Raw genomic sequence first — 70,547 nt, forward strand, 5'->3', positions numbered from 1 at the left:
GGGCGACGGGGTGGGGTGTGGTTACTGGCGGATACGACAGGAGACGGGGCGAGACGTGCTCCGAAGTGGTGGCGTGTAGGACTTTTTTACCTCGGCTTGGATTTGGGGCCATAAGAGCAACGTTAGAAGACGCAGTACCTTGCCCCCTTCGATCAGTACTCGATCCATCCTGCTTACACTTCGGGACCGGGATGCAACGTCACGTTTGGCACCGTGCGGTCCGGTCGTACGTTGCTGAACGTTGGGCGTTGTCGGAGCTTTATCGGCAGCTGACGTGGAGAGCACCGAGTAGGGTTCACATCAGGGTCTACCGTGGTCTTAGACAACCATGAAGCTCTCCGCTCGAGGGACGGCTTGCACCCATGCAGCGCCTGTCGTCCAGGGTATACCGTGGTGTTAGACAACCATGAAGCTCTCCGCTCGAGGGACGGCCTGTAGCCATGCAGCGCCTGTCGTCGCGTTGCAGCTGCTTATATCCAGCACGGGGTATAAAACTCAACAGCCGGAACTGCCATCTAAGTGGCTACTCTGCGGCATAAGTCATCCCTGGTTATGAGCACAGGCAATCACTCAGTTTGGTGGGTAAGTTATGGACGGAGCGGCAGGAAATATAAAGACGAATTCATGTGAATGCAGTCGTAACATTTCTAAATAATGAATGGCTTCCGGGTTCAACAAGACCGTCGCGTTTTCCGAGAACAATGGGGCCACTCGACATGCCATCCTCCACTTCTGCGCCGCCGACCATCCCGTCTTAGCGAACGGCGCTTCTCATTGCGGCTCGCGACGAAGCACCGGATTGGGGCAAACGCTACGCGCCCGCCGCTAGACTACGCTCGGCAACGAGGAGTGAGTCTCGCCAGATGTTACGACCCATACGCAGATGGAGGCTGTTGAAAAAGTCGGTGGGACACAACTGCCGTGTCGGCCATCTTCCGATGCCGGGTTGTTGGAATTCTAGTAACTCTATGGAAGGTCGGTGTGGTCGCTGCGGCACCCGATACGCGATATTCTCCGCCCATTGCCGCAGATGTGAGCCGGGGGCTGTCCCGCCGTTGGGCTGATTGCACGAGCTTGTGCTCGCGCCGTGAGGTTTGCTGTTGACGCCGGTGTCCAGCGTTCTCCTGCCCGCAGCCTGCTCTATAATCTACCTCGGTGACTTGGTGTAGGATGCAAACGATATGTCGTTAAATTACATATTTAAGTTTTATCTTCAATTGCCATGTGTCTTATTCGTTGCGTCTTGGGTTATAGGATGTGCTTTTTAGTGTTTATATGTCTTTTCTGTATCGGTGGCATAATCGTTTGTTTTAATTTTGCGTCATTTTCCACTTTTGCGACGGTCTGAACAGTTCGCTTCATTACGACCCCAGCACGCGCTGGCCGGTCGCCGCCTGCCAATTCAAGGGGACAGCAGACTGCCCGAAGAATGCTGTATTGGTGATGGGTAGGCTAGACATGACTTGAATTGAAGACTGGTTGGCTGGCTGAAGACTGGTAGAAGGTTGGCTGAAGATGGGTTCATGATCGCTGCACCGCCGGTCCAAAACCATCGCCGCGATTATCACCTAAAAGCCTGCGACTTGAATCGATTTAATCGGCTCGGTGATCTAGTCCGCTATCCCCAAGATAGACGATTAAAATCATCCATCGCTCTGAGTACTTATTAATCTATTTACGAAGGCGCAATGATAGGCGCGATGCCCAAAATAGATGATAAAAATTATCCATCGCTATGACTACTTATTAATCTATTTACAACGACGCGAACGCAAACGCTCTCCTGCCGTCCTAATGGTCCTATTGACGTCCCGCCGGACGGACTCCCTGTGACGTCACACTCGCCGCGACCGCATCCAGCCCCAACGATTGCTAGCTGAAGGGGCGCACTGATTGGCGATTATCGGTCGCTGCCCCGGGGCTGGGGGCGCGTTCATTAGTGCCGGCTCCCGGCGGGCCGTTCAGCTGACGTCTTCATCAGCCAAATGCGGCGCAGGTGGGGCGGAACCGGCGCGCGCCGCCGCCGCCGGCCGTTCACCGATCAGCTGACGCCGGTCGTCGGTCCCCCGCGCGTCTCCGGTGGACGCGACGGGTTCGGCCGCTGGCGGCTGGAGTCCGAGACTGCACCGGGGGTTCGGTCACTGGACCGGCGGGTTCGTCACTGGGGGTCCCGAGACTGCACCGGCGGGTTCGGTCACTGGAGTCCCAAGACTGCACCAGCGGGTTCGGCCGCTGGAGTCCGGGACTGCAGCGACGGGTCGGTTCGCCGCTGGAGTCCGAGATTACACCGGCGGGTTCGGCAGCTTGAGTCCGCGGACTAGAGCGAAGGCTGTCTAAGTTCTCTGGGATCTTAGAAGAGGCTGATGAATCTGTGCGGGGCCTCGGGTAAGGGCCGTAGAGCTGCCTCATCGGAGATCCAGGAGCTCATGAAGGAAATCATCGGAGATCCAGGAGCTCATTAAGGACCTCATCGGAGATCCAAAGCTCATTAGGACCTCATCGGAGACCGGGAGCTCATTAAGGACCTCATCAGAGACTGATTGAGCTCCCCGGAACCTCATCAGAGACTGAGAGCTCCCCGGAACCTCATCAGGAGCCCACAAAACCTTGGTTTGAAATTTCTTTCCCCAAGTCACATGTCGTTGGGCAGTGACTAGGAACAGCCGATCTCTTTTTAGAGCGACACATCATATCCAGTGTTATCAAACAAGTTATCGTTATTATCAAACGGCACCAAACGAACACGCTCCAGACCGTTCACGCGGAGGCTGCCGCCTGGCCGCCCCAGCCTGGCCGGGGTCACGACAGGAGACCATTATCACACGCAGCGTGGGGGCTGCGTGCTCGCGGCCGAGGCCATGCACCCCCCCCCCCCCCCCCCCCCCTCCTTCACCCTTCCTGGGTGGGCAGCGCCGGTGGTCGGCGGCTGATGAAAGACGCGGGTCGACGGGCCGGAGAACCCGCGGCTCCTGCCCCAGGCCACGAGGCGGTCCGGCGCGTTCCCGTACGTGGAGGGAAGGGCGACCCGTCCAGAGGGGAGAGGGTTTGGCTCGGCCCGCTACCAGGGGGGCGCCCGCGGAAGGAAGGCTGCCGTCTTGACAGGAATTAAGCGGGCTTAAGAATGGATTACAGTTCGAGATTCGGTGACACCTGAGGCTGACGTAAGAATTGAAATCTCTGGCCAGGGGAAAAAAGGAGCGGAAAAATAAGGAACCTAGCTGCTCAGTGCGATCTTAATATTACACAAAACGGGACATGTTTTGAAGACCCTCACATAACACAAAAGTTATCAGCTTTGATCTCTATCGTATAATACATGACTCAGAACTATTTACTATGAAACTGCGTCTTCCTGGCCGCTCCTGTAAAACAGCTGCTTTATCAGTGTTGCTTGGATTGGAAAATAGCTGGCAAGATGCTTAGCAAATATTAGAGCATGAATATTGATTTGCCAGCACCTATTTTTTCACATTAAGTTCACGAAAAGGGGCGAGGTTTCGGTTGACAGGAGCATCTTTTATCATCGTTCTTAGATGAACAGTAATGTTTAATTGTCTGGAAATGTCGTGCTGGCATGTCTAGATGAAGGTAGGTCACACCTTGGCCAATAAAAACAACCTCAATCGATATGGCGATCCGAAAGTAATTTCATGACTTTCACCTCACTGCCTGCGTAGCATATGCATTGGCTATCTGCGGCTGACCACGCCAGGTGGGTAGGGCTCATCGCTTAAAAGCAGACGCATCTTTTCTCTCATTACGCTTCAGGCGGCCTCGTCAGAATCTCTCCCGGAGCTCCAACTCACCATCGTCTGTTCGAAACTCGTTCTCATATTAATCGAAAGGATCGAAATCCGCGACTCGTCACAGCGCTGGCCGTGCCCCACGGGACGCGGCCTTGCCGTCTCTGAACACGGCCGTCGTGACGGGAACGTGACGGTGACGTGACGGGAACGTGACGTGAGATCCGCGCTCTCGGCGGCTCCCCGACGCCGCCATCCCGGCCGTCCGTCCGACCGCCGCTTTCCTCGGCGTTTTCACCGGCCGTACAATTAGCCGTCGCCTCCCCGAGCGCTGCCCACTCATCCTGGCTGGCCCCGGCTGACTGGCCGGGCAGCCCGGCCGCCATAAAATCTATCTGGTGGTGGAGGCACGCCTGGACTCTCACTAGCTGCGCCGAACACTTTCTCTCCCGCTCTGGCCCGTCTATGCATCATCACATCTCTCTCTCTCTCTCTCTCTCTCTCTCTCTCCTCTCTCTCTTCTCTCTCTCTCTCTCTCTCTTCTCCTCTCTCTCTCTCTCTCTCTCTCTCTCTCTCTCTCTATCTCTCTTTCTCTCTCTTCTCTCTTTCCTATCTCTCTCTCTCTCTCTCTCTCTCTCTCTCTTTCTCTCTCTTTCTCTCTCTCTATCTATCTCTTTTCTCTCTCTTTCTCTCTCTCCCTCCCTCTCTCTCTTTCATTCCCTTCCTCTCTCTCTTTCTTTCTCTCTCTCTCTCTCTCTTTCTCTTTCTTTGCTTCCTTCTTTCCCCTAACACACACTCCTCAGGATGATTATGATCCGCTCCTCCGCGCGCCAATCCTTGCCAGCGCATCTTTCCTTCCCGCTGTCCGTCCGCGCGCTACGACTGCATAGGCGGCGATCCCCGCTGTTCCGGGAATTTTCAATTTATACGGAGAAATACCGGCTACCCGGATCATTATTTTGAACGTTGATCCGGTGGATATTTTTGCACTCAAAGGACAGCTTCAGCATACTTTTCATGGTTTTGGGATTAAGTTGGACTCCGCAAGACAATTGCACCAAAAGTATATCTTAAAAGCTACCTAGAAGTCAAAGGGATAATCTTCCACCATTCTTAGAATGAGGAGTACGTGTGTCCCTGGTATAACGGGAGCTCCAATTAAACTGACTGCACTTTTTATTGCGGTTTAAACGGTACCTGGCCGTTCGACTTATTCCGGTTTCACTCCTGACGAGGCATTCGCATGCGACGACTCCGGGCCACCGCTCATCACGCATCATCCGGCGAGATGATCACAAAGGCGACATCAGTTCCCGCCACGCATGATCGCTAACGGGTCGCGCCGCGGCCGCGCCAGGAGCGCCGCGGCCGCGTCAGGAGCGCGGCGGGCCGGCGGTCACCGGAAGAGTGAAAACGTCCCCGCAGGTGCCGGCTGCCGACGGAGATGAGCGAAAGTCGCCGCCGCTCGTGAGACGCCTCGCGCTCGGACGGCTCTGCAGAGGCGACCGGCCGCGCGCGCCGGTCGCTGTGCCGGCCGACGCGCCCACGCCAGTCGAACCGCTGCGACAAATGGCGGCGAGGGATTCTGCCGAATTGACTTATGCATTTAGGAGCGTGCGTACATTGAGGTCATCGCTGTACATTTAGGAGGTCGCTACACCAATTAGGTGACAGCTTGGATCGGGCAGGAATAAAACCCATTTGTGGGCGAACATCAGGCAAACTTTTCGTAGTCCGCTCAGCACAGTCATCTGAAAAATATTAACGGTCACGAGCATTTGACGCACAATGATCAGACCAACAGCAAGCCATTTTTACGTATGCACCTCGCGCATCTTACTGCGCTGAGCAAAGACAAGTGAGGCTACAAACGACAGATAGGATTGTTTTTATCTAACCTCAAGCTCAGTTTTACCTCGTAGCAGCCATTGAATGCGCTGAAATGATAAAAAATAGCGGCGCGGCCTCGCTTCGTGAGCGGTAAACTTTGTGCGTCTCGCACAGGATAATCTTAAGTTATCGGTTGTCCTTAAGCTATGTTGAATTACCCAGATTCACCTTGAGACTGAATGAAATACTGTTAGACATGATGTTTGAATGAAATGCACGACGAGTACATGCATATGCAGCATCAAACATCATATACCGTAGCGTACACCATAGACCTGTACTGACCTAATTTTCCGTTTAATTCAGTGTCAGAAATGTCATTAGCATGCTTCTCATTGATGCGTAAATCATAGTGCTCAGGCAAAAAACAAGCTCCTCATTTCCATATGAGAGCTGGTCCTTCTCATAAATATTAATGGCTTGCTTTTCGGTGGATTTCCATCCTTGATTACTGTTTTCATGATCGCGGCGAGTTTTGTTGATGTATGGCGCGTATTTCACTGATGAACAAGCTAGGTCATGTCACACCGCCGAAAATGGACCCGGTCTTTAAAGTTGTTGTCGCCAGCTCTCCCGTGAAACCTGTTCTCTGACCACCGAGGAGGCGGCCCCACACATCTAGTGTGAAATTCCACAAATTAAGGGTCCAGTAAAATGCCTCATCACCAACTATTAAACGTAACCGAGTAACGGCGCAGGGAATCACCACGGAACCTGTGTCCTCTGTCAACATCCCACGCCAGCCAGGTCTTTTTCGTTTTGTATTCGTCGCCTTCGGCATGCCAACACCTTTCCAGAGTTTACGTTAGATTATCTGCATTTTGCACGGCCATACACAATGTGAATACATGTTTCATTGCGAACCCAGTTTGCTTCATACTGTAACAACGCTTGAGCCATTTGATTCACCACTCATCATAGTATGTACTGCTTAATGTTCATAATCGAAAATAAACATCAACTGAAGTCAAAACTACCAGCCATGAATAATGCCACAACTCGACGCGGAGAACAAAGCAGAAAGGTCCCAGCTATCCCTCCGATGTATGATTACCTAACACCTAATAGATTACCTACCTACCTTACCTAATAGATTGGCGGTTACCCCTTCGGTCGCCATATGCCGTCGCATTCCTTCCGCCGGGCAGAGAATGGGGCTGGACGAAGCCGAGCTGGCCGTCGACAGCGGCGGAGACTGCATTGGCACATAGGGCCGCGCGAGCTAACACTGGGAGACCGTGGCTTCGAACAAGACACTAGCTTTCAGACGAGTCGTTCGGTATCCGACCAAGGCATCTCAGACCGAACAGGACACCGGTCTCCGAGGAAGGAAAAGGCAATCGTCTCCGTACAAGACGCTGGCCTCAAGACTCTAGTCTCCCAAGAGTTACTCAAGACAACAAGACTCTAGTCTCCCAACGAGTTACAACTACAAACGAGTCATCCGTTATCCGAAGGAGACACCAGAGTCCTAACAAGACATCAAAGTCTGAATAAGATACATGAATTCGAACAAGACACCGGTCTTCGAACAAAACACTGATCTCCAACCAAACTACCAACCTCCGAACAAGACATCTACCTTCGAGGAAGACACCAGTCTCCAAACGTTGCTCTCCGAACTAGTAGCGGAGGAACCTGTATGGAGAAAGGCGAAGGGGAGGACAACATGATGACATCTTTCTCTCTTTCCACACATTCCCTTAGTTGTGGGGTGGGATGAGGGCGGCTGCCCTCCTCCCCTCCCTGCCCCACCCGGAATCCACGACCCCTGCATTCTCCGAACAAGACACCTGTCTCGAAACAAGCCAACCGACACCCGCACAAGCCACTCGTCTCCGAACGAGACGCCGGCGCGCGCTGCGCCGCCGGTGCGCCGCCGACCGGACGCCGGCTGACGCGCGAGACAAGCCCGGCGCAGCGGCACGGCTGGCCAATTACGGCCGGCAGTTGGCCGCCGTCGCACAACTGTCCCCGGCTGGGGATAAGGCTATTTATCTCGAGGACCGGCGTCTGGTAATGGACGGCGACCGGCCGTGACGGGCTTTGAGCACGCACATTCCGGGGCTGCGCGACGGGATGGAGGTGGTGCGGGTCGATTGCGAGATGGGGAGCGAAGTTATAGCACCCGCGCGTGGTGGATTTGTGCCTACTGGAGCTCGGGTGACCGCTAAGTGAAACATGGGTTCATGAAAGCTGGCTGAATTTGTTTTTCATGGTGGTTTATGAATACAGCAATGACACAAACCGACGTGATGCTTTGCCCTTTAGTTTTTATTTCTTTGCCAGAGCTGGCTGGTCATGCGTGGTCACAAAAGTAAATAAAAATCATTACACGATGCAAAATATTAGACCACTTGTGTTGCATGATATGGAAATGTAATGAAAACAGTGAAGTAAACGCATTGTTTGGAGGCTCATTACATTTACTGTGGGTCGAGCCACAGGTTTTGCCAAGTGCGGATTGTTGGCAGTTGGCATGCTCTTTCTGGCGACTTTTTGGCACAGCAAAATATCTTTATGGGAAGGGGGTTGACACTGACATGAGAGACGACGCTTCCCCTGTAAAGGGACGCAAGATGCCTCCCCTGTAGAGGGATAAAAAGCTCCGCTCGTAGCAACAGGTCATTATTATTGCTTAAACAGAAGGACCGACTCTTAAGGATATGAGCTTACGGTCGTGGCCGACCTTGGGCCAGAATAGTCGAGCAGGGATTCTTAATGCGCTCTTAAATATTATAAATTGCGTCATGGCGATGGGTGCAACTTTCCAAGCACTTGAAGGGCCTCGAGCTCTTCCCTCCGATTCGGAATGTCTCGAAACTTTAACATGGGTCTATGGGCGTTGTGCACAACAACTTGGCTTAAAAGCCCAGTATATATCAACAATTTGGAAAGCTTTCACCTCTGGCCTTCCATGGCCATGAGCCTGCCAGTTCGCCATCGTCAGAGGTCGAAAGCACTGTCTTCGTTCACACCACCACCGGTATCGTCCGCTTGGGGTCCGCCCACCACAGCTCCCGGTCCCCTTCTTCCCCTTGCTGACCCTCTTCAGGCCGCGCCGCCCGCCACGGCAGCGGGTTCCAACGCCGAGGCCGCAGGTTGGTCACGGGCGGCACGCGATGCCTCCAACCTCAGGGATGCCATACGTCGCCGGACGGGCCGGGGGCCTGGCGTCCGTGACCAGCGGCTCGTGACGGCCCGTTCACCACGCTGGAGAGCTCGGGCCGGCACGCCGACCTCTGACCAGCCCGTCAGCCAACGCTGCACTGCCGCGGGCCCCGGGTCACCCGTCACTGGAGACAATCCCTGTCGAGGTCAGCTACCTCCAGCCGGTGACGGCGTAGGGGAAGGTGGCGGCTGGGTAACGGTTCGCTCGGGTCCCAAGCGGTGATTTATCGCAAGCTCGTGCAGGCACCTCAGGCACGTTTGGTTGGAGACAGAAAGTCTCGTGTGGGTTTGGAAAGCCCTTGGCGGGAACAGAAATCAGACTTTTGGATGACGTATGAGGCTCATCGATTTCACGATCCCTCTCGGGTAATTGTGAGTGATTTGTCATGCTTTAGCACATGTCGGTATTTTAAAATGTCCTCTAGCTCACTGCGAGGTCTTCCATGCGCATGAACACTCAATTATCGGAATTGGAGGCACCATGAGGGGCTTTTGACAGACAGCTATTTGAAAAAGATTGACAATAAACCTGCCAGAATGTTACAGAAGCCAATCATTAGGATGGAGTCATGTGCTGTTCGCGGCTAATGGATGCTGGCTGCCAGGTTAAACGCAGCATTTAGGGACGACAAAAAGTGATCTGTGTATTGAAAAGAATGTCGGCGAGCCATTTTTCCAAGCGCATTGAGTCGTAGAGAGGCACAAAAAATATTTGACTTTGGCGTCCTGACAAAGGAAGCCAAGTTCGGCAGGTATTTCTTGCAGGGGACTTTGTCAGCGGGCTTTACAAGATGGCCGTCGGGATGCGGCAAATATGGAATATCATGCGACTTCACAGTAAGTCCATGTACGCATGTTGGCTTTCTGGTGTGCATTTGGTCCGCGACAATATTGAAATGTTTATAACGTAAATACGGACGTTCAAAATTACCGTTGTCATTTCCCTAGACCATACCGTATGCAGCACAGATGTCGCAATAGGTAAACGACGCAAAAAACTACGCACGCGGGTGCTTCATCAGTCGATATGACCTGCCCACAGGGACAGCTACAGCTACAGCTACAGCTACAGCTACTCCCCTGACAGTCGGCTGTCTCGGTAACGACCCCATGCGTCCCCGCCGGGGCCATGCAGCGTCGGATCCTCCCCAGTTTGTCTCGCGCCGCTGCAGAGCCCGCCGTGAAGGTCACTCACCTGTGCAGGCCCCACCTCCGCGTCCCTGACCGCGATGGGCGCGATGGCGACGGGAGGTGGAGTCAACGACTGCAGCTTCGTGCGCTTCGCTGCGTTGATTCGCCAGGGTTAATCACTTTCGCATACATGGGTAGGTCTGACTCGTTGAACACTTCAATATTTTATAAGCATAAGTTTTGATGATGCAAGAGAACAATGGTTTAAGATTCCAAATTACTGCTGCTTTTATTCCTTTTGGGGATACGTTGTTCTCTGCAACCAAACATGGCTGCGGGCCCAGCGCCTGGCGCATACTGCAGGGCATGGTATGCTACCGCCGTGTTGTAATCCTGCTTTCAAACGGCACCGGGTTTGTATTCTCTTGGGAAAGCAACCATGCTTCAAAACACGCTGACAGCACGATGTTTTGCCGAGCTCTCCGGCGAAATCCTTTCAAAGCGGGCAGCTCGTCAGTTATGCGGGTCGGATGCTGGTTACGCCGTGCCGCACTGCGCTGAGCGCGCCTCTGCGTTGCCTGGCGACGGTGCACGGAAAGCTGGCGACAGGCCAGGTCGGCCGACCCCGGGGGCATCGGGTCAAAGGTCGACTGACGATGACCACCTGCATGGCTAGAATTCACGACAGGCAAGTACGAAACACCAGAGAGGCTTATTGCTGTCTCTTGATGAGGTATGAAATACGAAAATGCTTACTGCCGTCTCTTTTGCAAAAACCTCAGACAACGGATTTTTTGAAGCTCAGCAATATCTTGCAAGTATGCAATCACACGACCCGTTCATGTTCCACAACAACTTTCTACTAAGCTTTTGCTAGGCCAGGCCTCAAGTCGCAAGCCACGTCATCCTGCACCACCGGCCGGCGATGTGAACGCGGTCTTCCCTGTCTGTCCTGGAGGCAACCTCCGTCACCGTGCAGCATCGTTAGGAACGGCGTGATCGGTAGCCTCGGCCGGGCGTCGGTACGTGATAAGTCAGTGCAAGATACGCTTAAAGAAAAGCAGATCGACAAGCCGAAAACGCGATATGGAATGTTCCGCCTACGTGTCGCCTGCTAGTGCTCGGGAACATCTTTTGCCGTTTCGGCAACGAAGCTCAAGCCGCGGGCTTCGCTTCCGTCGCCACCCTCTCCTCAGCATGTATGCACGTGGAGGCCGCAGCACAGAGATCTCTCGCGATGCCACACGAAGACTGTGGAAGTGTTCCAGTGGCTGTTTTTATCGCAGACGTTTCAACCGTGGCTTGGTGCAAACACCTTTCTCCGTAGCTAGGAATAGCGAGCTTGCGCGGTCACGTCGTACCACTATGAAGAACGATGTCTGAAATGTTTTTTATGAACGACACTCATGCTGGAACGAAGGCCCTCTGGTGTGATTTCTTGCCAACAACAGGAGCGCAGTGTTTTTTTTTTTTCAAATGATTTTATGAAAAGCTTGTCAATTCTGCAGGTATTCCAGGTACGCTCTTGAACTGCCCCCTGGGCGTGTTTTTTTTTTGTTCTCTGGCAATCGGCTTACGAAACAAAGGCGATAGGTCATCATCAGTTGACCTTTGCATCGAACCTGGGTGACTCCCGTTGGCGAAGCCGACGGGGCCATAAAAGCGAGGGTCACTTGGTACAGAGCATCTGTGACCAGTGGTCATGACAGAGGTCACTTGGTATAGAGCAGCTTGTGACCAGTGGTCATAACAGAGGTCACTTGGTGTAGAACACCTGTGACCAGGGGTCATGGCGGAGGTCACTTGATATAGAGCAGCTGTGAACAGTGGTGACGGCAGAGGTCACTTGATTCAGAGCAGCTGTGACCAGTGGTCATGGCGAACAGACAAAAAACGCGAGGCGCACCCATTCTTGCCTGTCAGCCGACTCCGTGATTCAAATCCGTCGCTAAAGTAAAGCACGGAATCGAAAACCCATTGAAGCATATTTCAACGCCACGAACTCAGAAACATCCGCTTTAGCTAAACTATTGGAACAACGGGCCCCAAGCCCCAAGACACGTCTGGAAGCGCCTATGCACGGTGTAAACAGAATTCAGAAATGTATATGAAGCTAAAAGGGGAGCCAGACCTGAATGGGGTAAAACAGGTGCATGTACATCAACATGCCAGTCCTGAATTACGTAAGTTGTTCTACCGCGTTAGGGAGAAGCATCATTCACATATAGATAAGACAGTAGTATTCACCTCGGCTATTTTTTTTTTTATAAAAGCACGTTGCCGAAATATCAACCCAACTATGTCTCCATTCTCTCGGTTTTCTCCAAGGAATAAGGCTAATACTACTGTCTTATCCATGTCAGTCGTGATGTCGCAAAATGGACGGCCATTCGTTGCGTCGTAGCCGGCGGTTACATGTGCGGACGCTGTCTGGAATGCATCCTGGCACTCGGTGAACTCTTGGGCAATATCTTCCAGATAGCCTTGTAAAACAAGCGTCAAGTGGATGACATCACATTCAAGGCAAACGACGTAAGCGGGATAATGAACATTCCCGCATACTTTTGGAGCGCGATGGGCTCAGCGCTGATGTCCTTAACCTATTGTAAGCTGTACATGCCTTAGATGATAGGGTTAAACATAAATCGGGTGAAGTTTTGAAACAGAACAGGCTTACACACATGCGTGCCTGACAGGCTTACGTTTAATCCGTAATGGAATATTATATATGCAAATGATCTAATGCAAATGAAATAACTGATAGTATGTGATTCCAGTACCTGTACACTCTAATTCGTCTTGCGGTGGCTGTTTTCCATTGACAACTAGCGGGAGTAATTCGCTGCTCTTCAGTCATGCCTCATGCCATGGCGCGCTGGTCCAGGATGGAGAGCAACTATCAACTACGTATTTGTTGATAGCTCGATCGCTGACGGAGCCGATAGCCCGATCGTTGACGGAGCCGATAGCCCGATCGTTGACGGAGCCGATAGCCCGATCGTTGACGGAGCCGATAGCTCGATCGTTGACGAAGCCGATAGCTCGATCGTTGACGGAGCCGATAGCCCGATCGTTGACGGAGCCGATCATCAGCGACCAATTCATAACCAGCAATGCCGAAAACGTGAGCCACATCTTTTTTGGTTCCATCGGCGACAAGGGCGTCATTCCGTGCGTTCCTGCCACGCTCAGACGTTGAGCGCACTTTGGGCTGTCAGCTCCGCGGCCGTTTTTAGACAGCCTGTCCGCTCTGCGTGACAGTGCCTGAGGCCTCGCGTGCGGCAGGTCACGTGACACGCGGACGCCACCCGGTGCCGGCTGGCAGCGACCGGAGCGGTTGGCAGGACCACGTGACCTGGAGCCGGTCCATGCTCTGTTTGCCACCGCGGAGGCGTGGCCGGCGCCGCGTGACGGACCGGGTCAGAGCCGCCGGCCGCCTCGGGCGTCACTTCGCTGGCGGCTTCCCACGACTTCCCACCGCCGCAGGGATCCAGTGAGCACAAGGGTCGCATTGGAGATGGTGCACACGTCTGATGTATATGCTATGTTAGGGGCGTATGCAGGAATTCGCGATTGATGAAGGGGTGCGAAGCTTATTTTTTGTCAATGGAAACACAGCATACCTCACTGCAGCCACGCCGAATTTCCTGTGTGGTTTAAAACAGTATTGCGCGTTCTTGCCCTACTTATTTTTACGCGCCTGTTCGAATGCTTTTATAACATGCACTAGCAAAGTATTAACGTATCCAATGAAATCGATTGGGCGCATGTGCATCTGGAGAGGCAGTGTGTGCATATGCCGCTGTATCACGTGGCCGAAGGAAGGCATCGGAGCTCGGATAGAACGTCAGCGCGTCCGATCGACCAGGTGACCTCCGACCTCCCAGGTCAGGACTGGAGCTCGGTAATGCCGTCCCGGCGCTGGTGAGGTACTCAGGGGTCCTGCACTCCAGGGCAGATGCGGTAAGCAGATGCGGTGTGTGTGTGTGGGGGGGGGGGGGGGTATCGTGCTCTCCTGCAGGCATCGTGCACCTGAGGGGCAAACGAGATTGCTGGCAAAAAACATTGTTATTTAATTTTGTGAGTCTTCAACACTGTGTCAGTTTGAGCACGATTTACGCAGTTTTATTCATGGAACTGAAACCATATTTTTAGGCTGAAATTGCGGTTTCCAGAGGAATTCACACACCAAACCAGCAACAACCTCCGCTTAGCTGGGTGGACTCCCTGTACATCCAGTTCAAAACCCAGCACGGAAATGACCAGGTAATTGCCCCCTCCGACTTGTTTGACTGTACAACCCTTACTAACACTGTGAATGAGTGGTTGCAGCTTATTGGATGCTTATAGCGGCTTCCATTAGAAGGCTTTGGCTAATAACCACTTTAAGCCTTCTCATGTATGATTTTCCTTGCCTATTACATAAAACAGTTCCTTCGGGTCTGCACCACCTCTTCGCCTGCTTCTTTGCGTTTGTTTCCTCTTCCTAGCTGGGAGTGCCGCGACTTGATTTTGCCTTTCTGGTGTTAACGTACGGTTTATTAGCGTACGGTTTATTGCGTCGCTGGGCCAGAGGGAGGGACATTCTTGATTACCTGTTCTTGGGTAACAGTATGGAAAATAAAAAAGACCCTCCACCACCAGCGTCGATAGCTTTCGCAGATTACCCATTGCGCTAGAATACCGACAAGATCCTTCGATATCTTAAGCATTCGCCGCATATGAAATTCTCCGTTTACTGAAGTATGCACCGGCTGAAACCTTTAAGTGCTGACATCAGATCTAACGTCGAGGATCTATACCGTGTTCTGCTTCAATTTGCTCTGCGTCAACACATGGGCGTCTCCACCACTGGGTTTACTGGGATGCGGATGCCGGATCTTGGGGGCTCCCTGGATGATCTGTTATCCACACAAGTTGACATGTGAAAAGATTGCTTACTCGAAAACATTTTGATCTAAATTTTCAAGAGTTTCAGAATGTTGTCTGCTCATTTCATATCCTTCAGACGCTCTTGTATGGCGTTGTGGCATTTTGCCAGCGTTTTAGTTCATGTCCAGGCAGAAGATGCATGCCCATTGGCAGTATTTCACGGATTCTGGACGGATTTGCTGGCGCCGAAAACCTTTCCACGGAACCAATCTTCTGCTAGGTTAAAGAACTTATTGGTAAGCTCATCCACTGCAAACAAAACTGGACTATGAAAAAATCCGGCCACGTCTTGCACAAAACGTTCCCGTTTCGGTGAGCGCCCGGGACCACCGGGGAGAAGCCCGATGGCGCGCCGGTTCGCAGTCGCAGCAGCCTACGCGATTTCCCCACGCGGAGCGACGCCGCGGCGACACGGTCGTCGGCCCGTCCGCGCCGCCCGTGAAATTGGCCGTATGGACGCGGCGGAATGTCAGCCGAGGCGTCGACGCGGCTGGCTGGACGAAAGCGCGCCGGGCCGGGCGGCGGAGGCGGGGCGAGCGCTCGTGAGTCGCGTGGAGACGGTGGCAGGGTGAGACGGCCGGGTGGGTGTGCCGCGCGGTGTCGCGAGTCGGGCGCGCGGGTGAGGAGCTACGATATCGGGGGAGGGTGTTCGCATTGGAGCACGTGCAGGTGAGTCAGTCGGTTATGGCGGCCGAGATCGTGACGGGTTTGCGTGGAGGATAGCCCTGTGCTGCAGCCCAATAGATGTACAACGTGTGCAACGTAATTAAAGTGAAACTGACAGAAGGTGACAGGACAAGAGAAACAATTATTAGGAGAATGTGCGTAGGCCAAGTGGTGCACGTTTGTACCTTGTGTATGTATCTGCTATTCCTTAAGCTGTAAATGTGCACCATTTAAAGTGGTTCACCTTCGTCCATATTTTTCTTCGGTCTCAACATAAAGCAAAAAACAATCACTGAAGTCGGACAAAATTACATAGTACCTCATTGTTCTCGAGACACCTTTATTTTTGCAGGCTTTTATCGTCCCATGACGTATCAACTTTTGTTCACGCCCATGTATCTCCCGCCGCACCCTTGCCCATCAATCGGACATAAGATGGGCAAGTGACGAAGCCCGGTTTTGTCAGCCCAGATTTGTCCAAATCGGTATCCCATCAACCCGGTGAAGTTAGCAAACTGTACAACAGCGAAACAAAACCGACAAAAAGTTTTGGTTTGCAACGAGGACCTCAAAAGATAAACTGTGCCTTATAAGATGACATGGTTGATAGCTTGAAAGACACCAGTCTGCTTCGCAAGAAACACTCGTGATATGTGAAAGCCGTTTTGATGTTATCATCCGATGAGAAGAGCATGGGATTTACGTGCTCGAGAGGAAATCCTGTTTAGGCTAAACTGCGTTAGCGTAAACGTGCCTCTTGTTTTGATTGGGGACGGGAAAAGACGTGACAGGCATCCCTACAAAGCATAAACGCTTGGGTGTTTATTATGCGAATGAAGTTTCGGAACGCGGCCCCAATTTATCATTTTGAACCTTCCAGTTCCATTTCAAACGAACGTTTTCCTTATATTTTGTCATCTTGACTGGGCAAACACGTTATTCGCATTACTAATTGCAGTTTTTCTTTTTAACGTAGTGAGGCGATCTCGCTACCACGCCCGAACGTTAATCAATTATGTCATCGGACACGCAAAGATCAGACGGATTTCCAAATCGCATAGTGAGCCCCGCCAAGACAGACGTTTGTTTTCTGTCACGTTCCGTCACATCATGCATCAGCTGCATGCCAAGCAAGCAAGCGTTCATGTTCCTATGTACGGCACGGAGTCCGAAACTGTATAAGTTGGTCAGATTGGTGGCAGGAATAACCAACATGCCAGCCACTTCCACTGAGCGTCGTAACTACATAGTTTGCTGGCCCTGTAACTACCATTTAATGATACGTACGTCACATTAGCCAGCTGCGAAATTGAGGAATGTCGGTAGCGGTACCAAATAGCTGGTTGGTGCAAAAGTGTTAGTGCGTACATACTAACATACTGCTAACACACCAGATAACGACGATAGGTAAAGCAACAGCGCCATTTATAATACCACACCTCGTCTCAATCATTCCGTGAAAGTGTTCGGCGATACAGTCCTGAAAATAATGTGTTCTTCAGTGCGCTTTTGTCCCCTCTTGAAAAAGCACGATGGTGGCTACATCTAAGCTGTGGTGCCCACTGGAGGAAAAGCAACGATTAATCTTGGCTGGTAGCCGCCTTACACCTCAGGTCATTTATTACCGGAGTATCGGCGTGAGGCGCCGACCTGCTCCGCTAAACCATTCATAATGAATCTCGATTTGAATACTAAGTACGCCTGGGGCTCTCGCACCTGGCCGTCGTGCCGCGTGTCGTCATGATTTACGGGTGTTTTTCTCGAGCCGGACTTCTGGAAAAGTTGAGACTGACGCAACGCCTTCGAGACATGAACTGTCGCGCGTGAGTGGTGGGCTATGGGACCTCCCACACGCCGGATCCTGTTAGTCCATGGCACCAGTTGGCTGGGCGCGCGGTGCCTCCGCCGTCGTCTCACTCGATGCCAGCGCTGTCAAATCTCCGCCGACGAAACCGGGCCATGTACCAACACCGTCCCAGCGTCGGTGCCGCAGGTCAGGTCACGTGACCATCTCGGCACGCCGGCAGACAGTTCACGTGAACGCTGCCATCAGGGCGCTTGGGGTCATGTGCTAGTCGTGCAGATGTTTGCGGATGGTCTGGTCAGATAACAGATCACTGAATGGCGCAAGGTGTCGGTTCGCATCAGAGTTATTTAATTCCCTCAGTTGACAACTTAACACTCAGTAACAACTGAATTACTCCCTGCAGCGGAATCCAGCAAGGACCAGGGAGTCTTAAAGTTCGAGCATGGTAGTGCGCTTGACAAAATCCATGAGTAGCTATCACAGAGCCAGTCCATGTGCCAAAATAGCGTTCCTTTAAGTACAAAATTGGTTTAAAATACATCAGCCCCAGCAGCCCCAGCGCCCGCGGTAGAGTAGCTTCATTTATGCGGACGCACGCGAGGGGCTGGCAAGGGGTCTGGGACGAGCACGGTCCAATGCGTTAGTGCACCAATCATGACACCCTCCAAACAGCCGAATGCATCTCTATAGTGCGAAGGGTCTGGCTGACGGTCGGCTCAATACAAATGCTGTTCACAAATGAGAAGACACCTCTTTCTGGAAGCGATCACGTTTCACTCATCAATCGGTTTTGGCGTGAGCACCAAGTGCAGCGGAGGTCTCTTTTCACCCCCACACCCCGGTAGCTGCGCGTGACAGTGGATGGAAGGTGATAATCCGCTTATTCGTGAGAGAGAACCATTTAACGCTCAGCTGGGACGGCCTCTTCCATGTCCTGGGTAAGGCCCTCACCGTGTCCGCGCAAACGTAAACAGCGGGCGGTGCTCGGCCACAGCGAGTAATTTCAAGCGTGAGGTAACTTTTAAGAAGATCACGTTGGTGCGGATCTACCCGATGAGTTAAGTGGTTTTCTGACAGGACATGTCAAGCTGAGCTGATTGAGTGATTCTCTTTCGCTAACGGGCCATATTTAGCATGATAAACGCGGCCGCGTGACGTGGTGTGTGGGATTGGCATATGCATGAGCCTGCCCATCAATTTATGCGTTCAGTTTGAGGTCATCATGGCGTGCCACCGTCCCTCACTAAACACTGATCCTTTCCAAGGCTATTCACAGCATGCTTACAATGTAATACGTTTAGAAGCGCAAACAACAATGTTGACTTGGTCGCCTTGGTAATACAAAATGAATAATTTTGGTATACTGCTGAGTTTACTCGAACCGCGAAAAGCGAAAAAGATACACGAACAAAAGACGAACAATAAATATAGATGCTAATGAAAAAGATATAGAGCGAAAAATGCACTACATGCTGTTTAACATCGCACAATCTCGTGCAGACATCTGTGCTATTTCGGTTTTGCTATATCGGTTCGGATTCCGACCCGCGACGCACGGCATTGATTCCGACTCCGGCTCCGTGTCCACACTGCAATCGATCGTGGCCCAAGGATGTGTAGCTCACCTTCGGAATCTTTTCCGATGGAGTTGATTCCAAGCAAGATTCTATAGAAAGGATCTCGCTAAATAAACCGTTTCATTGGCTACGGAAACGGTTGTTTCCGACATATATTTGGCTCACAAAAGAGCGCTGTGTCTAGTGCTTGACGAGCTGCACAACGAAGAGACTTCAGCAGAGGAACATTGGTTATTTATTATCCTTAGATTACAGTGAACTTATCACCGATTTTAGTCAATAGGGTTGACTAGACGCTGACTTAGACTCGCAAGCACTTTGGAATGAATCGATTCCACCTTGAATCATCGGTAGTTAGGTTGATTCCGGAGCCGATTCCGATTATGCCAGTAGTCGGGCTCAAAATGACTTCATACATATTTATGTCGTATTAATGTCGCATTCATTCTGTTTATTATGGTATTCATTTCGTTCAGCGGAATGCTTGCCCTTTTGGGCTGCACTCACAAAGCGTCCCGAAGACTTATGTCTCACCCATTAAGTTTCATCTCGAAAAAACGTGGGAGACGGGCGGCTATCGCCATCCATTGTTCGCCCACCTCTGTTCGATGTTCTGAGTCTGTAGCTGAGACACGAAATGTGTTACTCAGGAGATGTGGCGGGGGCACCGGGACAGCTGGTGTCAACGGCAGCGCCCCTCGCCCGCCCCCGCCCCCCTCCCCACTCGGCTCATCTGCAGAACAGGATCAGCCAGCGGTCTCCGCACTGCATGATGGCATGTAACGTGTCTCAGGTGGTATTTGACAACTACTCTTCGCGAACGATGCACGAGGCGCCTGTCTGACTCCCGCGTAGCGATGTGGCGTTGGAGCCGACTGTAGCACTGGAGTACGACTGAGCCGACTGACCACCAGGTCACCAGCGAAACGACCCCTGACGTCATGTAGCGAGGCGTACCGTTCAGCGCATCATGGTCCCTCACTTAGTTGATCAGCACATCATCGGCCCTCACCTGGCCCATCAGCACATCGTCAGCCTTCGCCTGGCCCATCAGCACATCATCGGCCCTCGCCTGGCCGATCAGCACATTATCGGCCCTCACCTGGCCCGTCAGCACATCATCGGCCCCCACCTGGCCCATCAGCACATCATCGGCCCTCACCCGGCCCATCAGCACATTATCGGCCCTCGCCTGGCCCGTCAGCACATCATCGGCCCCCACCTGGCCCATCAGTATATCATCGGCCCTCACCTTGCTGATCAGTACATCATCGGCTCTCACTTGCCCATCAATCAGCACATCATCGGCCCTCACCTGGCCCATCAGCGGCTAATCGGGGTCAGAGCGTGATCCGTAATCGGTCATTGCGATGACAGGGACGCCGCTACTTTCACTGCTAATTCAGGCTCGACCGCAAAGCAGAAGCTGCATCTAAGTCGCAGAGCTCGTCGGCACTGGAATGGCGAACTCGGTTTTGCTGCAAAACCTCGCTTGCGTGGCTCGGGTCAAATTGTTGTGCCCCGAGGTCGTCTGCTGGACGCATGCCTGGGTCATGTTTCTGTGGGTGACGTTAGGGTTAGTCTATCTGACGGACGACAGAACGCGCTAGTGAGTGACACATTTTGCTCGCATGAATTGACAACATATGGCTGGATTTACCGGAGAAGTGTCTGCGTCTAAAGGGCGAGCAGTACACAGGCTACCGGCGATGTACTGCCACCGAGAGGCGGTGCCAAGCCAACGGAGGTGACTTTCTTTCCAGTGACACGGGCAATAGGTGTCGCCTTGGATCTCCTCCAGATAACTGCGACAGCTCTCGGCAACAATTCACAATGGCAGAATGACAGTTGGCAGATACACAGCGACACAGACATAACAACAGGGACGGGACCCAGGGTCACCGTTGTGGTCACTGGCCACACGGGGAGGCTTGTGACGTCAGCAGCAGCGTCGATGCTGTGAAATCGCCCTCACGTTGGACACCTTGCTGATAGGGCTGCCTGCTGCCGGTTTTCATGGCGCGGATTGCATTGTAACCAACATCAAACGCGAAAGGTGTTTTGGTGTTCAATTTTAGGGCATGCTACACCTTCCACTCACATTAATCGGTTCGGTAGGTTTTAATACTCTCTCCTTCGTATCATATTCCTTTATGCATCCATGCATGTCCGCACGGAGGCTTGCCTCCCGCGTGGGACGTGGCATGCCGTTGGGGTAGATTTACAGCTGGGCCGCGTTTAGGTTCGGGCTGTTTAGGTCATCCACGTTCTGGTCAGTCGCAGCAGTGGGTGAGGAGCAGTTCGTGCTTCATATGTAGCTGCTGCACTGGCTAGGAGGGAGGCCCACGAACAAAGCACTCTATCGTGCTTACCAGGACAGAGACGTGAAAAGCCAGAGTAATATTTGGCGGCGAAACTCGCGAAGATCAGAACTCAGCGGCGACTGGGTCCCACTCATGCATAAAACTCCCCAGCACTATCTGCACACCGCCGTGCCATTCAGGGATAGCATCAACGTGCAGACCCAGCCATGCTAAGAGCGACAGCATCAGTCTGATGCGATGTCTAGTGGTTTGCGATGACGCCAGTCTAGCTGACGGGTCTGGTGTACAATCCTCAATGTCCCGGCTTCGCAACATGTGCTGCTGGGGTTCAATGATACAATCATCACGTCCCGAAAAGGTTTGCCATTCAGTTTCGTTCACTGCATTCGCATGCGGAGAGTAGCATCTACTTCCTGGGTCTTGGCTGAAAAGTTGGGAATTTCAGCGATCGTGCACTGTCATGCCTTTCAGCCGCCGTTCAGCCAGCCGACGGCATGACACAATGCGGACTCTGATGCATGCCGTGACCTCGGACTCGGGGTCACGGCACCGGAACTCGTCACCTAGATTTGGACTGAAGAAATGTTGAAAGAGTGAGTTTGGAGTTCGGAATCAGACTTAGCACGCCAGGAAGTATTGAAACTGGACTGTGTCCAGTTTCCAGTCCAGTAAACATTAGGCCGCCCTCCCGCCAGCCCTACCCACACACTACACACAAAGCACGCCTACTGAGCAGATCGTCACGCTTGTTGAATTATGGTGCGAATCCGAGGTTTCAACTGACGCTTTGAGATGTTAATAGACCGTCAGTGATTGCATTCTCGCTGTTGCAGATGTACTGCGCGATGCATATATATATATATATATATATATATATATATATATATATATAATCTCTCTCCACAGTTGTTTTTCACACGGGGCAGGTTCAGATGATGTGACTGCGTCGTGTCTTGGACCTCGCGCTGCGTATATCATTGAGGATGGAATAGATTATTCCAAAAGATCAGGCCAACTAAAAGACGACACACATCGGTGAGCTACTTCATAACTTGATTTGCCCTCAATGATCAACTGAAGGTGGTAATACGACATATACATATATATATATATATATATATATATATATTATATATACACGCACGCACGCACGCACACCGTGTGTTAGAAAACAAAAGGTGAAGCTCGGCGCCGAAAGCCAGTTTGATTGGGCTCAACTACACTTGTTACCAATGTGTTTGTTCCAGAACACAGGATACCAACAGTGTACCGGACGTTTTGTTGTGTTTGGCGGTCGCTGTCTGGATAAAGCTCTTCTTTTGGCTGTTGGTGCAAGCAAGAATAGCTCCTGTTACGATTTGTGTCTTGGTGCAACTGAAATTTTAGTGCTGGGTCAAATTTTGAGAATAAGCACAGTTCTGAGCCGTGCCGAGTATTTTTTCACACCCTGGTATTACGATAAACGGTATTGGATTTACATCAGAAAGCTACACGGCGTTTAACTACACCACTTGATTGGTCAGTACTTTAACGTCTTTGCTTAGTGTTCACTGCCATTTTATCAGACTTTTTGTTGTGCTTTCGACCGATGTGCACGTTCGTCTGCTTTATTTGTCGCTTTTTCCTTCGGGGATGCTTCTACCCGTGATTCATGTCAGCGATAGGACACAACACGGCGACATTGAAGCCCGGCGACCATGGAGGATGGCGTGGGCCGGCGGTGGTAAAACCACCCTCACCAGCTGCCTTGGTTCACTTTCCGGCAACGGCGGCCGCAGTGGCTCGTGGGAATGTGTAACACGGATCCACTCTGTCCGCTTACGCCGGCAGCGGCGTGCGGTTGTCCTACTCACTGAAAATGCCGCAGCCGAGTCTGCGCAGCGGCGGTTTCTCCTCGTTAACGGCCGGCTGCTGTCCCACCTTATGTGTGTTTATAGTTGTCAGGAGGCCGGACGGGCCGTGCTCATCACAACCGCATGGTCCGAGTGTGTGGCAGGCAGTGCTGTAGGGGAGGTTGAGGAGTTGGGCTGTGTTCGTTTAGGTAGCAAGTGGGGTTGGCCGATGGAGTTCGTGGATCTGGATCGATTGATCGGTTGATCTCACCGATCTGGGGCTTACTGTGCTCTTCGCTCGCTTGCATTGCCCGGGCTCGCAGCGCCAGCGAGTATTGCCAGCCAGCTGATGGATTGATTGATTGATCGGTTGATTTCATCGATCGGGAGGCTACTGTGCTCTTCGCAAGCTTGCAATGCCCCGGCTCGCAGCACCAGCGAATATTTCCAGTCAGCTCTCAACGTGGAGCAGCAGTCGGTGCTCCTCCGCCAGAGACTCCGCGTCGGTCTGGAAAAGTTCATTCGTATGACGAGCGCTTGTGCTGATGTCTGTATATTCATCACCAACGCCATCTCCACAGGTGGGAACATCCAGTGCCACACGGGGTCGAGATCGAAGCCAAGGCCTTCGCTTTGTTTTGTTTGCCTTGGCTCCAAGTCCGGGGACTTCCTGAGATGGGTTTTTGCAGCGTGATGACAGTGACCGTCGTGTCCTTCGTTATTGTATATGACAATAAGGCGACACGGCAGCGGGACTCCTACACGAAAACACAGGGAGCAACACGCACAACCCGAATGGATTGATGTGATGTGCCATGGAACCGATATGATGCTCAGAGCATGTTTGCTACAGCCAGCAGTGCCGCAATTTGTCAAGACAATTAAGCCCAAGGGAACGGAAACACATCCTTCAATGAGCGTTCCACCCACTACCGTTCCGGCTCATGCCCAGCGATCCACCGCCACTTACTGGCAGCAGCGACTGCACAGCAGGTGTCCACCGGGGGAAGGGGGGGGGGGGGGGGTGGATAACCACGGTGCTTTACCGGTCGCGAGACTCTGCAAGCGGCAGGACTCTGTCCCGCCGACGGGCGGAAATTGCCGTGGGAGCTGCCGGCGCGCCGGCCGGGGGAACGACCCTCCGTTCCCCGCGGTGAGACCCGGCCGGGACCGTGGGACGTCGTGACGTTACGGCGCGTCGGCCGTTAACGATGGCTGGGGCGCCCCGAGTCGGGCGCCGCCGGCTGGGTTACACGTGGTTCCCACCGGAGGCACCGAGCGGCCACCGAAACGTCATTGTGGGCGAAGCGGTGACGGCGGCTTCTCCGGGGGGGGGGGGGGGGGGGTTAACGAAGCGGGGGGTAGATTAACGGGGGCAGGAATCCTCCGCGGAGTTGGGGGGGGGGGGGGCAGCAAACGCGATTGATGTTGTGATCCGCAAGAAAGATCACCGCTCGTATTCATGTGCGACGTCATGTGGTTAATGTTCAGGTTATTCCAAAGATGGGGATAGCCACCCTGGGACTCCCCTCCTCCTCCCCTTCCCCCCTGTAGACGCCCACCAAATGTGTCCGCGCTGGTAGCACTGCGCATTACCCATAAACACGCATGACACTTGACAACACTGACGCCGGGCGAAGGCGGAGAGAGCGACTCTAAGTCACCACGCACGCCCGGAACGGAAGTCAATTAATTCCGAGCAGCACCGCGTCAATGCCGTTTTCCGGAGGTGAACGTGCGCATTCACCACACGTTAACCGCCGTTCAGCGGGCGTCCGCACCGGATCGCGCCCGTCTTTCTGTGCGGCACGCGCCTCCGGGCGGCGCGACGGCGGCCGCGGCGGCGCGCGCGCTGGCCGCTGACCCGCGCAGCCCGGCCGTGACCGGTCCCGGCCGGCCGGAAACGGGCCGTTCCGGTCCCGGGAGCCGGTCACGGGCTGACAGCGCGGCCCGGGGAGGCGCGGCCGGCGGGCGCTCCTGCACCGGCTGACCCCGGTCCTGACGCGGCGGGGAGGAGTCAGGCGGCCGGCGGGCGCTCCTGCACCGGCTGACCCCGGTCCCGACGCGGCGGGGAGGAGTCGGGCCGCTGGTGGGCGCTCCTGCAGCGGCTGACCCCGGTCCCGACGCGGCGGGGAGGAGTCGGGCCGCTGGTGGGCGCTCCTGCACCGGCTGACCCCGGCCCCTGCGCGGCGGGGAGAAGTCAGGCCGCTGGTGGGAGCTCCTGCAGCGGCTGACCCCGGCCACTACGCGGCGAGAGAGGAGTCGGGCCGCTGGTGGGCGCTCACTGGGAGGACGCTCCTGCAGCGGTGGCGGCCGGCAGCGGCGCGGCGCAGGAGTCTCGTCGCTAGCGTGTGCGAACTAGACGGGACGCCTCTGCAACGGTCACGGCTGGCAGACTGCGGCGGAGGAGGCGTCAAGTCACTGGCGTGTGGAGATTTGGAGAGGGGACCTTTGGCTTGTGGCCCAGCTGGAGGCTCGGCGTTCCTGTCCGAACTCAAGATCATCTGCTCAGAGCGTTTCTCTCTGTCTCTCTTTTTATGCAAGTACACACGCAGTGGCCTACACCCCTTACTGCTTTACTATCGAAAACTGGGCTTTGGATGGAAGCGTGCGCACTTGCCCCCTAGCCCATTTTTTCTTGCCGAGAATCTTCAGTATTGTGGGGATAGGACCGACCGTGAGTGGCGGGATGACTCAGATGTCTGAGGGGACCTGCTTATGCATAAGCGAAATTTTAACCAAACAAACTGGGAGTGCAAATAAGATCTAGGGGTCCATTCTTGCCATGTAACGCTAACGCAAGTCTATGACATGCTGATAGTGCAGTTGGGTCCACCTATAACCATAAAGTTTCTCCTGACGCTATGTGCGGAATCACTGTCATGTCTTCTCAAGGTGTATAATTTGCATAACGTGTTACAAGTGAAGGGACACATCCTTTGTGAACTTTAAGCGAAGGTATCTGAATTCAAATCTTCCCAGTGACACCTGAAAGCTCCGCAAGTTTGCATACGCTAGTACGCCGCTTGCATAAGAGAGATTAGAGAGCTCGCGACGGAGCCATGCACGAATGGAGTCTCGCGCTCCCCCAGATGTGACTCTCTCTCTCCCCCTCTCTCTCTCTCTCTCTCTCTCTCTCTCTCTCTCTCTCTCTCTCCTCTCTCTCTCTCTCTCTCTCTCTCTCTCTCTCTCTCTCTCTCTGTCTCTCTCTTTCTCTTTCTCTTTCTCTCTCGCTCTCGGAATGTCATGCTGCAGAGAGACAGTGGCTCTAATAGAGATTGTTCCAGAGCGAGAGGCTCCTCTGAGGCATATTGCTTTGGATAGAGGTGCTCTAGAAAAGGGTGTAGAGGGGCTCTTTGAAACTAATTCAGATGTTTCGGAGAAGATCGGTCCGAGGAGGGGCGCCCCTAGAGGCAACTCTAGACCTCAGCTACCATCGCGACCTTTCGACTACCCCTAGAGGCCACCCATAGGGTCCCCGAGTGGTGATGCGGACCCGAAGGGAGGTCTCGTCAGAGATCTGCGGTCACCCGGCTCTGGCATGAGGTCGGACGGGAGCGCATTCGCGTCAGCCGGAATGCCGCCGGCCAATATCGGTAGGTGACGTCACCTGCCGGAGGGAAGGTGACGTCACCCCCTCCCGGAGGGGCCGGGGCGTAGAGCTGAACCAGACGAGCCAAACTCGTGCTGAGTCCAGCGCGATTCGAAATCTCGTTATTTCAGGAGATCCTGTTACGACACGAGCCTCGGCAATGTGATGTCCTGTCACGCGAGGAGATCCCGCCTCGTCAGCGGGTCCTGTCGTGCCAGGAGATCCCGCTGTGGTAGGACGTCCTGCCATGCCAAGAAATCCTGCCCAGTGACAAAATCTCGCCTCGTTGAAAAATTCCTAAAAGTCCGAAGATCTGGCCACATCAGGAGGTTCTGCCACGCTAGGAGATCTTGCCACGTCACGTAGGAGATCTTGCCACGATCCTGTCACGTCAGGAGATTCTGCCACGTCAGGTGATCCTGCAACGCCAGGAGACCCTGCCACGTTAGGAGATCCAGCCACGTCAGGACGTCCTATCGCGTCAGGATAGCCACCGGCCGTGTGGCTGACGGGCCACGGCTAATAATCAGGCGTGCCTGCAAACAAAGGGCGGCAGTAGTCCGGTCACTGAGGGCTCTGCCCGTCCAGCGTTCCTCTCTTTGTCGCCGGGGCTAACAAAGCGGGGGCGTTAGGAGCCACCTAAGTGGAGTGTTTCAATGGCATCTGTGTGGGGGAGATCCTCCTCTTTATCCCATTTAACGACTTCCACGTCAGACGCGCCGGCCGTGGAACGCTTCCTGGTCCCGCGTGCCGCCCCGTGGTGGCGATGCCATGTGTTGCGAGTGGAGTGGCCGCAGCGGGCTAATTGCATCAGATTCTCCTCCCGCAACTGTTGGCCCACGCCGAGGCTAACGGAATCACCCGGTGCGACCATCTGAACGATGTCCATAGGCCACTGTTTGGACACCGTTCCGCCGCGGCAGGCCCATTCATTCTCCATTCATTCGCTGGCGAGATCCCACAGCGCGCTCTTGTGCTGGGCCAGGCCGTTAAGAGGCGTCGTGACGACCAGGTCAAGGGTCAGCTACCCCGGGAAGCCTCAGGCGGTGCGGCGTCGCGACCGCCGGGCCCGTGGCGCAACCGGACGGGGCGGCAGACGCCGGGGGACCGATTGCAAAACACGGCGCCTCCGCGCAGCCTCCGCGTCCCGCGGCGTCGGGAAAGTGAGAGCGGCAAGAAAACACGCCAGGAACGCGGCCGGGGCCGGGCGCGCGCGGCCGGCGGAGAGGGCGGGAACGGGCCGGCGGAGGGGCTGCGCGGGATGGGACCACGGATCGCGGATCGCGGACACGTCCGTGTGAACTCGAGACCGCCGAGACTGCTGAGACCGCCAAGACCGCTGAGACCGCCAAGACCGCCGAGACTGCTGAGACCGCCAAGACCGCTGAGACCGTCAAGACCGCCGAGTCTGCTGTCGGGTGATGGACCATGGGACCACCGACCTGCCGAATCGCCTTGGCGCCATCAGCGTCGCGTGGATGCTCAGCATCGTCAAAAGACCAATGAGTGAATATAACCCCGGCTACCCATTTATTCAGACATCATCATCAGCAGTGGAGCCATCCGACCAATGAAACAATAATTTGCGGTGATCCCGGACCACCCTGCCACCGGCAGATTCATAGAAACAGCGCCAGTTCTCCGAACCAGGCTGGTATCTGTTAACTATTTGAACAAAACGAATGCTGAATGTGGCTGCAGATGAGTTGTCACGTATGACAGCAATGATTGAAACGGAAACCATAAAATAATCGAAGATTGGGAGGCTGAGCAGAGAACACAGCAGTCGCAACAGGGTGTAGCGTTGTAAAAATAAGTTGGGTAGGGAGAAGGCAGGGACCCTGTCTCACTTGTCAAGCGTTGATGGGCTTATACAGTAACCCAGTCTGCTGATTCGTCCCAAGATTTGGCCCGCTTTATGTTGTCATTAGGTTATGTTGGACGAAGAGCCGTAGAAACTTGAAACTGGTCGCTCGCCATAAATACACTTCCTCCGTCTTGTTGTTTTTGTTCCGCTGGGTTTTTGTTTTGCTTGTTTGCTTTTGCACGCGTTTGCCAGATTTCTTTGTAGGGATTTGAGATGGAAGCCAAGAGTACCAGCTGGTGGTTGGCATTGCTCAGCTGTATGTTTGAGATGAGATCGAGACCCTTGAAGGACGATCCTCAACCTCACGTCCCTGAAGCGCCAGCCTGCCTGAGCCCCCGACCACGCATACCCTGGGGTCGTTAACATGCATGCGCTTTTGTCGATAATGATTATCATTTGGATTTCAGGACGTGCCGACTGCATTGGTCACATGGCGCCCATTTTGCGCTTCTGTTCTCAAAAGCGTTGCTTTTGTTCTCAAAAGCGTCGCTTCTGTTCTCAAAAGCGTTGCGTCGACAGCTGTTTCGTCAGCTCACGGCAGCATGCGTTTGACCCGCGTGTACCATCCCCGCGTGGTGCCCACTAACGGAGCGAGCAGGCACCTCTGAGTGGTCGAAAGGACATGTGGCGCCTTTTGCTGAGGTGCTCATCCACTTTTTACGCAAACCGTCTGCATAGGTTGCGTAACTTTGAATTCCAAAACCACTTCACGTAAAAAGCTCGAGGGTGCTCCGAACAGCATTTGCTTCCTTCTATGCTTGAGTCACAGTATCGTGCTTTGTTTAATACCCATGCTGAATCTCATGTGTCCTAACAAACTTTGTGCAGATACATACGCTATCTGCCATGTTTTTTGGAAACTGCTGATATATTATTTAAATTCGAAATCTAGGGTTCACCACCATCTAGGATGAATGCGGGGGTTATGGTTTATCCGTTTAGTACCACAGAGCTGGTTAACAGCGCCATTTGCTGTCGACGATGTCTATGATTATCGCACATCGTAAATGATTTTGACTCTTAATACCTAAAATTGGTGTAACAACTAATAGTGTCACAGTTGTTTATCACTTGGGTCCCAATCAGCCGGCATAAACGTGCCTGCATCAGCACTAAACTGAAACACGATCACACATGGTGGATGATCAAACGACGCGCTTTCGGTTTTCGGTCTCCCTTTTTTTCGGTTTAAACAGTTCGGCTGGTCCCGAACCCCCAACGCGCCTGCGACCATTTTGTGATGATGTACACTTATCGACGACCACAAAATGCGCTAAATAGGCGAGTAAGAGATAGGTGCGCACTGCTGGATCACACGGGCAATGAACGAATGAAGCCGCCGTGCCAGAACGGCGTCCATTGGAGCCTGTGGGCAGTGTTTAGATCGTCGCGCCTAGCGATCCCGTTATTTGGTCTCCAGCAAATCGACCGTCACAGGAAACGCGTCACTGAATTTCGTGTGACGTTTGTGTTAGAAGGAAGTGAGCCGTAGGTGTTGTGGTGTCGAAAATATCCGACCCTCGGTGTATCGGAAGGTACTGGTTGTGCGACGACTCCTGGAATAGAAGTGGGTGGTCAAGGAGAGCTTACTGAAAATGACAAGAAAATAATTGCATAAGGCCTTTCTTGCTCATATGAGGGAATTAAGCGAACCGAATATTGTTGTCTTAGTGAAATGTGTAGAATATTCCGACATGATCTCCTGATGCATCGGTGCCATATAACCAACCTAGTCGGTGTGCCCCAAAGCCCAAATCATCATCATCATCCTGATGCACTGGCAGGTGCTTTTTGCAGGAGTTTGCTCCCTATGCTGTAATGCTATATAGACATTCAACTTTCGCAAGAAGTGATGGGGACCGGCCCAACGGATCCTCATGTCCCACCTGTGCTTCCTTGATCTCAGCATCGCCACGACTCCGTGGTCATTCTCTGGAACATCCTCGTGAATATCTGGATAGCGCAAGGAGTGCACTGACCCCGGCCATCGAGCGGGCGAGTGCTAGGTGGTTCTGCGGTCGACTCTGGGCAAGCGAGGAGGGGGGGGGGGGGGGGGGGGCACGCCCGGTTCCGCTCTCTGCGTTGCGGTCGGATCGCCAGACGCTGTTCCCTGTGACGACACGGGTGAAAACAGAACTATTGGCAGAGTGCTTGGCTTGTGACTTCCTGCCTTTCAGGTCCATAAAAACGTGCTTTGAATGATGAAGCGCTCTCGGGCGCGAAAACGCTTTTGGAAAGTGTTTGTGTCACGAATTTTCATGTTTGTGTCGGGCGCTACGCACCCGAAAGCTGTGAATCAGGTGAAAATTGTGTCTCCCCTTTCAGCTGAACATTATTGTACCTGTGACAGACCACGGGGAAGAAACGCAGTACGTGTGCTGAATCACCATGGCAACCGGTCTGATCTGCGACCACTGAGCTGTGCAAGGCGCGGAAAGCGCGAAATGTATGGTTTCGTTAATATTCGCCGACTTCTGCGCCGATGTTTAATCTCTACATTTCTCTTATTTCAGTCCGGCCTCGCCGTGGGGCGATGTCCTGAACACCGGTCCTTCTGACGGCACAAGCTCTTCCCCGCGCTGACGTCACAAGTTCACCATGATGACGTCACGGCCGCACAAGGCCGGGTCGGGCCTGAACGACCTGCTCATCTACCAGTCCAGTCAGGAGTCCAACGTCACGTCCAAGGGCTCGCTGTACCCGGCGAAGCTGGCCTTCAGCTTGGGCATGGGCAAGGTTAGTTCTGGTGGCCGCCAGGGACCGTCGGTTGCTGGTGCCGACATGACAGCATCTTGGTTGCTCGATCGCATAGATTAGTGGGCGTTGCGAGTACACTGTCGCAGTGAAGACATAAAAGGTGGCGTCCGCCTGAAATGACGAGTTTGAAATGGGAGACACTTCTGAACGAGTTAGGAGGCATCACTGATCTTAATGATGCAGTAGCATTGAGATGGCAATGGAAAGACACTGGGTCAAGGCCAGATCATTCACGCTCAGCTGCGATGTAACAGGTGACGGCACAATGCAAGGCTGGAGTCGTCTTCGTCACTTCAGCATCTCTGAGTCATGATGTGACGGGTGACGGCACAGTGCAAGCCTTTGTCACTTCAGCATCTCTGAGCCATGATGTGACGGGTGACGGCACAGTGCAAGCCTTCGTCACTTCAGCATTTCTGAGTCATAATGCGACGGGTGACGGCACAGTGCAAGCCTTCGTCATTTCAGTATCTCTGAGCCATGATGTGACGGGTGACGGCACAGTGTAAAGGTGGAGTCGCCGTTGTCAACTCAGCGGTGCTCATCTTAGGCGATTGGGCGCATCACACAGCACGTGGGTCCATTCCCTCTGCATCAGTCCAAACAAACCTCACCGATCGCCGGTGGCTCCACTAGAAAATACCCGTGATGGATGGGCGTCAGCCTCCATCGCCGAGGGCCGGACATCGCCGCCAACGCCTGCAATTATCGCATGAATTACGAACCGGTTACCTGTAGCACGCATAGTCGCCCAGGGCACTCCGGAGAAGGTGGGCGTAACTGGGATCAATGCGCCGCGGCTGGCGCACGTGTTAGTGACTTGGGCGATGGTCAGGCTGTTACCAATTGGTTGGAATTTATGGGGTCCCAGGTGATGCACTGCAGCGTTCGCCCAATGTTTCACGCTGTTCTTACGTCACGGAGAAAGGGATAGTTTCTTTTATGGAACGTCTTTCTATTACCGGCGCTGCTACAAGATTTGTGGTTTGCCGTTGCATGGAGTGGAGGAATTCACGGGTTGCGTGAACCGATGGGTGCGAATGTGGAATGGGTAACGGGTTGGCTAGGGTGCAAACGCGGGGAAAATCATGAGTATGGGTTTGGTTGTCGGTAAGGCTTCGGACAGATACTTTAAGAAATGCCATGCAACGCTATTGCTTGCGCTTATTTGTCATGCTGGGTTTTATTGACACGACTTTTGCGATTATTGGCGTAGAAGATGAAGTTTGGAAGTCGGCTTTTTAAGATTTCCCCATAGCTTAGAAATAAAGCGCTGGAAGAATGTAAGCAGATGGACAATGGGTGGGGACAACAAAGAAGAACTGGGTAGCGGCCGGGTACGGGCATATCTTCATGGATAGCAGTTGGATTGGGCAAAGTGCCATCCGTGTATGTCTCTTTTTTGAGGAATCGCACTGAACACGATGGCTCAAATAAAACGTATTTACGTAGAAATACTTGAAAACGCTCGAGAAAGCATCGAGGATACCCTGGAGGTCATAACGCAGTTATAACATTCGCAAAGTCGTAACGCAGCACCCGTGAACGGAATCGGTGTTTAGCCATGCTGGTTACCGGAGATCTTGGTAGTGTGTTTTGTGGACCTCGCACATTTGTCGCTGTGAACGTCATTGCTGGCGTGGCCTGTCTCGCACGCAGTCACGATCGAGTGTAGAAACATGCAGCGATTGAGGATCGAACTCGGAACCTTTCCTCTCGAAGCTTAATAAGTGATTGCCCAGCCGACTGCAGCTTAGGATCTCCGTTACTAATGCCATTATCCGATGCGCCAGCTCTCTCTCTCTCTCTCTCTCTCTCTCTCTCTCTCTCTCTCTCTCTCTCTCTCTCTCTCTCTCTCTCTTACGCAAGTCGAGGGCTACTGAAAGCTCCGATATCTTGGTAACTGACGCGGCACGTCTAATGTTTCCCCCGCCGTGGGGGCGGGGGAAACATGAGACGCCGCGAGTCCAGTGTTGGTGCTGGCTTGCAGCTGTTTCCTTGCTGCTGTTGAGCCCAGCTGTCTAATGCCGTTTCCACGGCTACTGCTCGGTTGTCTGAGCAGACATCACCAGATACCAACGCCAGAAGCACTGCTGGAGTTGGGCGTTCTGGACCGGTACCACCCTGTTGTTATGCACAGCTATGTGCTGCAAGCTCACCAGCTGCGGCCCGGCTGTCTGCTGCTGGCGGTCTGCTGTCTTGCTGCCGCTGTTCTCACGTGTCCGCTGCTCCCCAGCTGCTGGTCGGCTGTCTGCTGCTGGTGTTCGGCGTGCTGGCGCTGCTGCAGGGGTCCTCACAAGCCTACCTGGGCGGCGGTCTCTGGGGCGGCATCTGCGTCATCGTGTCCGGCGCCCTGGGCATCATCTCCTCCCGCCGGCCCTGCGCCTACTTCTATCTGGTAGGTCACGCCGACCGTACTTGTATCTGGTACGCCGACCATGTACGTGTTCTGCGATATGGTCCCGATCCTGTTCGTCTGTTCGCGTCCGCCATGTTCTGATGCTCGAATGGCTTTATAGATGATGTGGGAAGCACATGATATGCCCTGGTCTGGTATTGAGGTCCCGCTACTATACATGTAATTATGTTTGAATCATATTTGTTGTTTGTATTATTACGATTAGCATTGAACAATTTTCTTGCATCTTCCCACCAACAGTGCAAAATCGATTTTCGGCTTTCCAACAAGCCAGTTTTGTGTTCGTGATGTTTGTAATAAGTCACTTTCAAATCCGCTTGGTGACGCACATCGGTCGTTTGGTTTGCAAAACAGTCCAAATTCGTTGCGTTGCGGTGCACATGTTGGTGCATGCAGGGCCGCGACAGCGGCGCACCCCTGCCCGGGAGTGTGTCTGGCTGTGCACTACTGACCGACCCTCTGGCGCCCCTCAGGCGAGCTTCATGGCCATGTCAATCGTGTCTCTGGCCGTGTCTGGCTTGGTGGTCATCTTCTCAGCCATCGGCCTCGTGCGTGATGACGCCAGCTCACGCGCCATCTACGTCGATAGTGTGAGTTTCGGCATCTCGCGCTGCGGAGATAGCCTCCGTTCTGTCCTCCCCGGCGGTGGAGATGTGCTTGGATGTCATGGGTGGATCCGTAACCCCATAGGGCTCCATGTTAAGGGGATCCTGGAATCGGATTCTGGGACATTTTAGGGGCTCCATGACCGCTCATCGCTCCGCGTGATAGGTGCGCAAATAAGCCTGTCGCGTGGTCTTTGGTCGGATTATTTCGGCTGAGCCTCTGGGATGCTTATCCTTTACGTTAAGTGTTGGTAGCGATTGCTCTTCTCCGCAGTGGTTTCTCCGATGCTTGGCAGGGGGCGTGCGAAGGCACGTGGCCGCTGAAACAGTAACATGGCTAGATACTGTGACGTAGGCAAAACGTATCGTATGACGCATCACAAAAAATGAGAGGTGTGGCCGAATGTCAAATTCTCCCGAAATCCTGATATTTCAAACAAGTGTCTGCTATATCGGCCCCTATCGTGCGCAAATTTTTGGCTCGGGCGACGGGGGCATGACCACGTTGCCGCCCCCCCCCCCCCCCCCTCCCCCGGGCTACGTCCCTGGACATAGGTGAGGGTGCTTGCCCAGGTGAACGCGAGATGATACTTTGTTTACAACCATAAATTTCGCAATTTAATCCCTACAAAGCGCGCTTCAGACTCCAGTATTTATGCCCCGTTCGAACAGCGTCAAGGCGTGGCGGGACAGCGAGTGGACCATTTCACTGCCCCGGTGTATCCATTAGCGATTTGGCGCGCTTGTCAGGTACACTCACGCCCCGTCAATCGTCATTAGACCGCGACCATTTTCGTTTTAGATCTCGCCGGTCTGGAAAAGGCATTTAGTGCGCAGCGGGTGAGGAAAACACCGGTTGTCATCAGTGAACGGAGCACGGGACAGGGCCAGGACTTGTATGAGTTAGGAGGTATCAAAACGGTTGGAATGGCAGGGTAAGACATCCGGGCTGGATAGTTCACCGAAATCAGCCAATGGGTGTGAGATTGTTCTCAAACAGCTTCAAAGCTCCCGTCCGAGCGGGCACCAGTGACGTCACCTCGCTGAAGCGAACACCGATAACGTCACCCCTGCTGTGCGGACACCTGTGACGTCATCCCGTCCATCGTGCAGTAGTGACGTCACCCCGGTCCGAGTGGGCACCAGCGACGTCGCAGCCGGGCTGCTTTTCGGCAGGAGACGGGCGAGCCGCTGGCGTTCCTCGGCGACGTGGTGATCCGGCGTCCGGCAGTCATCTTCAGCGCCGTGCTGCTCGGCCTGGCCGTGCTGGACATCCTGTTCTCGCTCTTCTCCGTCGCCATCTGCTCGCGCGAGGTCTGCGCCGGCGGTGCCAGCCCTGGGCCGCGCCGCGCCGCCGGCGCTGGCGCCTCCGACTGGCTCTGGCGCTGGCTCGGGCAGCAGCGCGCCGACGCCGTCTACGTGCAACAGGTTCGGCAGGCCGGTGGCGGCGCAAGGAGCGCCATCTATGAGCGTTGGGTGGAACTAGCTGCCGCGGCGACGGCATGCTCGCTATGGATAGTTAAGGAGGCAAAGCAGTTTTATGCCTCTCTCGTCGCTTCCATGTGCAGTTTGTTGAACTCTGCGCTAGAGAGTTTTGTTTTCCGGTCTACGATCTGTGTTCCCTCTGTATTCAGGATAGGTTGGCTACCTGATTGCGCGGCGACAGCCAGTGGACGCAACACACGCAACTACGCGATGCGCCGTTGCTGTAGAAGCGCATGCGAGGTGTTAGATGGGGGAGTGAGATTAATCGCGTTATCCACTGGACACTATCGTCATGGGCTAGTGGGACTTAAGCTCGTAGAACCTTGCTGACTTTAAGGAGGCAGCCGTGTCAGTGTCTCCGCATCCGACCTGTAGCAGCGCCGTCCGTATTTGACCTGACCTCGGCTGGCGTTCGCTGCCGTCGGCTGACCGGCGCCGCTCGGCCTCCGCAGGTGCCGCCGCCGCCGGGCTCCCACCTGACCAGCCTGCACACGTGGGTGCCGGTGCCGCCGCCGGTGCTGCCGCCTGGCGCCATGTACGCGCGGCCGCCGACGGCCGGCTCGGGCCCTGGCGGCGAGCTGGGGCGCGTGCCCGTCCACCAGCGGGTCCGGAGCGAGCAGGCAAGTCCGGCGGGCGCGACGGGGGCGGCGAGACGGGCACAGAGGAGGGCACACACGGGGCGGAAGCATTACAGAGGGCGTATATGCAAATGTGTGACGCATCGCATCCACTGCACAGTGCAAAGACGTGCTATGCACACGACGCACTTATTTACGGGCCATGCGGCAAGTGACACACATAAGGCCGGCACTCAAGATGTTGCAGTGAGCTGATGCTGGGCAAAAACGTGTCGCACTGTTCACCTCCTGACGCTGTGGTGCTGCTCACTACTTCTGGAACGCCCCTGGATTGTTCTCGCTCTTGAATCACCTCTCACATTTCTTCTGAGTGGCATGCTATCGGTCATGAAACGGCTTGCAACTTGCATCGATGCAGTTCACCCCCAACTCTGCGCCCACCATGGGGTCCTACGCTTCGCCCGCCGCCGACGTAACGGCCTGCTTGACCCATTTGCCGCCAGGCGCCGCCAGCGGGACACCGCGAGCGGCGGGAACGGCGCCGGCAGCGCCGCCAGGCGGCCGCCGCGCCCGTCGGCCCGACCGACGCCGAGATCGAGTCCAGCTACACAGGTCTGGACCGCGAGATCGCCGAGGAGTTCATCACGGCCAGCATGGAGCCGGGCCTCTCGCAGCAGCGCGAGGCGCGCCTGCAGGAGATCAGCGAGAGTCTGCACTCCAGTCTGTAGCTCCGGAACTCTGACCCGGAGAGGCGGAATTCCGATTCGGATAGATGGAACTCGTGTCCGGAGAGGTGGAACCCCGACCCGCATAGATGGAACTCCGATCCGGAGAGGTGGAATACCGATCCGGATAGATGAAACTCATATCCGGAGACGTGGAACTCCGACTCGGATAGACGGAACTCCGATCCGAACGGATGGAGCTCCGGCCAGGAACCCCAGCTGCCGCCGTGGTTTATATGGGGACAATGCTGTAGAGCGCAGCGGTGAAACTTCTGCCTGCAGCAGCGCTACATCGGAGTGGTGGAACTCGAACCTGAAACCAAGCCGCTCCCTGCCTGTAGTAATGAAACACCAGTGGCAGCGAAGCCTCCAACTGTTGGAGGTGGTTCTGCCAACGACGAGCGGTGCGCCTGTGATCTGGAGTGGTGAGACTCCTGGCCTGTAGAGGTGGAACTCCGACCTACAACGTCTCCACTCCGGCCGGTAGAAACATAACTAGAGGAATGTCCCTTTGTCGCCCGTGTCGCCTGTAGTCTAAAGACCGGTTCGGTAGACAGTGACCGCACGTCAGATCGGTAGACAGCGGCCAACCGCAGCTGCAGCCTTCGCCCGAGGTTTCGGAAGTAACCCAGGTGGAAGCAGCGGATCACGGCCTCCCGACAGAAGGCGCACAGACCGAGCGAAGCATGGCTCCGGCCTGTTCGAGCTCGTTCACCGGGTCCGAGCCCACGCCTGCCGGAGACAGCGCTGCCTGCGGCGCGCGCAGCCGCGCACTGATCAGAGAGGAGGCCCCCAGCCGCGCACTGATCAGAGAGGAGGCCCCCAGCCAGCAGAGGCCCCGCCAGTCAGCCGGCAGAGGCTTCCGGGCGCAGCGGAGGGGAGCTGGACTCTGGGATCGAGACATCAGGGACAGGCGGAGGGCAGGGCCCAGGCTGGGTGTGGTCCGCAGGCTTCCGCTCTTTTGTTTGCGGTGTGCGTGAATGGCCTGAATGAGTTAGACCGCTGCTCAAAAGCCAGCACCTGAACCATGCACCTAATCGTACATTTCCTTGAGAATCAGTGCAAGCAAGCCACGGTTGTGCATGAATTAAGCTCAGCAAAACAAAAGGCGAGACAATCGCGTAAAACAGATGTCGCGCTAGTCCCCCTGGGATTGATGCAAATGCAGGTACCTGCAGGCTACATCAAGGACGGCTAGCAATACGACGAAGCGTACGCCGCGGTTTTTTTTAGCGTGCAGTGACGACGAACACTTCAGTCTGCACGTGTAGCAGGCACCCCAGTCCCACTGGCCGAGACTGCTGCGGTAGGGGGCACTGGTATAGAGCGCACGCGACATTCTGGCTCAACATGATCGTGATATGCTGGCAGTGCAGATGTTAGCACATGTGCTAAAGCAGGACGACAAACTGAGTGAAGAGTGCTGAGGCAGTGTGGTCTTACCCCCCATCATACGCACACTGCTGTTGAATGCATCGCCAGTGTATTGATCGGTTGCATAGTGTGACTGGAGCTTGCGGTGACACACTGGTACCAGACTTCCGCCTAGACCTAGAAGTTCGCCAAATACTGGATTATTGTCGCGGCTACAAACCGCTTAACAGACTGTTTCTTTCGACGCCTAGAAAACATAGCACGCAATATTGGGCGTGCCATATTTACCTGTGGTGTGCGCGTACCTATCACGCACGCACCACAGGTAAATGCATTGCCAGTGCATTGATTGGTTGCAGTGTGCCTGGCGGTGACCGATGGCCCAACCCCGCGGCACGTGGCCGGTGGTGCCAAGCCACTCTCAGCACGTGCTGATGCCAGGTTTCCGCCTAGGCATAGAAACTCGCCAAGTATCAGATTATTGCCACGGTCACAAGCCGTTTAACAAACTGCTCCTTTCGACGCCTAGAAAACGCGTGATCCACACGCCCTGCAACACAAACGGTGTTGTGGGAACGATGGTATTCCCAGAACGTTTGTGGGCAGCCCTTTAGCCACTTAGGAGCTCGTGTTTGGCCGTTGCGTAAAAAAGAAAACTGGGATTATGTGTGCAGGGTACCTTACCACTCCTTGAAGGTGCCAAATGTTTTAAATCGCTGAGGGACATCGAAATTGATCAGGGCTCTGTCCGCAATACTGCGCCTGGTATTCCTAACGGCGTACGTCTGCCCAATATTTATAACATCCCATCCTGAAGAGAGGGCAAATCGATATTCCCGACGCATTATTAGGTGCTTAATTGCCCGTTAAAACAGTTGGCGCGAACACCTATAAATGGATAGGCGGAATGCAGCGGCCAAAGCGAAATATAGAGAGGGTAAAAATATCGCGATTTCAGCTCAGCTGAGGTCAATGATTCGATTCCCCTTCAGACCATCAATCGCCGTGCTTGTCAGCGCTCGCCCAATGTTGCGTACCATTCAGCGACTTGCAATAACAGTCAACTTGATTTTCCCACTTAGTATTAAACAACCCCCATTTGCCGTTTCTGTTGCCTTCTAGCGCACCCGCATGTAACAGGTGATTAAACCGTGTCCATGTCTTGTAACCTCCTTCACGCTCTACGCATGCCCCATTAGACAGCTGATGTCATGCAAGGACGCGGACTGCCCGGATGTGCAGTGCGCGTGGTGCGAAGTGCGACGTGCTGAGGACAACCGTGTGGCAGACGGGCGCTTTGAGAAGCAGGACCTGTGATCGAGTAGACGCACGCGTGGGGTGGATCTGAGGGGAGCCATGCTGGACTCCGTGTGCTATAGGCCGAGCCTGAGAAGCGGGTGTCTTCGTGTTTATGAAAGTGCGCTAATAAATCGAGAATCGAGCGCCTTTTTCGGGGACGGGTGCGTAATGTATCAGCCTCCAGCGTCACACCGCATACCAGCACGTCGGCGCGCTGCCTCGCTCACGCGGGAGAGCTGACGGCACGCTTACGCGCGCGTTGGAGTTAGGAGTCGGAGTTGGAGATAGGAAATAGGAGTTGGGTCGACACAGGGAGGACGAAAGATACGCAGCATTGACAATGCTGGTTTGATACTGCGGTCACCACCAATTTTGGCCTCGTTTGCGCCATCGCGTCGTCTTCTTCGCCGCCTTGGCATAATCCCAGAGGAATTCTCGCCAGATGATTGGACGTTCCCGGGGTAATTCCGGTCCCCGCTCCCGTCCTCATTCCCGTTTCCGTCGCCGTTTCCGTTTCCGCCGTCTCTTCCGGCATCAACACGCCGCGTCGCGGGCCGCGACATCTCGCGCCCGTCCACCACACTATTTCACATACAGATCACACCAGAACAACGCCACCCGCACTACGTCACATGTATTTACAGATCGCTGGCCACGCGCGCACTAAGTCCTCCGTGCTCGTCACAGTCCGTACTTGAGGTCGTAACGGTGCGGCGGCCGAAGCTTGGCCGCCTTGGGGTCATCGTGCCGGTACACTGGGGACACGGGGCGCGAGTCAGCGACGGGGAAGCGGCCCGGCAGCTCCGCCGACGGGGCGCACGTGCGTGATGTGGAGAGCGATGTTTGGTAACGGTCCACATTAGCGAGTTACAATGTGGCGGGCGGGTGGTACGACACCGGTTTGACTCGAATTCTACCACGAATTCTAACGAACTACACCGGTGTCAAGTGCAAAGAAGTTTCAGCTGTTGAAACTGATCAGCGGTGGGGTGAATGGTTGAGAATGATATCGAGTTGAGAGTGCTAATGAGAATGAGTCTACGTGGGCGGATAACTGTTTTTTTTTTGTCATTTTTCCGCGCGGCTCACAACTAATAAGTCGCGTTTCGGGACATATATATGCAAGCCCCGCGTCATGGAAAACAATGAACAAAAAAGGTATGTGAAGAGCTGCTCCTGTTTAAGCACCTCAGAACTGCGGCCGTTTAGAGACTGGCCTCCAGTACCACCAAATTTCGCACAATTAAGCAATGCTATCAACGGCCTCAGGGTGATCTTGAGGGAGCCCCCTCCCCCACTCCCAAGGCCCCACCCCTACGACGCACAATGATAAGGTCGCACGTTGCATGCACGCAGACACAACCCCCTCCCCCCCCCCCTCACTGACACACACACACACAAAAGGCGCTACGCGAGCAAAGAACTACGAACCGTTACCGATGGAACATACAAAACGAACCGCAACACAATAAACGGCCGTACATATTCCAACCAGGTCCCCCCCTCCCCCCCCCCCACAAAACCAAAGCGAATCCAGTGAAGCTAAAAACCGGACTGGCGTCAAAACTCAACAAACTCGAGCCCGCCACGTGTAACTCCCAGCGCCGGCATCACAACACTGATACAACACAGCACCGACAAAGCACCGACACAGCACAGCACAGCACAGCACCGATACAGTACAGCATAGCGCCGACACAGCACAGTACCCACAAAGCACAGCACACGACGGCACTGACACAGCATGGCACAGCACGACCCAGCGCGGCACCGACACAGCACAGCGCAGCACCGACACAGCACAGCACAGTACAGTACAACACCGACATAGCAGAGGATCAGCCACGCAGCACCGCCTACAGCACCGACACCGCTCGGCGCGCTGACCGGGGCCGGGCCGCACCTGTGTAGTAGTAGCGGTGTTCGGCGTTCCACATCTCGTCCCGGTGGTAGCCCCAGGCGGCGTACAGACCGGCGCTGAAGCCTGCCGAGCGGGGTGGGGCAGGGGCCGTCACTGTACTGCCTAGGTGTCAGTGGCGTGGCATAAGGATGTGGTGAGGGATAAGACGAGGGGAGGCCCCAGAGGAAATCCCCAAGTGTGTTATGTTGTCTGCTCGTCGAATGGCTCTTGGACGGTCGGAAGAACCGCGAGGATAAGGAGGCCCCCCATCTGAAGGCCTGAAACGGTCGGAAGCTATCCCTCGGCTAGGAGTCGGAAGCTATGCCTTGGCTTGAGGCTGTAAAAGGCCCCCCAACAGCAAAAGGCCACACGACGGACAAACAATTTTTGGGCTCTCGTTATCATTGAATCCATGCTGGGTGCATCCAGGTTATCTAATATGCCAACTTTATGCTTGGTTGGTTTTATCATCTGATATTTTATTTAGATTTTATACTATTTAATACATACCTTGGACTTTGACTCTAAAATATCAACACCCTTGATAGACAAGTTGGCCCACCACATTGCTATAATTAGCAGGCAACTGAACCAGCCACTCACCTACAAACGCCATCACACCAGATCCTACAACCTCTGGAATCTCATTCCAACTCCGCTTAATGAGGGCGCCCACTGAAATGGACAACATATGACCTGTCAAGCAGGGTATTAAGGACACCTTCATATGCTAGAATATATACACATGTATGCGCTTTAGCAGCAGAAGGGACATAGCACTATAAAAGCTTCATATGATGTGCACAATATAATAAATACACAAACTATAACCTAAACCATCCAAACACATTGAAGAACATGTGCACATCAAACTGTGAAACAGAAGAAATTGCCCATCACTGAGTTTCCTTTAACATGTTTAGATTGCTCTGTGGTTACTTACAGCGAGCCGCCATCTCTGCTGCAGCTGAAATGAGAGAAAGCTTTGAATGACATTACAGCATGAGTCAACTGTCCACACATATGATACAGAGTCCCACAAACAACCACATTTCATAGATGGCACATTACAATTACAACATAAAGGTTGTCCAGACCAGCTGCTTGGGCACCTGTCAGTTCTGCAAAGCATATCAGGTCCTTGATGATGATGATGATAGGGGTTTTAGGGCGTGTCGACTTCTAGGGTCATTTCGCACCCATTATCAGGTCCTTCCCAACAGCTGGACTCATGCTTTGGACCCCAATGCTATTCTAGATGAGGGTAGTGGTTTTAAGTAGTTGTTGCTGTGTAAGATTGTGCCACCATGGGGTACTGGCAGCCAAATGATTATGAAGAATGGGTAGTGTCATATGGGAGACATGAAACTATCAGCAGCAGCCTTCACTGCCATAGGAAATAACTTATTTTCCACCAAAAAACTTATTTTCACTTTGCACCCCAACTTCTGGCTGTGTTCTCCACTGCTGCTGATTGGTACTAGTCTTTGACTTTTGGACATTTTGGTTGGTTTTTTGCTCCAAATGAAGCTTACAATAACAGCCTTAGGAATATCAAGTATATATAGCCTATCCATAACATGATGACAAGGCCTAGATTACTACAAGTCTAATTTGCTCTGTACCCAGATGCCTCTCTGTCACCTGAGCTGTTAATCTCTGTTCCAAGGCACGTAGAAACTCCTGATGCATTTTCAGTTAAAGTCCTTGTCTGCAATCCATGGTCAGATTCAGCCTAGCTGATGATTACCACACACAACTGCCATATTTAGGTAAATAATGAGCAGGGTACAACCAGTGTGTTAAGCTGTGGACTGCATCAGATCCATCAGTCCAGTGAAGGTGATTAAGAAATTCTTAAATGTTTCACTCTTTTTAATGGTGCAGAATTTGTCCTCTAACCATTCAACAACACTATTTAAGGAAAAATAAGGGTGTTAACTATAATTTTTCAACTAGTATGGATGGAGATGAAATGATAACACTGTTGGAGCCACACTAACAATCAGTACCCAAAAATGCTCTGATCTTCATTATGTGTGCCTATGCAATATCAACATGAAGCACACATTTTGAAGACTTTCACTTAAAGGTGGTTGAACTTATTAAGCATAGCTCAATGATAATAGCTAGGCCAATTTGTCCACTTAACTCAATGAAACTAAAGGAAAACAGGTCAGCACAACAGATTATGACTTTGTTCCAGATTGCATGACAACCATGACATCCAGATTTTTTCAATAAACTTGAACTGCTTTATTCAAATACACAGAATGTTCAAAGACATTCGCTGAACTATGGTTATAGTGTGGAAATGTTACTGCAACGCGATCATAAAACACAAATTTCATGCAACTTCAATCACGTTAACACAATGACAGACAGAGACCACCGCCAGGGGAAATTTCGTGCTGCTACCAGCCAGCATGGCTGACGGTTGTGATAGTTCTGACCAGACACTCACCACACAACGCAGACGACGGATACTGAACACTTGGGGATTCTCAACGCTTCTGAAAACGGCCTTGCTTAAGACATCTCACTTCTGATCGCAATCGTCCTAGCTTTTTTCACCCAACCGCAAACGTCGCAAAGCAATGTACAAATACAACGCATCTGCGGCGAATTTCCATTTTTCTGAGATCCCAGGACAGTAAAAATGACGTAATTAGAATATACTTAATCATCTTGCCGTATATTCGAGTGTTACCCTACACAACCAGGTTGTTTTATGTAAACATATTTTTATTTAACAGATTTTAAACACTGATATCAATTTAGATTACAGACACTTAAAGCTATTTGTGGCGTCATACCTGCAAACCTCAAAACAGTATGATGGCGAGGGTAATCATGTTATATCATCAGCATTTGCTTCAGTGCATTGGCGGCACGCCGGTCAGTTGTGCCCTGATTGGTGGGGGGTGGCGCCTGGCGCAGTGCAGGGTACGCCCGTAAGGGAGTGTCACATTGTTGATTGTTGTTTTGTTGCTGAGTTGGTCCATTGCGGTTCAGATAGGCAACACACCGGGCTGCGATGCAGGCCATCAAATGCGTCGTCGTGGGCGATGGGTAAGATATATACATCTGTAAAGGTCTAGTGACTGCTTTAACCGCACCAATACTAATGTTTGCCGTGCTTATTGTGTATGACCGTTTGAACTATGAATTCTGAGGCTAGCATGGCAGATATCCACCAATTTTCTAGTTGGTAATGTACACTGCTTGCACTCACCATGTCTGGTGGCTGTTCACAAATCATGTTCATCCATCATGGTCTGAATGAGTTTGTGCTTTCCTCTTTCAGTGAATGTACCATCAGGCCTGCTAAATTCCATTGACTGTCATTTTCTGTGAACAGTGATCATATAAAAATTCTGTGTGGTCTTTACACCATAAAAGCAAAGTCAAAACTGAAATATTTCTTCAGCTGGGGGCAGCAGTGTAGCGAAGCCGGCTTTTGGGGCCATGGCCCAGTTTGCAAAATATTCATCCACTGCCACCTTTTTCCAGTGACACCTGCTGAACTTTTTGCTGGCATCTGCCAAACTCAGCAAAGCCAAATGATGCTAACTTTTAAGATTATTTTGCATGGTAAATGTTTTTGAAGCATTTTTGCCAGAAATTACCTGTGCAACATCATGTTTGCTTGAAACATGGGCTCGTGATGTGTTGACATGACCATAGAAAATCACTTCAATTGTAAAGACCAAGCTCCTACAGCAACAAAGCTTGGCCTGTGGGCTGAAAGCATGCCAGATTGAGTTGGCCAACTGCCCGGCAAAAATCCGGGCCACTGACTGACAAAACTCAGGGATGATTGAAAAGTGTCACCATTGAACTCAGGAGTACACTGCCATGGCTGATAAGCCCCTTAATCTCATAACTGGGACAGAGATATCTCAATGCGCTCAAATAAAGCAACAGTGAACCTCATACTGACAACCTCATGCCATGACATCCAAAATAATTTGCGCTGCATGGGAGTGTCGGCGAGCTAGAATGTATCCGGGCATGAACAGGGAACATCTAGACATCAGCAAAGAATGGCTTAAGCTGCTGGCTCCTAGACATTATGAGTCATTAGTCACATAAAGTTCAATATCCCAGGAGATACCGCTTAAGTGAAACAGCAGGCGATCATTGGGATGTGAGAATATGCAACGTTTGAAGACAGCGCCGATGTTCAGGAGGGGACTGTTCGATGCCTTTGTTTAACCAGGACTTCTTGGCACAGTGAAGGTGGTTTCATTTTCAGCATTTGAATTCCTCATGAGAACAGGCGGGGCGGGGGGGGGGGGGGTACCCGGCCCTGCCATAAGGCGCGTGTCATGCTGAGCCCTGTTGACGCTGCGCGATGTTTTTGTGTCCTGACTGCCGGGTGGGAGTATTGCGTCAGTGTGCACCTGACCACGTCCCGTATCCTTTTCAGCGCGGTGGGAAAAACGTGCCTTCTTATCAGCTACACCACCAATGCCTTCCCAGGGGAATACATACCGACTGTGTGAGTACTCTCCACGTCACGGGTGGCTGTGCTCGGCGCGCTATTCTCTTTTCTAAAGGATGTTCTACATTTGAAGCATGAGAAATGCTGACATAAATCACGTATGGCTATTGGTATGCTTTCAAAGACAACAACATTTCACTGTTTAGCCGGCATGTTCTTTAATACGTCATCGTTTGACTGCGTTATGGTACGTTTGGATCACGTCAAAGGAACTGGCTGTGTGAAATTGCCATCGTAGCGGATAGACCGACTCACTTGCAGTACTTAAACTTATCGAGAGGTGTCGCGCTAATTGGTGTGGTATTTCCGGAACCCAAATGTTTTATGTGAGCGTTTTGGCCCTGTTGTGGTATTCTTGCACATTAATCCACGATTTTATGTAGTTAACTGAGGCTTAAATGTTTAAACCCTCAAAGGTTTTTATATCTTACGTCTATGGTACTTTTGACAGGGAACATTTATGTCTCCATGATTGGCTTTGTAGAAAATAAACCTTTGTTTCGATGTGTACAGGATTGAAGTCAAAAGTGCTACATGTTTCGTGAAACATTCTCATCATATGTCCCACCTAATGTTTGCGATATGACCTTAAGCAGTACCTTTTTGCATGTTGAAGGTTGATTATTTCATGTAGTAAAGCTGTTATATGATTTATGAAGTCCAGTGGTCGAAATCAAATGTTTGATTTGGCGTAAATCTTTCACCTTTTACAAGTTCCGGGGACACTGCAGTGAAATAATTACCAAGATTTGAACCGAGCTCAAGAGTGTCCTTTTCATGCCGTCTGCAGTGTGGTGCCCATCACCTTCGAAATGTATTTAATACTGCATTCGGCTTGATTTTGTTAGCATTACTTTGGAACAAGCGGTACCAAAAACGGGAAATTCGCAGCGCCTGTCAACGAATGCTGAAGACGCCTATGTCCGAGAATCGGAGCTCGGGTCATTCAAGGTCACGTCAAAGGGACCACAGCCTGAGGCTGGTTTGCTTCAGGTGGCAGGTCCGAACGATTTAAGCATTTTTACGAACCGGTTAGACGCCTCACCGATTGTGACGTCAGCCGGGTGATAACAGAAGCTGGGGCTATCGATTATCACCACGATAATCGACAGCCCTATCACCATTAACATTCCAAAGTCCAACGTAATTGAGCAAGACACTTCGGGAATGCGTAAACATGGGCCGGATGCTCTGTGCAGTCAGTCTATGGGACGAGTTAAGTGGGCAGGGATTTTTCGATGTAGCGTTGCGCACTAGTTCACAAATCACACCGCTTGGCAGTATCATAATTGGCCGGCTTTGGGTCTTCCGGGCCCGGTAATTTCAGTCGACGAAACTGGATGCTTTACAATGATCCACGGTTTCGTTGACCGTGACCGAAGTATTGCTCAACACGCAGCTGTTTATAGGGGATGTCGGTCACAACCAACTTAGCCAGGCGCCTGTTTGGTCTGGATTGTGCAGTCTCTCTTGAGTTAGGCCAAGGCCTGTTGAAGTGGGGGTCGATTTCTACAAGACGGCATTGAGTGGTTCCGGATCAATGACCGGCGCACTTATCGATCGGATAGCGTTGGGATCGCGCAAAAATGCCGCGTAAAAGGGCGATGCACTTGTCTGCACCGTACGTATAGTGTCATGTTTGGATTTACTCTGGCTGTCGAAATCTGCTGACAGTCCCAAAAACCGTCCCAGGACAAAGGTGTTGATGGTTTTCGATCGAGCCCGCGTAATTAGCTGCACTCACCAAGCTGCACTTGCGACTACGAATGTGCGTTCTATCAACCTTTAAAATGAGCTGGTCTTGTGTCTGTGCAAGGCCTGGTCGTCGATGTCTGGGCTCGGTTTCTACCATCTACCCATGTTTTGCAGTTTGTCTCGCAGCATTCCCTCCTTTCATTTCTCTGCACTGCGAAAGGAATCTCCGTACCGCGTCCCCACGCCGGCAAGCCCGGCTGGCCGCACTTCCGCTGCGGGAAGCTCAGACCGCAAGTTACAGAGACAACAGCGACACAAAAGCGGCCCGGCGGGTGTCTGCCGGGCGCGCTGCGGCGGTACGGCCACGCCGCGCTCGCCGGAAGTCGTCGCCGGGTGCGGCAGATAGCGCCGGCCGCGAGTCGCTGCTCTCCCTGGGTCCCGCTGTAGTGTGGGTCTCGACCGCCCGGCGGCGAGGGGCGGTCGGCGGCGGGAGGGGGAGCTGGAAGTTCGCCGCGCTCCATAGAGATCGGTGCGTCCCCTGATGAGGACACGGCTCGGATGTGGTTACAGAGCGCGGGCATGGGCATCCCTCCCAGACAAGGACGTGGTTGGTCGCAGAGGTCGGGCACGGGCATCGCTCCCAGACACGGACGTGATCGCAGAGCTCGAGCACGGGCATCGCTCCCAGACACGGACGTCGCTTGCATCCAGCAATCCAGCCTTGCCCGTGCCACGAACGCACGTGCCAAAGTAACTCCTTTCCGCGTTTCGTCGAGGCGCCCCCCCCCCCCTTTCACGTGTGATGTTGAGCAGGGCCGGCCGGCCGCCTGACGCTGCTCGGCCGGGCCGACGGCGGCGGCGGCCCGCGCGAGCGGTGCCTGGCCTGCAGCCGGGCCGCGCCTCCATCCGCGCCCGGCCGTCTGTCAAACATGGCCCGCGAGCGGCTGACTCAGGCCGCGTGCGCCGGCCGACCCGGCCCGGCCGTCGCGTGAACGGCCTCGTGACCGGGGCGAGCTGTGACTCACGGCGTCGGCGCCCGGGCCGCCGATGTCGGGGATGGGAGGATGGACTGCTGATGGCTGGAGCCCGGGAAGGGAGGAGTGACGCGTGTGTGTGAGCGGGACGAGACTGGTGGCACGGCGTGTGTCTGCGACGGGAAGGTTGACGACGCTATCTCAAACAGTCATTCACATGGTCTCGATGGAGTGTTGAGCCGTCGGTTGTAGTTATTTTGATAGTATATTCGTTAGGGTGGCCATTGTAGCATTTATTGCAAGATGATAACGACAAATTTGCTCATGTTTTCACTGCTGTCCGGTCGAGGCCTGACTGAGACCGCCTTTCACCGCATTGCCCTGCTCGAAGCTGAAAGCTAAGGGGTGCGCAGGCGCGTACAGCAGACGGTCGCTGAACACTACGTACCGCGGAGGCATCCCCGGGCTGCCACCGGTGCGGCCCGTATCGGCGCGGTTTCGCGCCGCCGTAATTGTGTCTTACGACTGAGCCTTTCGAAGTCCGCAGTCCTGACGGGCTCGCTCAGCCCTGTTTTATCAATTGAGAACTCCCATCCGCCTGACGCCCGTCCCATGTTGCTGCATTCGCGGAGGCTCGCCGTGCCGCGAGGAAGTGGGAACCGAGGCTGTGATCAGGAGCCTGAACCACGTTGGTTTTGCTGACAGTGAGACGGCACATCAGTCCGCGCAGGCAGCTGCCCTTGGTATAAGACGGGAAGGCCTTGAGCTCAAACTGAAAAGTATGAAACCATCTGTGGCCGCCTGAATGTCATCATTTCTGAAATGGCCACACGAGGTCATACTGGCCCGCATCCGTATTGGCCACACGTGAATTACTCATATATTTCGTTTAGATAGCGCCCAAAAACGTCTCAGATGCAACAGATACGGCGAAATGCTAGTGGCTGGATGTGGTCTGGTTGAATGCGCACAGCGTCTGCCGCGAGGGAGCATTTTTGGTCACCCCAGATCACCGCCGTCCTTTAATGCGAAACATCCAGAAATAAAATCCCATCAGACGCTGAAATTGATGTCCACCGCCGGTTTCCGGGTCATGTACTTGTCTCACTAGCAGGATGATGCGGAAAACAGAGTGTGTCCGACGCGGAATGGCCCCAGCGGCCGATGTGCTGGTAAAATCCCCAACCATCAACACATCGCTCAAGGCCACCTCTGCAGCACGCAGCATTCCAAATGCCGTTCGTTGCGTGAATCTGCCGCAAAAACCCTTGGCAGTGCGTTGCTCAAGGCGTGCGTATAAATCTTCGTACATCCGCTGCAAGTTGAGCGAATTTTAGATGACCTCCCGGCCTGCTGGCTGCTGCGTGCTCGCCTAGTTGTTATCCGCCGCCCGCTGCTGCGGTCGGCCCGCCGGCGGCCGAGGCGGCAGACGCCGCATGCGGCGCGTTTTTTTCGCGGCTCGTATCCGGTGGCTGCCGATTGCGCAGATGTCGGAGCGTGCAAAGCCAGACGCTGAAACTTGGGCTATTTCCATCGTCGGCAGCAATCCCCAACGAGGAGTAGCTTCGGCAGCAATCTGTGGGCTGTTGCCGAAGGTACCACTGGGCTAGGGTGGAACTTTGTTTTGATAAAGATATGCATAGCTTTCTTCAACTCCCTTAGCTGTTTCCGTATTTGGACAACCGCTGGGAGAGTCATTCTCGGTGCGCGCGTCGCTCGAAACTCGTCGCTCCGCGCGTGGTGTGACCGTGGCGCCGCCCTGCCGGCAGGTTCGACAACTACTCGGCGAACGTCATGGTGGACAGCAAGCCGATTAACCTGGGCCTGTGGGACACGGCCGGTCAGGAAGACTATGACCGGCTGCGACCGCTCAGCTACCCGCAGACGGACGTCTTCCTCATCTGCTTCTCGCTCGTCAGTCCCGCCTCGTTCGAGAACGTGCGGGCTAAGGTGCGAACGACTGACGGCTGGAGGGGCGCTGGAGGGGAGGGGGCGCCGGGGGGGGGGGGGGGGGGGGGTGGCGTGTAGCCGTGGGGAGGCGTTCGCAGGCCGACTCATGAACGGGTGGCGTGCTGCTACTCAGGGGCCGGCGCTTCACTCGGTGTTCTGTGCGCTCGCTGGAGCGTACTTTTGTCCAGAGGTCGCGGCGATGGCTTCGCGTGACTCTGATCTGCGTCATCGCCTTACGAGCATAACAACTTGGGCTAGACGCAGTCTAGCTCTGGTCAAACTGCCGACGCCGCGCGTCGGAGACCGGTCTGCGGACAGATGACAGTCTGAGACTCCATGCCTGCAAAGCAACCCAGCCCAGGGAGGCACGCATGACACCGCGCTGTCTGGCCTGTGATGTCCCCGAGCGTCCCCGCTCGCTGCTGCCCCACGGCCGCCGTGCTGCCCCGCGCCCCGCCGGCCCTCCCGCGGCCGGAGCGTTCGCGCGCCTGAGCGCTCGCGCGGTCCCGGCAGTGGTTTCCGGAGGTGCGCCACCACTGTCCCGCCACGCCCATCATCCTCGTGGGCACCAAGCTGGACCTGCGCGACGACAAGCAGACCATCGATAAGCTCAAGGATAAGAAGATGGCGCCCATCAGCTACCCGCAGGTACGCCTCCGGCGGCTGTGACGTCACTGCGGCCCGTCAGCGTGCCCAAGGTGGTGTGGACGCGGGGAGGTCTCGCTTCCGCCGCGCGAGTCGAGGCCTCCTTTTGACGTCACATGTGGTTCTGGCTTCCGTCTTATCGGCCGACGAGACACAGTTGTCCCAGAAATGAACCGGTGTTTTGATGTGCATTCCCTGAATAATTATTTTCATTCAATCAATCATGCATTTATTCAATCATTTCCCAAATCATGCGTTTAACTGTAGCCTTCGCGTCGCACTTTGCCGAAGTCCTTTTGACTCGCCGCGTGGCGCCGCTGGCGCTGCACGACCGCTCTGCTCGGGAATTGTTTGTCTCGTTCCGGATATCTGACGGCGACAGCGCTGGCGTTATGCTGCAGACCGAGCTGAGCTGTTGTGCGGGTGGGCGGCCGGCGGCGGCGTGTTTGTTTTCGGGCGCCCAGCCAGCGGTGCCGCCCCGGTCTGAAGAGAGGCGTCACGGCCTTGTCAGAGCCGGCCGTTCAGGCACCGACGCGGTGATCGCAACCACAGCGGTCCGTCGTCAAGGCCCCGCCTCCCCAGATGGGTGGATGGGATGGAGGGAGGGGTGGAGGCATTTGGTCGATCGTGATCGCTGCCGCAGCTCACAGTTCTTGGTGACAGAACAGTTCTTGGTGTGACTTAACCTTGTCACTGAAAACCCAGCTCAGTGCACCGGAGGCACGCGCAATTTCTTGCGTTTCGTAAAACAACATCGCATTTTTCGAAATCGTTTATGTTTATGTGTATCGCAAACATGGATTTATTTTGGGAAACACGCCATTCTCATTGGTTCGACAGACACCAAACATTATTTCTGACAACGCCAGTTATCTCGTCGAAGTACCGTTCATCCACGTGCTTTTGTACGGTGCCATTAATACTATATTATATGCACTTTCGTACGTCTTATTTGATAGGACCGCTTCGTCGCGCCGTGTCCGTGCTGAAGTTGGCGTTGGAAGGAATCTAAGTTTCTTGAAACACGGCACCGTCTATCCTTTTCATGTTCTCCAGTTATGAATGTAAAATGTGCAGATCGTCTTGTAAAACCGATAGCTCAAGCATGCTGAAATGCTGCTCGCGTGTCACTCGGCTTTTCTCGTTATTGCGTTTTCGTCGGGAAGATGTTTCAAGTCATACCAAACTGCGGTATGTGTCACTTGTAATCTCAATGGTAGAACACCGCGACTTGATTGTTTATTTCGTGTTGGGTCTACATTTGGCGACGTCGACGTCCTTGAGCTCTGTGCTCAGGGTGTGCGCACTTACTTTTCAACACTGGGGAAGAATGACTTAGAGCTGGATTTTGGACGATTTTGGAGTGGTGGAAACGAAAGATGGCTTGGGTGTCACTGTGGTCTTGAATGAATCAAATGGATTTTTCCCTCACTTTTAGCGTTTCCCGTAAAGGTGGTTTCCCTAAGACGGATAAAAACGGCATGTATGAACGAACTATTTTAAAACTCTTTTTTGTTCGTTTTCAGTGTGGCCAAGGTAGCATTAAGTCGATCGAAGCAGATCTCTCTCAGTTTATCTTGTCCAAGTCGCTAGTTCGATGTCGATGGACCGATACTATGGCTGGGTGTATACGTTAGTATGCACCATTCATTGGTCATTCATTTCATTCATTCAACAGTCTCTTTGGTGTTGAAACCGATGCCTTGCCTACTAGGGCCCCCCACTGATTCTTGTGCATCACAAATAAGCAGTGATTTGAACAGCGCGTTTGACGTTGAGCCCAGCACCTATGCTCATTGAGATCCTCCCGGTGATAATTGGGGGCTGGGCATGTGCCTCCGCCGCCTGCGTTCAAGCATTATGGGCCGGTGCGTCGGCAGGGCCTGCACATGGCGCGAGACGTGCGCGCTGTCAAGTACCTCGAGTGCTCGGCCCTCACTCAGAAGGGCCTGAAGAACGTCTTTGACGAGGCGATTCGGGCTGTCCTGTTCCCCGTGCCGCGCAAACCCGAACGGCACGCCTGCCGTCTGCTATAGATGGCGTGGCGGGCGTGGTAAAGGCGGCATAGGTGGCGCTACTGGTACTGGACGCATGCCTGGCGTTTTCTCGTGTTGGTCTTGATTAGTTGTGGTGACGAAGTGGAGCTCGATCGCATATCACGCATGGTTTCTTATGGCAAGATTGTGGTATTTTATCACTGACTGCTGTGTATTCCAGCTTGTTCGGTGTCAAACTGGAGTCCCAGAGTGTCGCACCCTTTTTATCGAGTGTCTTTTCGACTGCGCGTCAGGAAACTCGGATCTGAAACCATGGAGCCCTCGGTCTTCTGTGCACATTGATAGACCCAGACGGGATGCACGCGTGTGGCATGCCTCCCACTGCCTTGGTGTGGGCCCGCGTGGAGGCTTGTGTTTTGTGTGTCGTCCATTTGCTATCCAGATCCAGCTATCCAGATCCAGCTAGCCAGATCCAGATCCCTTCGCGACGGTCGGGCCTCGTGGCAACCGACCGTAACGTGCGCGGCGGTGGGGCCGAAGGTCGCCTACACCGCCGTCGCGCATGGCATGCTGTGAGTTTCTGGAGGAGGTTGTCTCCGTCGAGCCGTGCACTGCACCCTGGTGTCGTGTCGCTGTCAGGGGCCCAGGGGTCAGGGTCAGAGGCCCAGCGGCCAGGGTCAGGGGGCCCGAAACGGTTCGCGTCGGGACGGCGTGACATCGTCATGACATGACCTGTGGCTGGTTTGGTGTCGCCTCTGGTTATTAAGCCGTGTGTTGTGGCCGTGATCAGTTGTGAAGCCCCGCTGACGGGGCGCGGTCGCGCTCGTGTACCATGCACCCCGTGACACGTATCGTTTGCTGTTTCTGGTTTGGACTCTGGCAGTCTGCTCCCGTGTGTGTGTGCTGCCGTTGGATGTGGGCCAAACCAGCAGTTGTCGGAATTCAGTCGTATCTTCTGACATTCGCAAATGATATCTATGAGACAGGGGTGCGGTGGAGTGCTGGGCACGTGGTCACGCTCCCGGGGGTCCAGCGCCGAATAGCTGAGGACGGCGCCGCCGGCGTGTCGTTTACGCTGGCTCCTCGTGTGCGGTCTTCGCGTCCCGTCGCATGTCTCCGTCTCCGGGCGTCGCTCGTGCCGTCCGGTCCGTGTCGGCTGGACCGGGTGCAGAGTTCGCGTGGCCTCTTAAACTGGTCCCACGGCGGACTTGTCGTAGACGGGCATCGGGCGGTCGGAGTGACGGCGCTGCCGTTGTGGCCGCGGCAGCGGTCCGGCAGCTGTGTACGTGTCGCCAGTGGGATGCCGGTCTGACCTTTGTGATCTGACCCGGCCCCTGCGTGACCCATGCGACCCGGTCGCAGCGCCGTCTGAGTATTGTCTGACTTCGCCTGCGGGGTGTTCATGGCTGGTGTGTGACCTGAGCGTTACCTGACCTGTGTGACATGACCTGGACGTTACCTGACCTGCGTGACCTGACCTGGGTGTTGCTTGACCTGTGGGACCTGACCTGGGAGTTACCCGGCCCGTGTGATCTGACCCGACCATACCTGACCTGTGGGACCTGATATATTACTTGACCTGAGTGACCTTACCTGACCCGTGTGACCTGGCCTGACCCGTGTTTGACCCCATCTGCAGGGCCTGGCGATGGTGAAGGAGATCGGCGCCGTGAAGTACCTAGAGTGCTCGGCGCTCACGCAGAAAGGGCTGAAGACTGTGTTCGACGAGGCCATCCGTGCCGTGCTCTGCCCGCAGCCGGCGCCGCCCAAAATCACGCGCTGCACGCTGCTGTGAGCGGCGCCGTCTCTTCCCCCATAGCTAGAGCAACGAAGCCTCAGCGCCGCCGCCCGCTCCCGCGCATGGGGAGCAGCGAAGCCCCAGTGCTGCTGTCTGCTCTGGGCGCCGACGCCGGCCGACCGTACCGTTACACGGCTTGATCGCCGCCTGACCCGCCGGGGCGGGCTGCCACTGCCTCCGCGAGCGGCTTGGCTTCCAGACGAGCGCCGGATAGCCTGCAGCAGAGGCCCGGCCCGGGCGCCGCCCCCTGCCGTTGTGCGTGGGATGTGGATGGCGGTGGGTACCACCACCTCTCGTGCGCGGTGGAAGATGGCGGCGTGCGCCTGCTCGGTGCGGTGTGAGAGAGCGCCGCCTGGCTGCGGCTGGGCATTATCAGCACGTGTGTAGGCCGTGTGATACCGCATGTCGGCACCGGCTCGCGCGCTGGGGGGGGGGGGGGAGGCGCCGGCTGGGAGGCAGACGAGACGCGCTGCCTGCAGCCACGTGAAAGGGAGGGCATGCGGACGGGCTCTGCGTAGGCGGCAGGGAGGCGCTGCGGGAGGCCGCGAGGACTGGGTCCTCTCGGCGTTCCTGCGAGGATGTGAGGAGCAGCGCGAAAGGCGAGCGGTTGTGGTGAAGGCACCGGTGTCGGCGATGATGTTGCGTACTGAAATGTTCATAATCGCTACCAAAGCACGGACGGTGTGGCTTGAGAAACGCCGTTGACGGCGTCGGAGACGGCACGTGGCTGCCACCTGGCGGAGGAAATACGAACCTGTGCCTGCTGGGGCGCCGCTGTGTCCGCCTTGGCGCTTGGTACGCAGGCTCGCAGCGCTCTAGGTCATGATGATCGCGTCAGATGTGAACGCTGGCGCCTGTGCAGGAGTCACGACGGCATTCATATCTGGCAGACTTTGTCCGTATCCAGTGGAGCTGTTTCGTGCCCTCAGACTGGAAATGAGGTCGCGTTCGAGTGTCGGCGACTGCAATTGCTTATGCTTATGCCGGTTGTGATAGGCACGGCCGGGAAGAGTGACCGTGATGGTTCTCGTGCTAGAGTTTTACGCCCGATGTGTGTCCATATTTATCTCCCGTGCGGTGAATGTCCATATTTATCTCCGCCACCGCTGCATTTGAGAGGTGCATTTCCCTGCTGCCATAGTACGAGCTTCAGGCCGAGCGTCACACGGCGGCCGAGGCGCTTCCCTACACAGCAGAGTTCGGGGGCCGTGGACAGGGTGCCGTGACTGGACACCATCGGTGGCCGTGCCCCCGTCTCTGGTTGCTGTGAGTGGTGCCACACACTGCCGCTATTTAGGGCGGGGGTGGGTCGGAAGGAGGTTCGTCTATCGTGGGGACGCTCCCTCGGCGGGGCTTCACGGGGTTCGGTGTCGGCACGGCCGCGGTGGTGACGTCCCGCGGCTGGTCGGGAGGTGCCGAACGGCAAGCTGGGGCGCCGCTCCAAGCCAGCACGGCCAGCGCCGCTGGGGTGGCGGTGCGGGTCGCGCCGGCCACTCGGTGATGTCGGGTATGGACGTCGTCTCGCGGCGCCGGAGTGTTTAGGCTGTCAGCCAAGGTCGCGCGTGCTGCACACTGTCCCCACCACGGGGGCGGCGCGTGTTTGTTGTGTGGAGGAATTAGTTCGTGGCAGTGTCTTGGAACTCTGTCAGCGCATCTGTAACGTTGAAAGATATGCATTGTACTGTGCGTGTGTGCCGTAATAAACAGCCAAATCGTGTTGCCGTTTGTGGATAGTGCGTGCTGCGAGAGGACCAGCGGCGGTAGCTGCTTTCAGGTACGGCAGACCGGTGCTGTTACCAGCACTGTAGCAGTGGTGGCGCCTCCACTGTCTGGTCCGTATCATATTGTCCAAGGTACAGAATGTCCAAAGACCAAAGCTTCCAAACTAGTTCCTACAGCGGCCGCCAGGGTAAGAATGATCGCCCTTATTGGCAGGCAGCGTTGCCTCGCCCAGCGCCGGCCGCGCGCATACAGTCGACACCATTACGAAGACCACGCGCGTGAGGCTGGCCGGCCGGATTACTAGCTTAGTAACAGATCCATGTCCGCTCCACGACGCAATGGAGCCGGCTGGAGGCGCCGCGCCGAGCATTGGTTGCTGATCGTCAAAGTTGGGCCCGGTAAGGTTTGCCTGCGTTTTGGGCTGCTAAAAAACATTGAAAGCAGGCGGAATATGAAACGGAATTATAGCCGCGCTATGCCCGAAAATATAATTGTCGAAATCGACACCAGCAGTGGGCAATTCTGGCTGCCGATCTTGACTGCTCAATTGTCAGTATAATGCAGACATCATAAGTTCGGGTTAACAAGTTCAAACAACTTCAAATAACATATAAGCTCGAGGGTAATCGCTTCTGGCATCATACACTAGCATTGTGGTTACTATGGGATGGGGTTTCAGCAAAAGCAAGCTAACGTCAAAAATGTTTCGTGGTCAGTAGTGAATATCGTTGAATGAGGGCGAATGCTCTTCAATATGGTATTAAAGAAACACCCCATATCCAGCACGTGCAGAAAGCTGATCGAAACACGGACGGTTAAATCTGATGTAATAGATGACCACTATCAAGAATAAGGTCAAGGTGTTCAAGACAATGACTAAAGCACCATTTCTAAATGCACTTCACATGAAAAACGCTGCTCATGTGACGTCCCAAGATGATGCGTGCTTACTTGCCTCGATTAAAGTTGACGATTGCGCGCAACAATTTTAAATATATGCACGCTTGTCTCCTGACGTTAAAATGTATTGTTTACAACTAGCGTTTCTTGTGCAATGCTGCATCTATCAAAACAACGCGCGCGATGCGATTGCTTAATTCGACATTAGGTATACTTAACGTGTTTACCTGTCTTGTTTTCTTCGCAACGATATGCGCACATTCTGTATACTTGCGCCACTGAGGTGTCCAATGAACCGGCCTGAAATCTTACGCTTCGATTGTCCCACCTAAACTGTCCCTGTACTTAAGTTCCTGGAGATTTGATGTCTTATCCCATTTTTTTATTTCATTTTCAATCCCTTGGCGCATACGTGAGGAGCTTTTACCTTCAAAAGGAACACTAGGGTTTCCTGGGGCGGTCAACTAGAATGAAATCAGGATAAGGACTAAGCTCATGCATATTGCTTGCGTGGGTCCCGTATTTACTATCACAGATATTCATATAATGTATATATGTATATATATGCATTTATATATATATATATATATATATATATATATATATATATATATATATATATATATATATATATCTATGGTGTGGTGTGTGGTGTGTGTGGAATGTATATATACATATATACACATGTAATGTATGTATGTATATATTTATATATATATATATATATATATATATATATATATATATATATATATATATATATATATATATATATATATGTATGCACATTTATGCGGAAAATAAATAATGTAAGTATTGGAACCCATGTTATGCTGTGTAGCCTTGAGAAAACGAGGGCTAAAAAGAGCAAAAAAAGAAACAACTTAAAGCTATCACTACTTTGGCTAAAAAGCCAGGGATGTCACGTACATATCCTTTTTATCTCAAAATTTGATGGCAGAATTTGTTTGGAGAGGACCCCAAACTCTAGGGGGCACCACAATGTTGCGTGCTCCCCCCTCCCCTTCACAACATACTGGACCCGCCCCTGTTTGCAGTCATTCCGCCGTGCAGTGGTAGCGCGGTATATCCCTGTTCTCACATGACGTGATCTATAAAGACGTGTTCCACATACGAAGAATGCTTTTATTTCGAATTTTTACGGCTTCTTTTTGGACGTGATGAGAAATCACATCGAGGAGGCGCAATACAGGCGGCGATGGACACCCGTTTTTGCAGGTATATATTGTCGTGGAAAACGAGAAGCACTTTCCGTTTAATTTAATTTCAAACGCATTATGCTCACACGACTGAAGGCCAGAAGAAACGTGCAACGCTCTTAATAATTGAGGTTTCATGGCTGCTTGTTGTTTAGTCATGGGCGTGCCGACGCGAAGTGTAGTATAATCGAGGCACCATGGGCTTGAAGCGTGTTGTTATGGCTTAGGTCCCATCTAGCAGTACTACAAATAAGGTGTCGAGGAAGCAATCAACTTTTTTGAGCGCTCTGTACCGGTACGACAGACATGTTTGGATAGCGTTTGTAATTTTAGCAAAGAAAGCTAGCCAGTCAGTCTCCTAGGCTCCGATGTAGCAAATTTTGTCAATATATCTCATGTACAACTTTGGTTTAAGCCTCATTTCGAAAGAGAGATGAAAGAAAACAAATACTAGAGCTAGGGGAGGTGCACGGCTATTTCATGTAGCTATGCGCTCAAGTCGTGCACTGATATTGCGAAGAACACCAGGCTGTTGTCAAATATGTGAGATGGTTCTTGGAAACAGTCAGGAAGCACTCAGTGCGACGCCGAAGAATGATATGCTATCAAGTTTTCCTCGATTATGTTCACTATACCGACCCTATTCATTCCCTAGACGGAGTATTCCTACAAGTTGTTGCATTCCTTGTCACCTTTTAGTGTGTTTGCGTGTAGTGATAGTATTTAAACTGTCATCCTGCTCGACATTATTATCTATGCTATGACTGGATTCATCTTTTCTTCCAGTTATATGACATATAAGACTATGATCGCACATGCGACACGCCGATGACACTTGCGCGTTTTGGTTCATGGAACTAGCTCATGCCAGGCTTCTTTGCCGAAATCGAAAGAAAAAGGACTGTCATAAAAACCTCACCAAGCTTGTCATATATGCTTCAATCAAAGGCGTAGGAACGTTTCAAAAGGTGGGTGGCCAAGCTCAGGGTGTACTTCAGCAATTTTTTTTCTGGAAAGCGAGCCCGATGACCGGCGAGAGGGGGCAGAGATGGAGATTGTCATCGCTCTTTATTCAAATGTCATGGCTGCTACGTTAGATATGCATCTAGAGCTGTTTCTCACTGGTGCACAATCTTGCCTATTCGACTTATCTGTCATTTGGCAAATAAGGCTATCCAGCTCCCGAGATTATTCGTCCATTTTAACATTATCCCTCCTGGGAGAGCTAAATTGCACGAGCGGGTAGGCATTTTGGGCCGTTGGGGAGGCATCTACCTCCACAGTGTAAATGCCAAAGTACGGCCTGGACATTGGCTAGTGAGAATTTTGAGAGTGGATCGATGGCTCACACTGCTTTTAAGAACCAAGCCACGAGGCCCATCTGCCATATGTTCCTTATCTGGGCCCTGCTCCTGTCCGCCGTCGGTGGTCACTGCCCTGGCCCGGATGCCTCCCGCACGACTGACCGCGAGCTGATCGTATGGCTACTTTGTTGCATACTTTTGGATCAGCGCTACTACTACAGAGTGAAAAATGTGTTGGACACCTGCAACAGTATTTTTTCCGAATAACCTTCCCTTATACCATACCATCGCAGAAAAATAGCCTCCGGGAAGCTGTCTTCCTTAGGTATGGATTGGCACAACGGACACTTCATTGTCCATCATGCAACGTACGCAACTTAATCCGCTTTTGTGCGTCGGCAGGGGCGTAGCCAGAGCGTTGCCAAGGGGGAACACATAGTTGACAAAAGCCCATCTAATGGTGATCCCCCCAAAAATCCACGGATATAGCTTACTGGTTAACAGGGGACACGGTTTTCTTTGTTTTATAGTTATTGTTACCTTGTAACCCGCACAGAAACCAGGAGCTCCCGCGAGCTGAATTCTGTTTGTATTTTGAGATCAATAAACTGCAGAAATCAGCCGTTGAACGACTGCATGGAATAAGTTATCGGCGTTTTTAATGTATAATGGTTAGTTGACTCTTTCTAAATTGATAGAGTTCAAAAGCCTTGTCAGAATTTTCAGCTTGGTCCTACAGACATTTAGGACATCGCGAAGGTAGATTATAGATCGATGTGTTTGATCCAAATTGGAAGATGAAAATTTGCAGATCAGGTGGTCAACAATGTGCATTAACATAGCCAGGCCATGTTCGTCTGGAAATGTACACCATTCGGTTGGAATCTTTTAGTGATATAATTTATGCACCATGCTTTTTTAACATGCGCGCCCGCAAATCTTAGCAACAAAAACCCCACCACCAGGCGTTACAGCCTTCATTTTCTGCGGATATTTAGCCCAGTGGCTAACTTTTAACCGTGGCCCACCGGTGGACGAAAATGGTGACGCTTCTGAAATTATTACCTTTTAACACTGTAAACGATTATCAATACAAGTTTTGTGACGTCATTTTGTGCATGCGCACTCCAAAGTCTTAGAAACACAAGCATCGACACCAAGTGTTGCAGCCTCCATAGGCTGCGCAACGTCGGCCGAGTATCTGATACTAAGCTATGGCCAACGGTTGCATGAAAATGATGGCGCTCCTGAAAAAGTATTCTGAAATATTGTAAAGTGTAGCAAAAGTATTGAGCGCATATTTCACGTGTGCAAGTTTTTGACTGATGAAAAGAACGGATTTGCCCTTAAAGCACCGGGAAGTGGGCATGGAATCTGGTGATTGAACAGAAAGAGTGAAGGAAGGATCTCTATTTTTCGTGTTTTTGCAAGCATTTGTCTATCCAGAAGACAGGTTAACACGGCGCCCGCCGTCTGGTGGCAATTGCAGTGGCCGAAACTTTTTGGTTTTACGTAAGCTGCAACCCAGACCATCCCTGCTCTCGAGGTTGCGGGCGGGTGTGCTCAAGCATTTTGATGTATTTTGCTTCACAAGTACATTCTGAAAAAAGTTAGCGTTCTCAGGCAAGCATGGCATGAACTTGTTCGTTTTTAAGCTGATTTCTACCCATCCTATTCAACAATTATGAAATCCCACTCTACTCAACAATAATGAGACTCCTTATTTCATTCCGGGTAAGAGCTTCTTGAGAAGAACATCAGGGGTACATTACCGTTTCCGGTCAAGGGTTGAAGGGACATTCCGTTCCATCGCGAAGTGTCTCCCGGCTTTCTTTCTGGCGACACGGGGTGGGATCGCCTGGTCGATCCGGGGGCCATTAAAAGGATATAGCATACCACATTGCTCCCATCCCCGACATGGGAGGCCTTCTGACCCGCGCAGTTAGCCCCAGATCAGCACAGGAACCCTCATTGACGCAACAACATCCGTGATCCCTGCAGATAGTCCAATAATTGTCACATAGACTCTAGTTCCGTGTTTTTCTGTGTTCTTCAGAGATGTTGAGTTCTCCCTGATGGTAGATTGTAGATGAAATGGGGTTCCTAATTTCCATTAACATGGCTAACCCATGTTCGTCTTAATATGCTCAACATCCTGTCATAACTGATTACTGATAAGAAAACTACGTAATATGGTCTTAAACACGCAAGCGCGCGCTCCCAAGTCCTAGCAACGACAACCTCGACATCCGGTGTTGCAGTCTCCATCGCATGCGGCTTCGCCCTTGCGGCTGTAACACTAAGCGATGGCCAATGAGCAAACGAAAAAGATGACGCATCTTAAGGGCGATGTCTGGTGAAATAAGCAAATCGGCATGCATGTTATATGTAGTGCAAAAGTAAGCCAAATGCAACCTTAATCTGAAAACTGGAGGGAGGGGGGGGGGGGGGTGGGCAGTTGACATTGCAAGCCCCCCACCTTGAAAAGTGGGGGGTCCATGGTCCCCTGGCCCCCTGTTCCTACACCGATGGTCTCAATGGACCGAAAGTAAAATGCAGAGAATAGAGCAGAATACACAATACATGGTATATGGTTCTGTACGCACAGGATGTACACAAAATGTCTTATAATCTTTTTCCAGTGAACTTGTATGTGAGAAGAATAATGCATGACACTCGGGCCCGTTTAATGAACACCTGGGAACACATATCTACGGAGAGCGTACACGCACAATTGGGGGAGGAAGTAGTCGACATACATGCACCAATGGCACACATTATAACATTCTTAAACTTTTAAGTGCACATTTCAGCAACGGCATAAGACAATGCGGACCAAGGATATAAGAATCGCTACGTGTCGGTAAACGTTGACAGAGGATAGACTCGCAAGCACCATGCGAAATACTGATTGTTAGCGCTGTTGTTCAGATAAGGTACGTTCAGCAATACTTGTCTGCTGATTTATTTTGACACTGATTTCCTGTAGCGAATTGCCTTCTGATCTGTGATACAGTCCATCGAAACCCTCCGGCCTAGCCATTGATGTCTCGTGCAAGCCTTATCATAGTGCCGTGTGCCTTGCATTAGGACATGGAAGCTTGCATGCTTGATTATTTTGATACTTTTCTTGTCAGGATCTGCACATATTTACAACAGCTACGGTCATTCACAGGCCTTTTGAACTGCGCGTTATGTGTTGACTTATTCACAGGTGACCACGTGCACTACCTGGAACTGTTGATTTGTCATAATATTTTGGAAATATTGGCAAAGAATCTTGGCGCAGTCACAGGTCTCCCGGTATACTGACGTACCTGTGTTTTGGCATAGATGTCAAAATTGTGAGAAAAAATCGTGCGTGCGTGCGTGCGTGTGTGTGCGCGTGTGTGTGTGTGTGTTACGGTACTGTTTTAAGCATCAACGGTTAGCACACGTGTAAGCATTGCCTTTTTCTTTTAACGAGTGATAGATTTCTGGGTTTGCTCTCAGGCGATGAACAGAGGCAGTGTCACCGACTTCCCTTGTAGGGCGAGCATATTTAAAAAACCGAAGTTGTCCTCGATTTCGGCCATTTTACAGACTGACTTCCTAGATACATGAAACTAAGCACAGCCACCTCTCAGCCCAGCAGGATGCCATGACTTGTTAATCAGTGCGTCCTATTGGACTTGTGTGACTTTAGTAGCAGAAACGCCGCCATAGCTCAATCAGTTAGTGAGTGCTGCCCAGCCCACATGTGACGGTGTGCCCCCCCCCCCCTCTGAAAGGAGACCTCATGTTGTTCAAGAAGTCCGCTGGAAAAGCCTCTCCTCAACTTATATCTCCTGGCGCCGCCCCTGACAGACCCAATAAATTGACGTGGGGAATCCACATCAATGAAAAGTCTCCACCAATCTGTTGATGCACCGGCAAATTGTTCTAAATGGCATCACGTGCAGTATCTTGACCGCAAATGGCCATTCATTGAACCATTTACTATGAGTTTTAATGTAGTGTGCTTTGAAATATGTTACATCTCTGCCCAAATCTCAGGGATACATGATAAGAAACAGGCTATTAACCCGATAGGAAGCATAAATTATTGATACCCATACTTTCCCCTCTCTTGCAAGGTTTACTCCTTTGGACGCTGTAGGCTAGTTGTGGTGAAAACGTGACAGCGATCACTAAAAATCCAAAGTAGTTGCAACAAGAGCGTCTAGTTTCATAAAGCTATGACCAATCAGCGAACACGCCCCCCGGTCAAACACAGAACAAGTTCCACGCCGGCTAAGGGCAACGCTGCGACGCTTTCACAGCAGCTCCGCGCGTGTCCAACGCCCCATTCCACGGTACTCGTCTGGCACTCAACGATCACTTGCAAGTCGAGCGCGGCCTCGCCGACCAACAGCATCCGACACCATCGCAGCACCAGCGTGGGAAATGAATCCGTTGCTATGCGACTCCCCCCTCCCCCCGACCGCATGCTTGTAGTGTTGGCACTGACGTCGACTGTACGCTCTCGGCCGACGGGGGGCGGAGCAACGCTGCCCACCAATAAGGCCGATTATTCACACCCTGGCGGCCGTTCCAAGAACTATTTTAGAAGCTCTGGCCCTTGAACATTCTATACCTTGGACAATACGTACATTGGACATTCTGTACTTTGGACATTCTGTACCTTGGACACTCTGTACATTGGGCATTATGAAACGGACTCCTTCCACCCTGCGCCATTTTAGAAGCTATTTCTCATCTTGGACATTGTGTACCTTGGACATTATAAACTTTGGACATTCTGTACCTTGGACATTCTGTACTTTGGACATTCTGTACCTTTGGACATTCTGTACTTTGGACAATATGAAGGACTCCCCCACTGTCGCCGGCTGGGTGTCGTGCCCAGCAGCGCAGGGGAAGGTGGCGCGTTTTCGCCGGCCATCCACCGCAACGGCGGCGTGGCAGCTCCTGTCGCTTCGCAGAACGCGGCCAGCCCTCGACTCGCGGCCCACGGCAGGGGCGATGGCCGCTCTAGCATCCTTGGCTAACGGTACGTGATGAGGTCCGGTAGCTGACGCGGGTGGAACGGTCCCCGCCCGGAAAAACGGGCGGGGACGGTTCCGGAAAAACGGTCGACAGTTCGCCGGTTCGAAGCGTGTCGAGCGAGTCTTTTTGTCCGGCGCTCGCGCTCGTCAAATGGGTGCGCGTCATGTGCCCGCCTTCTCTGGTCCCTGCAAAAATGGCGCCGGCGCGGTGCCGGCGGCTGCGCGGCCCGCTTTACGACCGGAGTCGGCTGAGGCCGGGCCGACGGAGGGCGACGGCAGAGAGCGCGGGGCGACTAGGGTGAGCGCGTGCGGTCTGCTGCCGCGCGACGTGGTCAGCGGCGGAGGCTCGGGGCGCGAGGCGCAGGCTGGTGCCGACCTGCGGGCACGGTCTGCAGGCGCTGGTGCTGAGCTGGTGAGCGGCGGTGCTGCGCTGGCCACGCCGTCCAGAACTCGGTGGTGCTGGGCGCGGAGCACCGCAGAACAGTGAAAACCGCTGGCTTCGGTCACTGCTGACGTTCGACAGGACCGTTTCAGCCGGAAGGACGCCTCCGAGGACCCGTGTGTCGGGACGGCCCTGGTTGTCAAGCAGCGGGTAACCCCAGCAGTTGCGATCGTGCACCTTGGAGTCTGCTGGATCCCGTTAAGCCAGTGACCGGCCCCTCAGTAGGCACCGGCGCCCGCTGCGCTGTGTACCCGCGTCCGCGCAGCCGCCGTCTGCCTCTGAGTCGCAGCTGTCCGCCATGACTCCCCGCCTGCTGGCCGTCCTGACCCTCGTTCAGGTGGTGCTCCCGGAGCCGGCGTTGCTGGCGACAGGACCACTGACTCTGGCGCAACTTGCAGCGGGTCAGCTGTCGAGCACTGATCTGACTGAGGTCAGCTGACGGAGGGTCAGCTGATGGAGAGTCAGCTGGCGAGCAGCCTGGAGTCGGAGAGCCAGGCGTCAGCGAATCACCTGACTCTGCAGCAGCTTGCAGCGGGTCAGCTGTCGAGCGCTGATCTGACAGAGAATCAGCTGACGGAGAGCCACCTAACGGAGAGTCAGCTGACGGAGAGCCAGCTGACGGAGAACCAGCTGACGGAGAGTCAGCTGATGGGCAGCCTTGAGTCGGAGACCCAGGCGTCAGCGGGTCAACTGACGGGAGACGGGCGGCCGGGGGACGGGCCGGCGCCGGCCGCCGAGCCGTTCCGAGTGTTCTGGAACGTGCCGTCAGCCCCGTGTACCCAGTCTTTCGGCGTCGACCTCAATCCCGGACAGTACGGCTTCACGGTGAACGCCGGCGAGAAGTTCGCTGGGGAGCAGATCGTTCTGCTCTACTCTCCAGGTGATGTACGACAGACAGCGGGCCGAGCATGCACAGCGCGCTGTTCTCCCCTGGCGAATCACGCGTTTGCTGTGCTTGAAGCGGACCGTCGGATGGACATGCGGATTTCCTGTCGGTTGACTGGATGTAAAGAACCAATCGACGACTTGCACTAGGATTGCAAGACTATTCAGCATGACATATGGGCTTTGCAGATGATGTCGAATCGCCCGGAGTTCATATTGTCACACGCACTACGCCATTTTTCCACTTCCTCCTGAAATCGTCACTCGGCTGACGATTTTCTCCGTTCCCCGCGATCCTAACGCGCGCCGTTTGTCCTCCGGCAGGTTTGTTTCCGAATATTCTGAAGAACGGCACGGAAGTGAATGGCGGCCTGCCGCAGGTGGGGTCGCTGGACGTCCACCTGAAGCGGTTCCAGGAGGACCTGGAACGATCCGTGCCAGACGTCAACTTCAGCGGTGAGTTGTGGTCCTTCTCCTCGTGGTCTCTCTCTCTCTCTCTCTCTCTCTCTCTCTCTCTCTCTCTCTCTCTCTCTCTCTCTCTCTCTCTCTCTCTCTCTCTCTCTCTCTCTCTCTCTCTCTATCTCTCTCTCTCTCTCTCTCTCTCTCTCTCTCTCTCTCTCTCTCTCTCTCTCTCTCTCTCTCTCTCTCTCGCACTTGCGGTCTCTCTCCGTTTTCGTTTTGGGCCCAGTCGGTTTGCATGCAAGGTGATCTGACATGCTTTAGCGCGCGGGAGACATCAAACAATATTTTTTTGCGAAAAGCACAATTTGGAGGACTTAGTACATCGTGCTAATCAGCCTGTATCCCGAACACTGAAGAGACTTATTGTGGCATATTGAAGGGGGGGCTACAATTTACAACGTATTCATATTCGAATATTTATTCGTACACACCAACATTGGGGGCAAGCACAGTTCGGTCCTTATTGCATGGGATCAAAATCTGAAAATACGCACGTGCTCAACATGACGTCGAGTGTACGAACAATTGGCAGCATGACCTTCAAATGTCATGGTATAGCCTCCGGGCAATAATAGGTTAAAAACGTAGTCACGCAGTACTCCGTCAATAACGCATTGGATCCAAATATGACAACGCTTACGGGGTGGCAGTGACGTCACGTTTATACAGCTTTCGTGATCTGACCTTTAAAGGTCACCGTATAGCGTCCAGGCAATCAGAGAGAAAACGCGGTCACGCATTACTTCACTGGAGGTTAGGCCAACTGAGGGCAAACACCTGATGACGTGGCGAGTACGTTGTCTGATGTCACTGAGCACTGTTGTCAGATTTGGCTCCGATATCTTGCGGACGGAGAACTGTGGGACACTTTTTAGCTACGATTGCCTGGAGGCTGTACGACGACCTTTAGAGGTCAGGCTGCTCAAGTTGTATGTACTTGATGGCGTGGCGAGCACGTAGCCATTTTCACGTTTGAATTCCATGCATTAATGGGTGAGATGTGCGTGACCGTGTTTTCGGCGTATATCAATATAGACCCGAATTTGGATGCGTGGCTAACTATACCTACCTGTCAGATTATGTGAGACAGAACCACTTGTTTGATACGGAACACTCACCAACGTAGCTTCCGCCTCGTATGATTTCAACATACTACCGTGACATGATTCAGGAGCCTGGTGGCGTCTGGTGTGGACCTTCCTGGAAATCAACGTGTACTTGGGAAAGGGGCGTGTGGTGTCTGAGCCGAGTGCATAAACACAACACACCACAGGCCTGTATTCACGTTCAGAAAACATTGTTGAGCCACTCCAATGCACTGAATGTTCCATCCCCAAAGCTCACACCTCGAGAGCTGACGCTGAGCCCAGCATGACGGGCGTGGGAGTGATCCCCTCCCCCACACCAGGCGTGGGGGTGATCGACTTCGAGGGCTGGACGCCCTGGTTCGCCGCGCTGGCGAGTCCACTCAAGCAGGCGGCGCTACAGCTGGTGCGGCGGCAGCACCCGCAGTGGACGGACACCCGCGTCGCCGAACAGGTCAGACGCACGCGGACGGGGGGGGGGGGGGCGGGTCACTGGGCAGGCCAGCCACGCTAGCACAGACGTGCGGGTGATTCAACGGGTTACGCGGATGAGCCGGCCGGTGAAGCGCCCCCCCCCCCCCCCGCCCTCGATACCAACACCCGCGAACACTCGGTCAAGCCCGGGAGCGCTTGGACCTGTGGTCTGTCTCCCAGACTGAGGAATGATTTGAGCAGCAGCCTGGTTTTGAGGTCTTAAAAGACTTCGGGAAGTGTTCTCCGGACTCCAGGTGAGCTTCGGTCGTGACCCCTTTCTCCCGCAGCTTAGGAGGACCGTGGCGAGGACGCTGAGATGAGAGGCTCCGGAAAACTGCTTGGTGATATGTTGGTGTTGGTGTTGGTCTCTCCACTTACTCGGGAGGACTTTGCTCCCCGGCCCCTAACCTCAGACCCGGGAGAAATTTGATCCATAGTCCGTGTTATCAGACCTGCGGGGACTTTCATTCGTGATCTGTCTTTTCAGACGCGGGAGGACTTGCATCCGTGCCCCGTGTTATCAGATTCGGGATGACTTTGACCGGTGACCGGTGCCGGCAGGCTCGGGAGGACTTTGACCCGTGACCGGTGCCAGCAGGCTCGGGAGGACTTTGACCGGTGACCGGTGCCGGCAGGCTCAGGAGGACTTTGACCCGTAACCGTGCCGGCAGGCTTGGGAGGACTTTAACGCGTGACCGGTGCCGGCAGGCTCGGGAGGACTTTAACCGGTGACCGGTTCCGGCAGGCTCGGGAGGACTTTGAGTGGTGGGCTCGCCTGTTCCTTCAGCGGACGCTGGAGGCGGCCGAGCGTGCCCGGCCGGCCGCCGCCTGGGGCTACTACCAGTATCCGCTCTGCGGGAACCTGCACATCCCCAACGGCACCTGTCCGCAGTCATGGCGCGACAAAAACGACCGGTCAGTGCTGCCATTTCGCGGCCGAGCCGGGCAGTAGTAGTGCTGCTGGTCACCGCTCGGTGACAACCCATCCCCTTGTGGTCCGTCTGCTGATGGTTGTCGCGACTGCTGCATGCTCCTGTCCCTGTGCCGGCCCGTTATACCCGCCCGGTACAATCGTGTACTCTACGTGCCGTCATCGCTGCTGGGTACCAGCTGCGTCTTGTACACTTCCGCCCACGTTTGTGTCAGTACCCATTCGTGTAAGCACGTTCTCATGGCAACCGCGTGCCCACCCCCAGCCTTTGCATCGGAAGTGGATTATTGCCATTGCTCCTGCCGTCCGCTGCAGGCTGTCGTGGCTCCTGAGCTCCAGCAGCGCCCTGTACCCGTCCGTGTACCTGTTCCGGAACGGGTTTACGGACGCTGACCGGCGCGCCACGGTGAGGGGCCGCCTGGACGAGGCCCTGCGGCTAGCAGCCGAGGTCCCCGTCTACACGTACACCTGGTTCCGGTACCAGGACGATCCCAGTTTTCTGTCTGAGGTAAGCCGGCGCCGGTTTGGTTTGTAGGCGGGAGGTGCACTTGGGGCTGCGTTGTTAGGCAGATGAGAAGATTTTACTCAAAACGTCTCGCTGGCCAGCATGTACGCGTAAGTGAAAGATTGGCTGGGATGCCGCGACAATGCTTGTGAGCACACTCTCTGTTATACCCGCTGAGCTTGGGTGAAAATGCTGCGGCGTTCAGTGGCGCAGTTTAGATGATGGCGTTGGTGGTAGCGCCAGGGAGGCTGGTACTGGACTTGTCGCACCCTCCCCGCTAGCCTGAGAGTGCCCCTGCCCCACCCTCCCGCCAGGAGCGCCCATGCCCCACCCTCCCCGCCGGTCTGAGA

General features: G+C 53.5%; 3 protein-coding genes across 4 annotated transcripts in view; all 3 read left to right on the forward strand.

The window, feature by feature from the left end:
- The first annotated feature begins 15,426 nt into the window (after positions 1–15,426).
- LOC119113418 (uncharacterized) lies at positions 15,427–37,104 on the forward strand. The gene is made up of 7 exons (XM_037237735.1): positions 15,427–15,536; positions 31,046–31,268; positions 33,526–33,687; positions 34,182–34,298; positions 35,490–35,658; positions 36,251–36,291; positions 36,970–37,104. Exons 2-7 carry the CDS (start codon positions 31,131–31,133, stop codon positions 37,102–37,104), a joined length of 762 nt encoding a protein of 253 aa, XP_037093630.1. The 5' UTR covers positions 15,427–15,536; positions 31,046–31,130.
- Positions 37,105–44,558: 7,454 nt separating this feature from the next.
- Positions 44,559–55,663, forward strand: LOC119113787 (ras-related C3 botulinum toxin substrate 2). Of its 2 annotated transcripts, XM_037238025.1 has the most exons (6): positions 44,559–44,746; positions 46,107–46,178; positions 50,620–50,800; positions 51,314–51,448; positions 53,326–53,525; positions 55,082–55,127. In XM_037238025.1, the coding sequence occupies exons 1-5, from the start codon at positions 44,712–44,714 to the stop codon at positions 53,479–53,481; spliced, it is 579 nt and encodes a 192-aa protein (XP_037093920.1). In that variant the 5' UTR covers positions 44,559–44,711; the 3' UTR covers positions 53,482–53,525; positions 55,082–55,127. The 2 variants fall into 2 exon arrangements, with proteins under 2 accessions (XP_037093920.1, XP_037093919.1); XM_037238024.1 differs by lacking the exon at positions 53,326–53,525 and having other exon boundaries at positions 55,082–55,663.
- Positions 55,664–66,296: 10,633 nt separating this feature from the next.
- The window catches only part of LOC119113786 (hyaluronidase), a 5,202-nt gene continuing 951 nt past the window's right edge, over positions 66,297–70,547 (forward strand). Inside the window, exons 1-5 of the mRNA XM_037238023.1 lie at positions 66,297–66,735; positions 67,065–67,196; positions 68,611–68,741; positions 69,507–69,676; positions 70,008–70,200. Coding sequence (XP_037093918.1) covers positions 66,309–66,735; positions 67,065–67,196; positions 68,611–68,741; positions 69,507–69,676; positions 70,008–70,200 — 1,053 coding nt within the window. The 5' untranslated portion in view covers positions 66,297–66,308. The remainder of the gene's footprint in view (positions 66,736–67,064; positions 67,197–68,610; positions 68,742–69,506; positions 69,677–70,007; positions 70,201–70,547) is intronic.

Source organism: Pollicipes pollicipes, unplaced genomic scaffold (genome assembly GCF_011947565.3).
Source record: "Pollicipes pollicipes isolate AB1234 unplaced genomic scaffold, Ppol_2.1 Scaffold_7262;HRSCAF=8765_pilon_pilon_pilon, whole genome shotgun sequence".
In the NCBI taxonomy this organism is placed as follows: Eukaryota; Metazoa; Arthropoda; class Thecostraca; order Pollicipedomorpha; family Pollicipedidae; genus Pollicipes; species Pollicipes pollicipes.

Bases quoted from the DNA above. Each gene is read 5' to 3' on its own strand.
- LOC119113418 (XM_037237735.1), top strand. From the start codon at position 31,131: ATGATGACGTCACGGCCGCACAAGGCCGGGTCGGGCCTGAACGACCTG. The intron at 31,269-33,525 runs GTTAGTTCTGGT...GCTGCTCCCCAG, and splicing joins TCAGCTTGGGCATGGGCAAG to CTGCTGGTCGGCTGTCTGCT. The intron at 33,688-34,181 runs GTAGGTCACGCC...GGCGCCCCTCAG, and splicing joins CCTGCGCCTACTTCTATCTG to GCGAGCTTCATGGCCATGTC.
- LOC119113787 (XM_037238024.1), top strand. From the start codon at position 44,712: ATGCAGGCCATCAAATGCGTCGTCGTGGGCGATGG. The intron at 44,747-46,106 runs GTAAGATATATA...TATCCTTTTCAG, and splicing joins TGCGTCGTCGTGGGCGATGG to CGCGGTGGGAAAAACGTGCC. The intron at 50,801-51,313 runs GTGCGAACGACT...CGGTCCCGGCAG, and splicing joins TCGAGAACGTGCGGGCTAAG to TGGTTTCCGGAGGTGCGCCA.